Source organism: Perca fluviatilis, chromosome 23 (genome assembly GCF_010015445.1).
Source record: "Perca fluviatilis chromosome 23, GENO_Pfluv_1.0, whole genome shotgun sequence".
Lineage (NCBI taxonomy): Eukaryota > Metazoa > Chordata > Actinopteri > Perciformes > Percidae > Perca > Perca fluviatilis.
Window position 1 is genome coordinate 724,403 of NC_053134.1, and position 67,729 is coordinate 792,131.

The 67,729-nt window shown below is 41.7% G+C and overlaps 6 protein-coding genes across 7 annotated transcripts; all 6 read right to left on the reverse strand.

Moving 5' to 3' along the window:
* Window positions 1-2,501: 2,501 nt before the first annotated feature.
* On the reverse strand, window positions 2,502-10,428 carry socs2 (suppressor of cytokine signaling 2). 2 transcript variants are annotated; one of them, XM_039791663.1, is made up of 3 exons: window positions 9,975-10,428; window positions 6,503-6,683; window positions 2,502-4,542 (listed from the first exon to the last, which is right to left on the reverse strand). In XM_039791663.1, the coding sequence occupies exons 2-3, from the start codon at window positions 6,627-6,629 to the stop codon at window positions 4,052-4,054; spliced, it is 618 nt and encodes a 205-aa protein (XP_039647597.1). In that variant the 5' UTR covers window positions 6,630-6,683; window positions 9,975-10,428; the 3' UTR covers window positions 2,502-4,051. The 2 variants fall into 2 exon arrangements, with proteins under 2 accessions (XP_039647597.1, XP_039647596.1); XM_039791662.1 differs by having other exon boundaries at window positions 6,503-6,686; window positions 9,975-10,427.
* Window positions 10,429-17,734: 7,306 nt separating this feature from the next.
* On the reverse strand, window positions 17,735-27,315 carry LOC120553340 (NLR family CARD domain-containing protein 3-like; the record flags this gene model as incomplete). The annotated part of the gene is made up of 6 exons (XM_039791664.1): window positions 17,735-18,520; window positions 18,644-18,690; window positions 19,128-19,301; window positions 20,161-20,184; window positions 25,602-25,751; window positions 25,847-27,315. Coding segments are annotated over 6 exons (2,391 nt in total), but the record flags the coding sequence as incomplete, so codon positions are not given.
* A 108-nt stretch (window positions 27,316-27,423) lies between these two features.
* LOC120553341 lies at window positions 27,424-32,267 on the reverse strand (the record flags this gene model as incomplete). The annotated part of the gene is made up of 8 exons (XM_039791665.1): window positions 31,933-32,267; window positions 30,810-30,923; window positions 30,675-30,692; window positions 30,461-30,571; window positions 29,688-29,804; window positions 28,100-28,178; window positions 27,732-27,939; window positions 27,424-27,596 (listed from the first exon to the last, which is right to left on the reverse strand). Coding segments are annotated over exons 1-8 (903 nt in total), but the record flags the coding sequence as incomplete, so codon positions are not given.
* Window positions 32,268-38,535: 6,268 nt separating this feature from the next.
* Window positions 38,536-41,442, reverse strand: LOC120553703 (stonustoxin subunit alpha-like). The gene is made up of 5 exons (XM_039792396.1): window positions 41,183-41,442; window positions 41,064-41,095; window positions 40,509-40,671; window positions 39,191-39,237; window positions 38,536-39,067 (listed from the first exon to the last, which is right to left on the reverse strand). The coding sequence occupies exons 1-5, from the start codon at window positions 41,440-41,442 to the stop codon at window positions 38,538-38,540; spliced, it is 1,032 nt and encodes a 343-aa protein (XP_039648330.1). The 3' UTR covers window positions 38,536-38,537.
* Window positions 41,443-42,693: 1,251 nt separating this feature from the next.
* On the reverse strand, window positions 42,694-46,897 carry LOC120553704 (the record flags this gene model as incomplete). The annotated part of the gene is made up of 5 exons (XM_039792397.1): window positions 46,843-46,897; window positions 44,189-44,261; window positions 43,449-43,527; window positions 43,080-43,293; window positions 42,694-42,938 (listed from the first exon to the last, which is right to left on the reverse strand). Coding segments are annotated over exons 1-5 (666 nt in total), but the record flags the coding sequence as incomplete, so codon positions are not given.
* A 4,208-nt stretch (window positions 46,898-51,105) lies between these two features.
* On the reverse strand, window positions 51,106-57,918 carry LOC120553342 (neoverrucotoxin subunit beta-like). Its single transcript, XM_039791666.1, has 4 exons — window positions 57,912-57,918; window positions 57,416-57,589; window positions 55,533-55,579; window positions 51,106-55,412 (listed from the first exon to the last, which is right to left on the reverse strand). Exons 2-4 carry the CDS (start codon window positions 57,469-57,471, stop codon window positions 55,051-55,053), a joined length of 465 nt encoding a protein of 154 aa, XP_039647600.1. The 5' UTR covers window positions 57,472-57,589; window positions 57,912-57,918; the 3' UTR covers window positions 51,106-55,050.
* Between the last annotated feature and the right edge of the window lie 9,811 nt (window positions 57,919-67,729).

Here is a 67,729-nt window from a genome sequence, read left to right on the forward strand (position 1 = left end):
CCCCTTTCCGCTGCGTAGTCCAGATGGCGCCCATTTAGTGTCCATCGTTCCACACTGAACTTTTTGACCGTTTTTAGGGGGACATCCTGGTACTTTCAGTGCGTTATCTCCACGATATACTTCAAACTGAGTGTTTGAAGTGTGACAGTAGGCGCTTTGAGACACAGCCTGAGACAAAACGGAAGTTCAGGCAGCTGAGGAAGTGAGGAAGAGAAGAGAGTAGACTCGATTGGTTGCTGTTGTTGCCAGTTTGGGGATTCTGATTGGCTAACGTGGGCTTGACCTTCTCGTTACACCGCCACCTACAGCTGTGCACGATGAGATTTTTTTGAAAACCGAGAGGTTGAAATGTCCTTTATAAAAATAGCCGCGGCCACGTGTAAACGTAGCACTAATGACCACAACGTGGGTTTAAACTGTTCCTTAAAACAGCTGGAAGAGACGCCAAAATAGGTTGAGGTCTGTTTCCTAGACCCTCCTCCACACCTCTCCGGAGGAAGGTCTGATTAGTCCACACAGCATTCCTGGATGGGAGGAAAACGTGCTGTGTGTTTATTGGTGTTTCTTTAACCCTCATGTCCCCACCGTTAGCCTAGCTTAGCACAGATCCTGGAGGTAACCGGCTATATCTAGCCTAGCTTAGCACAGATCCTGGAGGTAACCTGCTCCATCTAGGCTAGCTTAGCACAGATCCTGGAGGTAACTGGCTCCATCTAGCCTAGCTTAGCACAGATCCTGGAGGTAACCGGCTATATCTAGCCTAGCTTAGCACAGATCCTGGAGGTAACTGGCTCCATCTAGCCTAGCTTAGCACAGATCCTGGAGGTAACCGGCTATATCTAGCCTAGCTTAGCACAGATCCTGGAGGTAACTGGCTCCATCTAGCCTACTGCTCCCAATAAGTAAGAAAATAAGTAAAATTCACTCGTAATGTAGGTCAATGGAGGCCGAACGGTGTTGATAAACACCCTAAAAAGCGATTATGCGTCTTGATAACACGCCAAAATGGCATAAGAATTGGCGTGTCACACACACACCACTTCATGAGATCAGTCTGAACTGGGCTTTAACTGAACTTTGATGTGGCGGCACAGAGCGGGCCTCTGTTTTCCTGCGCTGTGATTGGCCCAGAGTCCCAGAGTCCTCCATCCCAGCAGGGGGGACGAAGTCCAACACAAACTCAAACTGACTCGGCCGTGACACAGAGCGTCCCAATGAAAAACAACACGGCGCCGCGGGGTTTTGTTTGCAGGAAACGACGCCCGGTCGCTTCGCCGAACGGTCGACCTCGAGTGAACTTCTCATGGCCGTCCGTCAGCCAATCACAGGCCTCCGTTTCCTGCGTTGACCCTGGCTCTGTTTACGGTGCTTTCTGTCAGGGCTTTGGGAGAGTAAACATGAATTTAAAAGTCTTTAAACTCTAATGAATCAGATATTTGGGATGCAAACATTATCTGAGTGTCTGTTTACTGACGGGGAGGGAAGCCCCGCCCCTTCCTGTGTCCACCATGGCACTTTATTTACAATAAATGTTTGAACTGAGCCATGAAGTTTGACTTTTGCCGGACAGTTTTGTCCATTTTTGTGTGTGTGTCTGTGTGTGTCTCTGTGTGTCTGTGTGTGTCTGTCTCTGTCTGTGTGTCTCTCTGTGTCTGTGTGTCTGTGTGTGTCTCTGTGTCTGTGTGTCTCTGTGTCTGTCTCTGTGTCTGTGTGTCTCTGTGTCTGTCTGTGTGTGTCTCTCTGTGTGTCTCTGTCTGTGTGTCTCTGTGTGTGTCTCTCTGTGTCTGTGTCTCTGTGTATGTGTCTCTGTGTGTGTGTGTCTGTGTGTGTCTCTCTGTCTCTCTGTCTGTCTCTGTGTCTGTGTGTCTCTGTGTGTCTGTGTGTGTCTCTGTGTGTGTGTGTCTCTGTGTGTGTCGGTCTCTGTGTGTGTGTGTGTCTCTGTGTGTGTGTGTCTGTCTCTGTGTCTGTCTGTGTCTCTGTGTGTGTGTGTCTGTCTCTGTGTCTGTCTGTGTCTCTGTGTGTGTGTCTCTCTCTGTGTCTGTCTGTGTCTGTGTGTGTGTCTCTCTCTGTGTCTCTGTGTGTGTGTCTCTCTGTCTCTGTGTGTGTGTCTCTCTCTGTGTCTCTGTGTGTGTGTCTCTCTGTCTGTGTGTGTGTCTCTCTGTCTCTGTGTGTGTGTCTCTCTGTGTCTCTGTGTGTCTCTCTGTGTCTCTCTATGTCTGTCTCTGTGTGTGTCTCTCTGTGTCTGTCTCTCTGTGTGTGTCTGTGTGTCTCCGTGTCTGTGTGTGTCTCTGTGTCTGTGTGTGTGTCTCTGTGTGTCTGTATGTATTTAATCTCTTGTAAGTCTTGGATTTACCATTAGACTTGTTAGCTGCGGCTGTAGTTTGAGAGCAGTTCTTTGAACACGTGTTCAGACGATACAAACTACTAAATGGATTCCAGCGTCTCTGGCGCTCGTCTGCAGTCTAAAGCCGATTTCTGACCGGAGGGATTTCTGCAGTTCCTAGAACATAAAATTACTAGAACTGTTTTTTTTTTTTTAACTCTTTCAGCTCCTACTTCAGAGCAGGCTCTTTTCCCTTCTCCCCTCTCCACATAGTGGTGGTTAGATGGCTGTGATTAGAATAACAAAAGGTCAGTTCCTATGGCCACTGGGCCGGTGCGAATGGCGTTTGGCGTTTATGTTGACGAGTCACTAAATGGAGCACGCGTGTCGACAGTCTCTGCTGCAGACCGGTTGCATTTCTTACGTTTGCGAATTCATGGCGTCAATAAAAAAGTGATGTTGATATTTGATCAGGCAGTCGTGGAGAGCGTGGTCAGGTACGGTCTCACAGCTCCCTGTGCAGTTAAAAACTAAAGCGTAGGCTTGATTCATACTGCATGGAAGATCACTGGTGTTAAAGAGCTCTTATCCACGCAGAGTATTTATGAACAGGCTTGTTAGCGCCAAGTCTCACGTTCTGCACGCAGAGTATGAGCTGCTGCCCTCCGGTAGGACGGGGGTTAGAGTTCCTCTCTGCAGACTTAACCCTTTCAACAACTCATGTAGCCCAGTCTCTATTAAGCTCCTAAATGGCCACAAGAAAAAGGCAGAACAGGCCTGCATGACGATGGAGAATTGTAGTTCTTGTACTTGTGATCTCTTTTTATTTATTTTGAGCAATGTTTAACTAATGCATTGCACGACACCATGTTGGACCATAGTACGCACTACTGTTTGTACATGCTGTCTGTGTTGTTTGTTTTTACTATGGCTGCAGGGTTTCCTTTAGGATTGTTTTGAGCAGTGGGGGCAGGTCTGTCCGAACAACCTGCACTTAGAACGGACCCACCGCGCCGATGTTTTTGGTGGAGCTGTTGGTTTAATAGTCGACTCGGAAGAAAGCGAACGTTTTGACAGTAATCTAGATCAACACAACAGTATGTGGCGTTTAACTGGACAGGTCCAATAACCACTGACCAAGTAGTGATGCCGCAGTGGATATGACACGTGCCTTTGGTGTGGGAGACCCAGGTTCGATTCCCACTGCCATGCATCAACCAAGGTGTCCCTGAGCAAGACACTTAACCCCTAGTTGACGTATATAGCAATTGGAAGTTGCTTTGGATAAAAGTGTCAGCTAAATGACATGTGATGAAACATGTCCAGACCGTCCTCAACAGCGCCGCGGAGGAAGGTCTTAAACTCACGTTGTGGTTGGTTAAAGTACCGCAGAGCAAAGTGGCCGGGTTGGCTCAGTGGGCAGAGCAGGCGCACATATACATAGAAATGTATGCCTCGACGCAGAGGTCCAGCATTCGAGTCCGACCTGTGATCTCTCTCTGTCTCTCTCTCTAAAATAAATCTTTAAAAAAAATAAAAAAGTACAACAGAGCAGTACTGACGGGTCATACAAGTGTTTTGGACCTTGTACTGCAGCGGCACAAGTTCACGGCAACTTCAGGGACTTCAACCTTCGACTGTCGACCGGACGTCCCGCGGAGGTGTGTCCCTCCGGCTGGTTATTGCTGCCGGTTCCTATCGGAGCAGTGCATGATGGGATTGAATCCGCTACACGTTGTAGGTGTAGTCTGTCAGGTAGTCCTTCAGCCTGTTGGGCAGCGGCAGCTCCTGCACGCGCCGCGTCCTCCGGTTGATGGCGATGCGGCAGAGGTGCTGCAGCGCCGGCGTGGCCGTGTACACCGGCTTGGTGAGCAGCAGCTGCACCGTGCCGTTGGGCTGAGAGTTCGATGCCACAGCCGCCGCTGATGCCGCCACTGCTGCTGCTTTGTCGCTGGCGCGGGACAGCTGCACGTAGTGCTCCACCAGGTGCACCACGCTGCTGAACTGCTTCAGCTTGGGCTTCACCAGGACCACCGAGTCCAGCTTGAACTTGCCGTGTTTGTACTCGATGCGCAGGTTGGTGGGGCCGGCCGACGTCATGGCCGAGATGGTGAACAGGTAGTCCCGCTGGGAGCTGTCCCGCACCAGGAAGGTCCCCTCCGAGGCGTCCTGCAGGATCTCTTTGGCTTCGTTGGCGGTCAGGCTGCCCCAGTACCAGCCTGAGAGCACAAAGACACACAGGCTACTGTCACCGCTGGAACCGTATAAATTATAATTTAATTTATACTCTTTATTGATCCCCAATGGGGAAATTACAATTTACAATCTGTTGTTATTACACACAGGCCTTAAAAAACACACACACACACAGCTGGAATGTAACTAAGTACATTTACTCCAGTACACTACATTAACTCTATCCTACTGTCTACTTTATTCCCTTATAATGCCCATATTTAATGCTGTCTTTTTTAAAACGTTATCCTTGCGCTGCTATAGTTTTTATATTACTAGGTCTTGCACTACCACCATGACACACACTCTCATAGAGCACCTTACCTTTTATTTAGCATCTTTTCTTTTATTGTCCATATTATTCATGAGGATTTCCCCTTGGGATCAATAAAGTCTCAGTCTCTCTCTCTCTCTCTCTCTCTCTCAAACCAGAACCGGGCTGTACTGTAACCCTACAGGACTAATGTTCAGCAGCAGTCAGCGTCCACTAAAAGTTCTGTTGTTGCTGCTGACAGACTCACATTATTATTCTAAGTGTCTGACAACATTATGGGATGGATCCCTACAGAGATAGACCTTTTAAACCTCTTTGAGACCTTAACTGTTTACAGCTCTGAGAGCACTAGCACTAAACCCACCAGACTCCATTTAATGTGTTGAGTCCTGTTCTCTTTCAAAAAAAATAGAACGGCAGGCAGAGACACACACACACACACACACACACACACACACACACACACACACACACACACACACACACACACACACACACACACACACACACACACAACACCACACACACACACACACACACACACACACAGGGACACACAGGGACACACACACACGACACACACACACACACACACACACACACACACACACACACAGGGACACACAGGGACACACACACACAACACACACACGGGGACACACAGGGACACACAGGGACACACACACACACACACACACACACACACACACACAACACACACACACACACACACACACACACAGGGACACACACACACACACACACACACACACACAGGGACACACAGGGACACACAGGGACACACACACACACACACACACACACAGGGACACACACACACACACACACACACACAGGGACACACAACATTAATAACAGTCAAACAGCTTAAAGACTAAACTAAAAGCTGGAGAAGTCGGACTATAATCATTACATCTTTTAGTTTCATGGGTTCGGATTAAGTGCTGCACCCTGAACCTTTTAACGGAGGGAAACGGTGACAGGAAGTGAGCTGTTTCCAGTTCAGTAACAGACCGTTTAACTCTCCTGCAGTCCTCGGGTCAAATCTGACCCGTTTATGAAAACTTTCTATATCACAACTATGACAAAAGAACGCTGAGAAAAGTGACAAATGTTGGAAAAAGCTACAAAAACGCAGAAAGAAAACCTCACCAAAAACATCGCCAAAGGCGACAAAAATTTGTTTAAAAAAAGTGACAAAAAAAAAACACGTCAAAATGGTGACAAAAAAAAGAAAAAGAAATGGACAAAAAATTTGGAAAAAAGTGAGAAAAGAATTGAAAAAAAATCTAACAAAAATGTTGAGAAAAGTGTAGAAAAAGAACAACTAAATGTTGAAATTTCAACCCAGAAAAAAACAAAGTTGCATCATGGTCGACGAGAAGACAACTTGCTTGCTCTTGGGGGGAATTATTGGGTCTTTGTAAATTATAGAGTGTGGTCTAGACCTACTCTATCTGTTAAGTGTCTCGAGATAACTCTGTTATGATGCAATACCATAAATAAAACTGAATTAAACAATTCTATTACACATATATTCTTATATATTATACAATTACTTCTATCTGCCTTCCAGTAAAAAGGGACATTAACTAAATGAAGTTGCGTGGTGACATCAGCAGCGTGCAGGCCTCCAGGTGCGAGCGTACCTGTGTTCTTCAGGTCCTTCATGGCTACGGCGATGGTGCTCTCGTCTGATTCCACAGCGGTGGCGTTGGCGTCGGCTCGGCGGTCGCTCTCGAGGGTTTCTGTGGACTCGGAGGACTGGCAGGTCATTGGACAGACCCGACCGGCAGACCCTCTGGCGTGGGACGGGGCTTGCACCGGTTTCTACTGGAAATATACAGCAGAGCAGGGAAATGACAATCGCCCACAGAGGTTATTACCATATACAGCCCTGGGAAAACTCAGTAAAAATAGTTCCTTATCCATCAGACACAGGTTCGACTCCGACCTGCAGCCCTTTGCTGCATGTCACCCCCCCCTCTCTCCCCTGTAATAATCCCCAAAAATTAAGCATCAGAAACATCAGTAAAGTCTAAAAAAATAAAAGCAACAATAAGTGTCAAAAAAATAAAAAATAAAATCGCGATAAAGAACGAGCGACAAAAGCAACAAAAGTATCAAAAATGTCGGAAGTAAGTCGCAAAAAAGCGACAGTCAAAAAAAGTCAGTATAAAAGTTCCTTATCCATCAGACACTGGTTCGACTCCGACCTGCGGCCCTTTGCTGCATGTCATCCCCCCCCTCTCCCCTCTCCCCTCTCATGTCTGCATCTGTCCTGTGGAAATAAAGGCCTAACAATGCCCAAAAAATAACCTAAAAAAATAAAAATGCATCAGAAACATTTGTAAAGACAAATGAAAGCAACAGTAAGTGTCAAAAAAGTTGCAAAAAATAATCACAAAACGCGTCAAAAAGTCGCCAAATAAGCGATAAAGAACGAGCGACGAAAAAGTGTCAAAAACGTCGGAAGCAAGTCGCAAAAAAGCGACAAAAACAGTCAAAAAAAGTCGGTAAAAAAAACAACAAATAGCACCAAATAATGTTGAGAAAATTTGCCAAAGAAACGACAAAAACAAGCAACAATAAGCATCAAAAGAGTCGCTAAAGAATTCGGTAAAAACAAAAAAAAGGAAAAGCATAAAAGATGTTGATTTTTATAGAACATCAAGTCCCTGGTGGATTCAAAACATGACACTGTAAACGTGTGTGTGTGTGTGTGTGTGTGTGTGTGTGTGTGTGTGTGTGTGAGAGTGTGTGAGTGTGGGAGTGTGTGTGTGTGTGTGTGTGTGTGTGTGTGTGTGTGTGTGTGTGTGTGTGTGTGTGTGAGTGTGTGTGTGGGTGTGTGTGTGTGTGTGTGTGTGTGTGGGTGTGGGTAGGGTGACCAGACGTATTTTCGGGTTTACAAGACAAGACAAGTTGAGTTTCTGAATAAAAATAATAAATAATTTTGGTGCGGTGTTTTGAAATTCATGTTGAGTACCAGGCAGCCACGAGAAGGAGTGATTGGATGTTGCTGTTAAAGAGCAGACATGACAGTCAGTTGAATTCCTGAATAAAAATAATTATTTCGTCCCGAATTTGACCCATTCTCATCTGGTCACCCTAGGTGTGTGTGTGTGTGTGTGTGTGTGTGTGTGTGTGTGTGTGTGTGTGTGTGTGTGTGTGTGTGTGTGTGTGAGAGAGTGTGTGGGTGTCTGTGTGTGTGAGTGTGAGTGAGTGTGGACCATTTTTTGACATTTTTAACAATCAAACCAGAGAATAATCAGCAAAAAATGTCAATAAACTTAAGATATTCATGGTTAAAAACAAGCCAAGCCATTTTACACAACAAACACAGCAGACAAAAATATAATACAGTTTAAATTTTGATTTAATGTGAGGATTCAGGTCTGAAGGGGTTAATAAGATATTCAGTTTAGTACACTTTAAAAAAAGTTAAGTTTTAAGTTATTGACACACAAGAAGACATTCATATTAACTGATAAAAATGTAATATGTAAACTATCTTTTAGCATTCCTATCCCTGTGATATTACACAACATACCTTTATCCATCTTAAAAGGAAGCAGTGGAAGCTTCTTATTGAATGCCGAATTCAAGAGTGGAAGTAATAAACACAATACATAATGGGTTTTATTTTAAGCAGATTTGTACCCGAGCCGAAAAAACAGGCGACCTTAAATTGCTGGAAATCTGAAAAGAGTTTGGCATAATGTAGCAGGGTTTGCCCCCCCCCCCCATTCTGTACTAGGAAAACAAACCGTTACTTTACGTGTTTTTCATCACGGTTACATGTTTAACATCTTGGTTGTAATCTCTATATCTTTTGGTAACTTAATAAATACCGATCGGCTGATTTTGTTTTGTAGGAATTAAGGAGCAACTATAAAGAACATGTTTGCACGCGGCGACCTGGAAAAGATTGAATTTTGAATGTAATTTGGTGTAACGTCAGAGATGTCTCCATTTTATAATCTATCTGAATATAGGAGTTGTTTCTTGCGTGCCGAATTTAAGAGTGGACTGTAAAGAACAGAAGTAAATAGTTTTTTTTAAATATTTCAGACACATTCATACACCAGCTAACCACCGAGGAGACGTAAAATTGCAAGAATTTTGAATGTAATTTGGCGTAGCGTAACAATTATTCCCGTTCATCGCTCGAAAACGGAAAGATTTAAGAAGGTGCTTTATTCTTAATTGTATTACTTTCTCTTATGTTTCTCATCACATCTACTCGTTGTTACATGGGCAAAAAAACATCAATATATCTAATTTATATATTTTACTAAATACAGTTTTTTAATGCAGAGTTTCAGAGTGGTCAGTGAAGAACTAAAAAAAGCAGATTTCAACAAGCGATGTTAACGTTAAATTGCTAAAATTTTACAAAGAATTTGGCATAAGGTGATGGATTTTAGATTCATATCTTTTATTTTCTAGCTGAATTGCTTCTTGTCTGTAGAAATTAAGACTGGACTGTAATTAAAACATGTTTTCCAGCAGATTTAAACAACCGATGTTAACGTTAAATTGCTAACATTTTACACACAATTTTAAAGAGATAGATTTTAGATAATCTATTGATCTTTTGCGCGCGCGCGCACACACACACACACACACACACACACACACACACACACACACACACACACACACACACACACACACACACACTTTCCGAATCGCGTCTTGTCAGCAGAGTAGAAATAAAACTGGACTGTAATGAAAACACATTTTCCAGCAGATTTGAGGTTACATTAAATCGCTGAAAAAAAATCTATTGAGTTTGGCACACTGTCCGTTTTTCGAGCGAAGAACGGGGTTAACTGTGACGCTACGCCAAATTACATTCAGAATTCTTCCAATTTTACGTTTACTCAGTAGTTAGCTGGTATATTAACGTGTCAACAAATTAAAATTACTATTTGCTCCGGTTCTTTATAGTTTACTCTTAAATTCTCCCAAAAAAAACAACTCATTTATATTGGACTAATTTTACAGTTTCAGCACAGGTGCTCTCCACGGACTCTGGCGCTTATCACCCCCGCATAACCTGCAATAAACCTCATGATGTTACTTAATGTTGGCTGATCAAATACATGCATACATTACCTAAGAGCTTTGCTGTCTGAGCTAGCTGCTGCTAACTAGCCAAAGCCGTTGGCTCAGGACCAGCGATGCCAGTTAATTCTCCACGAACAGCCCCACATGCCGGGCAACATTTACGGTCTAAAATCCACAGCAGAGTCCCTCTCATGTATGTGTTTATGGTTCTCTGTGCTTTAAGTTTAATGCACAAATGGCGGGTCTTGCTCCAGCCGTCAGATCTCAGCCGTCAGTCAGTCAGTCAGTCAGAGCTGCAGCGCTCCGGTGAAAACGGTAAACAAACAGAAAAACACCGATTTATTTCCGTTTCCCAGATAGCTAAAAAAGCACCGCGAATGTCCCGAACACGGTGTCCGTCCACGGTCCGCCCGTCACTGCGCTGCGGACAGACCGAGTCCACCGAGCCGCCTGATAACCGATAAATCAGCATGAACACAAAAGAAGCGTTTCCAGGAACTTTCCAGGAATACGGTCACGTGCTGCAGCGAGGAGAGATTTAAGGTGGACTGGCCATGATGCAACACACACACACACACACACACACACACACATATACAGGCGCGCGCGCACAGACGCACGCACACACACACACACACATATACACACACACACACACATACAAACATACATACATACATACATACATACATACATACAGACACACACACACATACATACAGACACACACACGCACACACGCGCACACACACACATGCATACACACACACACACACACACACACACACACACACACACACACACACACACACACACACACACACACACACACACACACACACACAAATGCTTCCCTCTAATAAACCATGGTTATGTAAAGCATGGGATTATCTGATGTGTTGTATTCTATTCTATTATAATATATTTTAACTATATTTTTAATCGATCTATGTGCCAACAGAAGGTCCCTGACTTATGGAAACAGTCAACTATAGCCCCTGCTGCAAAGAATAGCCACCCAAAGACGTTAAATGATTACAGACCCATAGCCCTTACATCATTAGTGATGAAGTCCTTTGAAAAGCTGATCAAAAGAGATCTTACATTTAGGACGGACTGCCTCCTCCACCCACTACAGTTTGCATATAGACTCAACAGAGGGGTCCAGGATGCAACCGTATCAGTACTCAACCTCATCCTTAAAATCCTTGAGGGCAACAAAAACCATGCCAGACTACTGTTTGTGGACTTCTCGCCAGCCTTTAACACCATTCAGCCCCACCTGCTGGTTGAGAAGCTCTTGCATCAGTTCCAACTGGAGGCCGACCTTGTGGCCTGGATATTAGACTTCCTCACTAATAGATCCCAGATCCCCTCGATTGAAGAAATTCTTAGTCGACTAACACTCATTCAACTGTATCGACTAATCGATTAGTTAATTTAATTGACAGATCTGTAAATCTGAGTTTCTCTGCAAAGAGTCATGTTAAAGCACCACTTTAATTCTTGTGTTTACCAGAGATGAGCTCGTACGGTTCTTGAAAATAAGTCATTCAGCATGAAAACAGCATCAGACATGACTAATGGACTAAAGAGATCTAAGTGTACTAAGACCAAAGTGACCGATTAGTCGACTAATCCACTAAGAGGGAGCAGCCCTAGTGACTGATAACCAACACTTTGTGAAGTCTGCTGATGATACGGTTATTGTCAGCTTACTGAACAACGAGAAAACGCCCCACAGTCCGGTCACTGACCACTTTATAACATGGTGTCAGGATGCCTTTTGTGAACTAAATGCCTCAAAGACTAAGGACATGTGTATTGACTTTAGGCATAATGTCACTAACACTGTAAAAGCTAGTATAAATGGTCAGGAAATAGAGGTTGTTAAAGAGTACAGGTATTTAGAATCCATTATGTATGACAAGTTGTGTTTTGAGCCAAATACTAGTTTGCTTTGCAAGAAAGGCCAGCAGCGCCTGTATTGCCTTAAGGCTCTGAATTCTTAACTTTAAAAAAAATTAATGTGTGTGCCAGACTGCCAGTAGGCTCCATTCATTTAAAATTAAACATTGCAGTTGGTGCTAAGTGGAGCGTCTGTCATAGTGTGATTGGTTATGTCGATGTCAGTCCCCTGCTCCATATCATATCCACCAATCACATTCTTAATTTCCCACGAAGCTGATGCCGGTTACATGTCAGTTAACTCCCTAATCTTCTCATCTCCAATCCTATCTGTATCTGTGAGAAGTGGAGCTGTCCTGAGTTGAAAGCCTACTTCACAGCTTTATGATCCAGTTAATAGGTGTGTGTGTTCTTGTCGGCTGCTGTCCATTTCCTAAGGTTCTGAGATGCAAACATTTTTTGACTACTTTTTTTTTTAAAGGGTCCGTGAGCACCCATGGAGGAAAAAATAAATCGGGGTCTATGTCCTGCGTCATATATGAGTCAGTTCAAAGGTTAACAGAGTGGTCAAATAATTACTAGCACAGGTGTAAATATGTCTGAATAACACACATCTCAATGCTGACTTCATGTGTAGTATTTGGTTTTAGCAATTGAATTTCCAAAGTAGATAATAAAAAGAAATGGAAATAATAAAAAAAATTGACTCAAAATATCGAAAATATTTATTCAAAAATATTAGGGCTGTCAATCGATTAAAATAAATTAACTAATTAATTGCACAATTTGCTGTAATTAATCGCGATTAATCGCTTTTTTAAATTGGGACTGAAGCTTGTAATAATGGATATTTAAATGCTAAATCACACCCATGCTCAGTACCTCTACATCAAATATGCATTGTCCTGAAATAATAATAAATAAATAAACCTCTACATACATTAATGGAGAGATGTCAGAGTGAGGGGGGGCTACCCATGGAAAGGCACCCTGAGCAGTTGGGGGTTCAGTGCCTTGCTCAAGAGCACCTTGACAGTGCCCAGGAGGTGAACTGGCACCTCTCCAGCTACCAGTCCACCACCATACTTTGGTCCATATGGGGACTTGAACCAGCGACCCTCTGGCTCCCAACGCAACTCCCTACTGACTGAGCTACTGCCACCCATATAATTATACATTTTAATACATTTGTATTAACCATCCTAATAACGTTAGGAAATCATGAAAATTAAAAAAATTATCGTTATGAAATCGTTCAACGGACACGATTTCTTTCGCACCGCACGTTCGCATGCGGTCTGCGAATCTCCAGAGGAAATGAATGACTTCCGGTTGTTTCGCAGCCGTATCTACTGTGCCAATGTGAAGGCTGCGTTAAGGTAGAGGACATGAACTAACAATTAACTTTGAAAACTGATAGAGGGCGCTATCGAGCCAATTTGCCATGCCCAAGCCTGAGACCCATTTCACATCGCAATTTTCACAAAGTCTGACAGGCACACCAATTTTCGTACGTTCTCAAGTAGCCCAAGAACCTCAAAACTGCACTCAAATGCATAGAATAGAAATAAAGGGGAAAGAAAGAAAGAAGAAAAAAAACATTGGAAGAGCAATAGGGCTTTCGCCCTCGATGATGTCGGTGCTTGGGCTCTAATAATGAACAGTCAAGCTAACCCAAAGTCCCCAGTTTGTCTTCATCTCTGTGCTGGTGAGCAACATCATGGCGCCCTCTGGTGGACATCAGCAGGAACTACAAGCAGAGCGCCACCAAACATATTCACACATTAAAACATCTTTACAGCTTTTATTAGTTTAATTTCTATGTTTTTATCTTACACACTCACCACACTTTTAAATTACCGTATTTTCCGACTATATAAGTCGCTCCGGAGTATAAGTCGCATCAGTCAAAAAATGCGTCATGAAGAGGAAAAAAACATATATAAGTCGCACTGGACTATAAGTCGCATTTATTTAGAAATCTATTTCACAAAATCCAAGACCAAAAACAGCCTTTTTCATCTGTCAACTACACAATAGCACAGAGGCTGAATACGGTAGGTGTCCGGTATGTTAACGTAACAAATTAACAGTTATTGAACTATACAATAGCACCCAGAACACCTAGCTACCAGGGCGTGGAGCATGGAAGTATTAAAAGGCGTGGAGACATAACTGCCCCTCCCGGCAGCACGTTGTTCAAGCACCCATCTGTGACTCGTTCCTCCAGCTCTGGCCATCTTGCTCTCAGCCTGCGATTAGCCGATTAGCTTTCTTTGTTTTCTTCATTGCAGTAAGAGTCACCTTTTCACCAGTCTCCCTCACAAGATTCTCCCTCAATTCAAACTTTCTTTCTGTTGCTCGATTACCGTTTTCGGCTGCATATTTTACTACCTGCAGTTTATCTCTTTTCTTTCTCAGTTGTCTTTAGGAGCAGCATTCTAGTTGTCACAAGCCTAGAGCGCCCTCTCGCGGCTGTAGACAGTAATGTTTTCAGTATGAATTAACATTTACAAAACATGTTAAATTATATATATTTTGATATATAAGTTGCACCTGACTATAAGTCGCAGGACCAGCCAAAGTAGGAAAAAAAGTGCGACTTATAGTCCGGAAAACACGGTACATTTCATGTATCTGTTTGGTAATACTATATCCCTATGCATTTTGAGCTATATGCGTGTATGTCTACGCCGTATTGAGAATGAGGACATACGTCATGGTAGCTTGCTGTCACGTGACGATCTGGGAGGTGTCTGAGCCCACCCACCATTTTGGGATCCTACGCTATCGGTTGCCTGGGGCAACAGTGTAAGAGTGACACTCGAGGACTCGAGGAATTAGCATCACGGCGAACGGGTTGGGTTTAGGAAAGGAAGAACGGGACGGTTGGGTTTAGGAAACGGGACACGCGGGACACGATCCCTGGTCTCCTGGGTGAAAGTCCTGTGTTGTTTTACCCATACACCCCTCCAACCAACCTCCCTATGTGGATTTCCGGGCTTTCATACTACTATTGTAAGTCAATGGAGGCCAAATGGCGTTGATAAACACGCTAAAAAGCGAGTATGCGTCTTGATAACACGCCAATAATGGAATACTAATTGGCGTGTCATACATACACCACTTCATGACATCAGTCTGTAACTAGAAATCTTATTGCTAGACAACATCTACATTTTTCAAGTAGACTAAAAAAGACTAAAACTATTTTTAACATCTGGCTTCAAAAGGATTTGTCTATTTTGGGCAGAGTTCTCCTCTCCAAAGCAGAGGGTGTCAAGCACACCAGGAGATGGAGCCACAAATGCACAACTCAGGTGAGTAAAGTTCAATGGTTTTATTAAAGCACTAATAAAACTTACAGGCAACAGTGTCCAGGAAACGACAAGCAAAGGGAAATCCGAAAAACAGGAAGAAGTCAAAAATTCACAGGAATCAGGAACTCAGGAACACAGGAAACAGGGAAAAACTGCTCGACGGCTGCACACACAGAAAACAGACGATCTTGCACAGCAGTAAAGGAAAGACTGAAATTAAATACACAAGACAGGGGAGACAATGAGACACAGGTGCAACATAGGGGCAGGGACAGGTAATCACACAGGTGGGAAAGCAGAAGACAGGAAGTAAAACAAGATATAACATGGGAGAGCAGAGAAACTACAAAATAAAACAGGAAAAAACTACAACAGAAACCCTACAATAATCACAGAGGGTCTATATCTCGTTTTGTGTATCCATCTTTATCCTTATTTGTAAATGATTCAACAGCCACTGACGTAAATCTAATTTTTCTGGATTTAATTTGGAAAAATAAGTCCCATAAGCTAAAGAAAAATGTACTAGGTCCTAGATTTCATTCACACTGTGAACACCTTTAAAGTCTTAAAAACCCTGAGTCAATTTGGTATTTTAACCCAAAATTGGAGGTCTTTTATTTTAAAATGTAATTTTCTGCCAAATAAATTGAAAATTAATTTATCTAAATTCCATCAGCAAGCCCTTCTAGCTTGGAAGCTTTTGTCCACAAAGACGTTCCTCCGGAACAACTGTAACATACGTATTAGAAACAAATCATTATTTCTTACCTAATGTTTCCAAAGAGATTTAAATCACATTCTTAATCTTTTCCATGAATCTGGTGATATGCTATCTTATGAACAGTTTATGAATGTACAGAGTTTTATTATAACTCTCTATATATCTCTGATCTTAAAAAATAATTTAACTTTTTTTTAAATATTCCTAATTTGACATATTTAATATATAAGAAGTTGTAGATTTTTTTTTTTTTACAATTAATCCATATATTCAAGTTTCGCCAAACTACATTTCCCATCATGCAACTGCACCCTCCCTGTAGTTGTGCTGATCAACCTTTAAACATCCGCAGCATCTCATTAAAGGGGTAGTTCAGCATTTTGGACATAGGACCTCATTTCCAAGTTAGCCAGTGTGTTATTTATCAGTGGAGACAGTTTTCAACATGTTTCATCCAGTCCTTCCAGTTGCAGAGTTCTCTGGTGCTAAGCTAGTGCAAGTCAACAGTATCTGCTAGCCTGCCACTAAAAGCAGTCTTACCCACTCCACAGTACACCCGAGGCAAATAAATTATAACGCCAGACTATCGCGGTAAATGTCTGTTGATAGAATAATGTTAGAAATAAAACTACCCTTTCATCTCAATGATCGCATTACATTTTGAGGGACTAGTTTCTCAGCAGCGGCGGAATTTTACCTTGCTCCGGTTAGTAGTACTGTGCCAAAAAGTAAACAGAGAAGCGCACTACAGTCGGCACACCTATAGTAGCTTAGTATATTGGTATTGAAGCATTGGATTGGAAACTAAAGACTAGGCAACATGGTGATTCAGTGTGCATTTAGAAATAAAAAAAACAGATGGGCACCACAAAGTTTCCACAAATTTCCATTGGGAGATCCAGAAAGGAACCAACTGTGGCTTCTTGCTGCTGGCTTGGACATCAAGGCGGAGACGCTACTCAAGTGGCAAATTTGTAGTGATCATTTTAGACCAGACGACTTTGAAACCCCCCGTAATCTAAAGGACCACAAGTCACTGACAACGAATGCGGTTCCATCCCTCTTTCCAGATGCACCAACAGCTACTGATGAACAGGTAATAACTTTTGGTAGGCTACTCTAGCTAATAAAGCTAGGCCCTTTTATAAGGTTAGCCTAGCTGCTACTGATAGTGAGACTGATAACATTAGTGGAGATAACGTTACAGATCAATGCATTGAGGAGAATTACAAACGTTAGCTAACGGTATAGCTACACTCTTGGTAGATACCGTAGATACCTAGCTGGGCTAACTGCTAGCCTAGGTAATATCACTCCACCGCTGCTATAGCCTATGCTACCAACTACAGGGAACAAAGTATAACTATTGCAATGTGTGCAAGGGTAGTTATATTTCTAACATTATTCTATCAACACAGACATTTACATCAATAGTCTGGCGTTATAATGTATTTTCCTCGGGTGTACTGTGGAGTGGGGAAGTGTTTTTTAGTGGCAGGCTAGCAGATACTGTTGACTTGCGCTAGCCTAGCACCAGCGAACTTTGCAAGTGGAAGGACTGGATGAAACATGTTGAAAACGGTCTCCACTGATAAATAACACACTGGCTAACTTGGAAATGAGGTCCTATGTCCAAAATTCTGAACCAACCCTTTAAGAAAGTGTTTTGGATCATACACTGTAAATATTACTGTTATATTCATATATACAGTCTATTGTTTGGATGTTTTTAAACGTAACACTAAAATAATTAGAGAAAGATCCTGAACAGCCAAGAAGTAGACAGAACTCGATGAATCCCCCCCCTTCCTGGAGTTCACTGACTTTAAAAGTTAAACAGACCACCAAAGACCACAAACACATCACTGAACCTTTATGCAAAACATGACACAAGTCAACGGCATTTCTACAATTTCATGATCACAGCTTCCATCTTTAAAGGACTGGAAGTGGAAGAAGTTTACAATGTTCACCAGGAATCTGTTCAATCATTCGGAATTATTTTATACAAAGTTCATTCATTAGTTTATAAGAATAACCTGAAATATATCTGTAAGTGTGATCCTGTACAGATTCAACTGATCAGCAGTGAGAAACAGGAGGAGACTCTCCGTCCTACACAGAACACAGAGACACTGAGGAGCCAGACCAGAACCAGAACCCAGGATAAAGAGGCTGAGTGAATGTGGTGTTGAAGGTGTAGAGGTGGATCAGTGAGTCAGAAGAGACTGTGTAGAAGGACAGAGAGCCAGCAGGACAGTCCACATACACTGCTACTCTACCAGAGACAGAGGAGGAGGAGATGGATGATTTTCTGTTATTGTGCCAGACAGAGTAACCATCATCAGAGCAGAATAGACTCCAGGACTGATCATTCCATCCAAACAAACAGTCTCTACTGTCTCCACTCCTGCGGATTCTTCTGTAACTCACTGATATATCAACATCTCCTTTCCTCTCGACCTCCCAGTAACAGCGACCAGTCAGACCATCTCTACACAGCAGCTGAGGACACCACTCAAACCTCTCTGGATGATCAGGATATGGCTGATCATCTAACACACGTGTCACCTTCCTGTTGTTGTCAGACAGTTTGAGTTTTCTGTTCACTGTGTTTCTGTTGAGTGTGAGTTCACAGGAATCTAACGGAGAGAACGAGACACAACACAGCTGCAGTTATTAACCTATCAGCACTTTGATGATAACATCAGAGGGTTGAATGAGTGATGTCACAGTTTGATGAATGAAATTAAAAACACACTTACACTTCCTCAGACCTGGTGTCAACCATCTGACTCCAGCAGGCTCCACCCTGAAAGGAGGAGGATGGGGGAGGGGGGGGGGGCATTATATAACTCTCACACACACAGCTTCGTTCTGATCAAGTGTAGGGTTGGAATTTACTCATTTTATATTCATTTTTCAATTAAATTAAAATATTTAATTAAGTTTAATTTCCTTTAAAGTGTCCAATCATAACAGAAGTTATCTCAGGACACTTTCCAGATAGCGGAGGTCTAAGTCAGGATTTTATTTCATAGTACCCACAACAACTGTCCACCCTCTAAAGCTGTTTTCTGCTCGAGAAATCAGCTTTTCTTATAATAGGCTATTTGATGTGTATGAGAGTGTGTTCTAAAACTTTTGACCGGTAGTGTATATCAATTATTAACAAAAGGGAGTTATCATTTTAGTTCCTGGAGATGTTCTCCTTTAAAACTTCCTACACAAATATCTCAGTGTTTGTACCTGAGAGTGTCCAGTCTCGAGAGAGGATCCTTCAATCCTGCTGACAGTAGCTTCACTCCTGAGTCTCGTGGATGATTGTAGCTCAGGTCCAGCTCTCTCAGATGGGAGGGGTTGGAGATCAGAGCTGAGACCAGAGAAGAACAGCCTTCCTCTGAGATCAGACAGCCTGACAGACTGAAAATACACAGAAGACCACACAGGAACCCTCTGTCAACACGTGGAGCCATCTGTTTGTTTTGTTTGTTTGTTGTCTAGGTGCATTTTGGTCCAGATTTATAATAAATCTTTAAAATCATCTGTGGTATTTCATTATTCAACAACAAAAGAAAATTATGAAAACCCCTCATGTAAAGTAATTCTCCGAGTCTAATAAGTACTGCCCAAGTTTATCAAATCAGCAGACACAAAGCTACACGTCAGCTGTTTTATCAACTAAAGTTAATCAGGGTTTAAATGGTCATCAGTTGAATGGGTTAATGAATCCTGACCTTAGAGTCTCCAGTGTGCAGTGTGGACTCTTCAGTCCAACAGAGATCAGCTTCCCTCCTGAATCCTGCAGGTTGTTGTTACTCAGGTCCAGCTCTCTCAGACTAGAACATTGGGAGCAGAGAACTGAGGACAGAGCTTCACAGCTTCTCTCTGACAGGTTACAGCCACTCAGTCTGGAGAGACGACAGGAAACAAGACAGATAACATTTGTGTTTAAATGTTGAGTCTAGATTTTTGGTTAAATCCATTTTCAGTTTGAATCCTGTTTTATTCTCAACAAGTTGTAGATAACTAATCAAGACTGAATCAGGAATCAAAGTCACAAGATATTAAAATATGAAAGGATTCATAGATTTCAGCCACAGTTCATATTTGATGCTTTATGACGCGGGATTATAAACAAAAACAAAATACTTGTAACATTAAACGATTTTCCAAAATTGTAAAATTTTAGTCCTGACATGAGAAGGGTTGTTTAAATTAAATGAAGCTTAAATTTTATAGAAATATCTCAAATTAAAGACAAACAGTAACTTGATCTGACCTGAGAGTCTCCAGTGTGCAGTGTAGACTTTTCAGTCCAACAGAGATCAGTGTCAGCTTCCCTCCTGAATCCTGCAGGTTGTTGTTACTCAGGTCCAGCTCTCTCAGATTAGAGGACTGGGAGCTGAGAACTGAGGACAAAGCTTCACAGCTTCTCTCCGACAGATTACAGCCACTCAGTCTGGAGAGACAACAGGAAGGAAACAAGTTATTTATATTTAACTCCTGTTGAAAGATATCAGAATATTTATTGATGCATAAATCACACTTACAGATCTTTATTAGAGGGACAGTAATGAACAAGACAGATAACATTTGTGTTTAAATGTTAAAGGGGTGATAGAATGATTATATAGGGTATTTCACACTGTTCCTTATGGTCTGCTAATGGGGTATGTAACATTGGTTGGGCTGAAAATGGCCTGGTTGATATTTTATTGGCCCTTATGCATCCCTGTGTTTTGGCCCTATTTGTAACAAGAGCTTTTCTTCCAAATATGGTATGCTCATGAATATTTAGATGAGCTGCGCGCTGCTTGGTTGAGCCTTATCCCCTACACACACGTAGAGACGCGCGCTGATTGGTTGAGCGACTCGCCATACACACACATGAGAGACGCGTGCTGATTGGTTGAGCGAATCCCCAATACACACACATTAGAGACGCGACAGAAGCTCATATTTCAGACACTGCAATGTTTCATTACCAAATTCACTTCTGAGACTTTTTTATGCTAGAAATCAACCATATAAAGCTCAAATATGGGCCGTTTTACGAAAATGTATGGTTAATTGCAAATTTGGTAAGACGTGTCAGACTTTAGGAGCTCCACACAGTCTGACGAGAAAGTGGCAGCCTGTTGGGCTCCATACCCAGGGCAAAGTCACCCTTTGTGGATTACTGCACTACCGGGGCTCCGCAGCCGGCTGCCGGCATAACTATAATATATTTACAGTTTGAATTTCATCACGGCACTTATATAACATCTAGCCCAAGGTCTTACAAAGCTATCGTGTCCAATTTGAATTCAAGGTATTTTTATGAACTCAGGGTCTTGTTACGAGGAGCAGCTAGCTAGCTAACTAGCTATATGTCCCGTTCAATACAATGGGGAATTATCGCAGCTAGCTAGCTCCACTTTCGGCATAACTAGAATATATTTACAGTTTGAATTTCGTCACGGCATGCATATTACAGGTTCCCCAAGGTCTTACAAAGCTTAGCTAACACTTTCTGATTTCAATTGAATGCATTTTTGTGAATGTCAGAGTTTGGAGGAGGCTAGCTAGCTCTCATTGATGGACTCCAGCTCACCGCGGCTCTATCAATGAGACTCGCGGACAAGAGGAGTTTATTTCCCCAATTGTTTGTTTAAATAACTCAACACACATATCAATTATAAGATTAACTGTAACCTGCGGGCTGCGGTAAGAGAATGCGGGCGAAACAAGCTCGCTGACCGCGCTCTCAGTCACTCACCGGTCGGCCGGTAGCAGGAAGAGGGGAGGGAGAACAGCGAGCTGCAGGCCCTGGAGCTCTGTCAGGGCAGCGGCGTGTGGTAGTTCCAGTCACCCAGGAAAGGGTGAGTATTGAGCACCGGGCCGCGGCCCAGCTCAATCGAGCTCACAGCAGGCCGGGGTCTGTGACGGAGGACAGGCAGACGGCGATGTAGCAACCCAGGAAGCACCGGCCTGAACTCCGACAGACAGTCGGACAAAATTTGCAATTAGCCATCCATTTTCGTAAAACGGCCCATATTTGATCTTTACATGGTTGATTTCTTGCATAAAAAAGTTTCAGAAGTGAATTTTGTAATGGAATAGCAGAGATCTGTGCGACCTAGATTCAGAAGACTACCTGATCTCAGGTCAGTTGTGTAGCCAATGTAAATGTTGGGGCGTGACTGTTCTCTTAATACACCCATGGCTGTGACAAAGGTACAGGTTTTGAGATGCTTACGTAAGCAACTAACTTTGTTGAGATTCGCCCGTTTTCAGCGGCAGTTTCAAAATATGAGATTTTCATAGTAAAGGGGTGTCAATGGGATTTTGAGCTTCTATGTATGTCCTATTTACCCACCGAACTGTCGTTATTCAACTATGACAAGGTAAAATCGGTTTTGTATTCTATCACACCTTTAAGTCTGGACGTTTGGTGATAGAGAATACAAAATTCCTTTTAAACACATGGTAAAATTCTTGCTATATTATTCTAAACACATTGGAAATATAACGCATTGTGAGTGAATGAGGAGTAATTATTTAATAAAGCTTAATGTTTAGAGAAATATATAAGAAGACAAATAACGATTGTGTTTATATGTTGAGTCTGGACTTTTGGTGATACAGTATATGAAATTCCTTCTCAGCATGTTTAAATATCTGCTGCTCTACTCTAAACATGTTGGAAACAAGATAATTAATCGTGACCGAATTAAGCAATATTACATGAGAGGGTTTGATTTAACGTCATTATTGACACGACAGTGATGCTACCGAGGTGCTGGTGCCGAGGCTCGTAAGCATGACTGAAGTGATTATGACGTTAAATTAAACCCTCTCGTCTAATAAAGAGATTATACAACAATGGTTTCCAACTAAACAAAAGGTATCAAACTATATTCATATTGTGGGGCAATTCACTCTCAAAATAAAGAAAAGCAACAGAGACAATCTTGGAATTTTCCAAACGTAATAACCACTGCACATAAAAACACCAAACTGCTTGGCTAACCCTTGTGTTGTCCTTCGGGTCACCGGGACCCGTCCAGTTTATTTGACATTTTGTATTGGACTGGCGTTGAGCTTGTGTTGTCCTTTGGGTCCCGGTGACCCGAAGGACAACACAAGGGTTAACTTAATCTGGTTATACCTATATACTGAAAAGAATATTTTTTTCATGGATAGATTTAGCTACTATACGTCTGCAAACTTCATTATTGACGTGTCAGTGGCACAACTGATGTGATCCAAACAGCTGATGTGATCCAAACTATACTACCAGTCAAAAGTTTTTGAACACCCAAATTTGTTTTGTTTTTTTATTGAAATTTTAGCAGTTCAAGTCCAATGAATAGCTTGAACTGGTACAAAGGTAAGTGGTGAACTGCCTGAGGTTAAAAAAAAGTAAGGTTATCCAAAACTGAAAAATAATGTACATTTCAGAATTTTACAAAAAGGCCTTTTTCAGGGAACAAGAAATGGGTTAACAATGTAAAGCTGTTGCAGCAATGGAGGTTGATTAAGTTTTGAAAGTAGGTGCTACCAATTCCCACAGGTGTTCCAACTTGTCTGGATTACTTACAAACCCCTCTGTTTGTATAAAAGTATTGTTGGAACACACTGTGGTACCATACCCTCCTGAGCATTATTTGAACAGTATTGTTCTGCAGAAAGTAGTGTGTTGCCATAAAAATGGTGGGAAAAAGGCAATTAACAATGGAAGAGAGACAGACCATCGTAACACTTAAGAATGTTGGTCTTTCCTACAGAGAAATTGCGAAGAAAGTCAAGGTGTCAGTGAGTACAGTATTCTTCACCATCAAAAGGCACTTAGAAACTGGGGGAAACTCTGACAGGAAGAGGTCTGGCAGACCCAAAGCCACAACAGAATCAGAAGACAAGTTTCTGAGAGTCAACAGCTTGCGTGATAGGCGGCTCACAGGACAACAGCTTAATAGTGGTCGTAATAAGCAAGTCTCAGTTTCAACTGTAAAGAGAAGACTTTGAGCTGCAGGTTTGATAGGTTGAGTTGCAGCAAGAAAGCCATTGCAAAGACATCAGAATAAGAAAAAGAGGCTTGCCTGGGCCAAGAAACACTGCCAATGGACTACTGAAGACTGGAAGAAGGTGTTATGGACTGATGAATCAAAATTTGAAATCTTTGGTTCATCACGCAGGATTTTTGTACACCATCGAGTAGGCGAAAGGATGGTTCCTTAGTGTGTGACATCTACTGTCAAACATGGAGGAGGAAGCGTGATGGTCTGGGGCTGTTTTGCTGGATCCAGAGTCGGTGATTTGTACAGAGTGAAAGGCACCCTGAATTTTACCACCATACAGTAACCTCTCCGCATGCTCTTGCTGTTGGTCAGGTTTGTCGCTCTACAGCAAGATAATGACCCAAAACAAAGTCAAGCTACTGCCAGAAGTACCTTAGAAAAAAGAACAAGATGGTAAGCTTAAAAACATGGAGTGGCCAGCACAGTCACCAGACTTAAACCCCATTGAGCTGGTTTGGGATGAACTGGACAGAAAAGTGAAAGCAAAGCAACCTACAAGTGCCACACATTTATGGGAACTTCTGCAACAGAGTTGGGAAGAACTTTCTGAAGAATATTTGATTTCCATTGTAGAAAGAATGCCACGAGTGTGTTCAGCTGTTATATCTGCCAAAGGGGGCTACTTTGATGAGTCAAAAATTTAGAATACATTTTGGTTTATAAATTGATTCCATGATTTCTTTTTTAACTTAAATTGTTGATTTGTTCTATTCTTTCATTTCAGAGTACAATAAGACATTGAACTACATGAATTTCAATAAAAACCTGGAAGAATTGGGGTGTTCTAAAACTTTTGACCGGTAGTGTATTCCAGTAACAGTTAACTCCACAGTGTTGTAAAAATGTTGTTTCATCCAATGATTCACTTCTCATCCTTTTCCAACCATTCATTAAATCTAAGTCTGTGATATGAATCAAAATTAACAACAAAACAATCCATTGTATCAATGTTGTAGGCTAACGTTACTGTTGTTTCAGCCCTGGAAGTTACAATGTTGCCATGGAAATGGCGGAGTAATATTTTATGTACTGCACCAGGTATGCTCAAATGGCTCTGGGTGTGCTGTTATGCTGATTTGAATACGTTCTAAATGTCTAGTTCACCAATCACAAATCAGATTGTCTGGTCAGATCTACTTGTTGTATAATCAGGAATAACCCTTGTGTTGTCCTTCGGGTCCCAGTGACCCGAAGGACAACACAAGGATTATGTACTTCCGTTTACTTTGTTGAGAATTGCTCTCTAAACAAGGGTTAATACAGCACCTTAGTTCTTGTTTGTACAGCATTTTGGTCAGCTTAAACTGTGTTTAAATGTGTTCTAGAAATAAACTTTACTTACTTACTTTACACAAACAGGGTTTAGAGAGCAATTCTCAACAAAGTAAAGGGAAGTACATAATCCTTGTGTGGTCCTTCGGGTCACTGGGACCCGAAGGACCACACAAGGGATAAACATAAAGTCACATGATTTTAAAATATATATTATTTCTGGATCTCAGCAACAGTTCATATTTCATTCTTTATGAAGTGATTCTAAATCAGAATAGAATACTTTGGAAACATTCACTTCTTTGAATGTTTCTAATGTATTTTTCAATACTGTGTTTTCAAAGATTCTTGTTCTTGATCTGACCTGAGAGTCTCCAGTGTGCAGTGTGGACTCTTCAGTCCAACAGAGATCAGCTTCCCTCCTGAATCCTGCAGGTTGTTGTTACTCAGGTCCAGCTCTCTCAGACTAGAGGACTGGGAGCTGAGAACTGAGGACAGAGCTTCACAGCTTGTCTCTGACAGCTTACAGCCACTCAGCCTGGAAAGACAACAGGAAGCAAACCTAAAAGGTATTTATCATTCTCTCCTGTTAAAAGATATAAGAGTATATATTGATGAATAAATCACACTTACAGAGCTTTTTTGGAGGCTTTGACCACTGGCAGCAGCCTCAGAAGAGCCTCCTCTGAAGCAGAGTATTTCTTCAGGTCAAACACGTCCAGATCTTCCTCTGATGACAGTAAGATGAAGACCAGAGCTGACCACTGAGCAGGAGACAGATTATATGTGGAGAGACTTCCTGATCTCAGGGCCTGTTGGATCTGCTCCACTAGAGAACTATCATTCAGTTCAATCAGACAGTGGAACAGATTGATGCTTCTCTCTGCAGACAGATTCTCACTGATCTTCTTCTTGACATACTCAACTGTTTTCTGATTGGTCTCTGAGTTACTTCCTGTCTGTGTCATAAGACCTCGTAGGAGATTCTGATTGGTCTGCAGTGAAAGACCAAGGAGGAAGCGGAGGAACAAGTCCAGGTGTCCATTTGGACTCTGTAAGGCCTTTTCCACAGCACTCTGGTAGAACTGTGTTGATTTTGTTTGTTCTTCTGACAGCAGGTTGATTCCAGATGTTGTGAATATCAGATGGACATGAAGAGCAGCCAGAAACTCCTGAACACTCAGATGGACGAAGCAGAACACCTTGTCCTGGTACAGTCCTTTCTCCTCTTTAAAGATCTGTGTGAACACTCCTGAGTACACTGAGGCTGCTGTGATGTCAATGCCACACTCTGTCAGGTCTGATTCATAGAAGATCAGGTTGCCTTTCTCCAGCTGCTCAAAAGCCAGTTTTCCCAGAGACTTGATCATCTTCCTGCTCTTTTTATTCCAGTGTGGATCTGTTTCAGCTCCTCCATCATACTTGATTTTCTTCACTTTGGACTGAACCACCAGGAAGTGGATGTACATCTCAGTCAGGGTCTTGGGCAGCTCTCCTTCCTCTCTGGTCTTCAACACGTCCTCCAGAACTGTAGCAGTGATCCAGCAGAAGACTGGGATGTGACACATGATGTGGAGGCTTTGTGATTTCTTGATGTGGGAGATGATTCTGCTGGCCTGCCCCTCATCTCTGAATCTCTTCCTGAAGTACTCCTCCTTCTGTGGGTCGGTGAACCCTCTGACCTCTGTCACCATGTCAACACACCCAGGAGGGATCTGATTGGCTGCTGCAGGTCGTGTGGTTATCCAGAGGCGAGCAGAGGGAAGCAGATTCCCCCTGATGAGGTTAGTCAACAGTACACCCACTGAGGTGGACTTTGTAACATCTGTCAGGATTTTAGTGTTGTGGAAGTCCAGAGAAAGTCGACACTCATCCAGACCATCAAAGATGAACACAACCGATAACTCTTCAAACCTGCAGATTCCTGCTTCTTTGGTTTCACTAAAGAAGTAATGAACGAGTTCCACCAAGCTGTACTTTTTCCCTTTCAGCACATTCAGCTCTCTGAAGGTGAATGGAAATGTGAACTGGATGTCCTGGTTGGCTTTGTCGTCAGCCCAGTCCAGAGTGAACTTCTGTGTTAAGACTGTTTTCCCGATGCCAGCCACTCCCGTTGTCATCACTGTTCTGATTGGTTCATCTCTTCCAGGTGGAGTTTTAAAGATGTCTTCTCGTCTGATTGTTGTTTCTGGTCTGTCTGGTTTCATGGATGCTGTTTCAATCTGTCTGACCGCTGCAGTCCCTCCCTTTGTGATGTAGATCTCTGTGAACATCTGATTCAGAAGGGTTGGGTTTCCTGCTTTAGCAATCCCCTCAAACACACACTGGAACGTCTTGTTTAGGTGAGATTTGAGGTCACTCTTACAAACTCCTGCTGGACTTCCTGAATGGACACAGAAAAAAGAACATCAGTAAGTGATTTATAAAGAAAACAGGAACATACTTTGACCCTTCTCTGGAGACATTAGTAAACGTCCCATTAGTCCAGCAAGTTAAATCTTTAGAGAAATCCTCTTACTACTCTGCAGACGGTCAGCCAGCTCGTCCTGCTTCATTGTCCTCAGGAAGTGCAGTGTGATCTTCAGAAATGCCTCTCTGCTCCTCCTCAGCTCTGAATCCTCATCCTTCCTTTGACTCTCTGAGCATTCTGGGTAATCTGGACTCAGAACCTTCTGGATCTTCTTCAGCTCGTTCTTCACAAACATGACAATGTTATCCTCCAGCAGCTGGAACAGAAGATTATATGAATGACACAATCAAACTGAAATCATGGAAGCAAACATCAGATCCATGTTGGACAGACTGACAAGCCACTGGTCTGAAAAGTGCAGCATGGAGATAACTGAACAGAATAGATGTAAAAGTAGTTGTTGTACATGTACAGACCATAAATATGGAGTCTAGGTGTGTTTGATGCTGCTGGGCAGACTGACCACTGGGAACCTCTGAGCTCTCCTGGTCCACTCTGTGGAGGAATGAGGAAGAATTAGCTCACATCATGTCTGTCCACACAGAGAAAAACACAAGGTAAAGGTCCTGTGACTAAAAGCAGTGGTTCCCAACCTTTTTTCCTTGGCGCCCCCCTACTCATGTCTAAGAAAAGCTGAGCCCCCCCACCCCCCGAAACCTAAGTTGAGGTAACTCTACTTTCTTTTTTGATACAGAGCAGTTATCAGGACTTTTATGTTTCTCCGCCATGTTTCATTCATAAAACAGTGATGTCATGGGGGCAGGAAAGACAAGGATGATAGTAGCTAGCAGCTAGCAGTTAACAGCTAGCAGCTGACCTGATGACAGCAAGGGCCCCAGGTTTAGAGCTCCCAGAGGTTTGGCCTACTAAGTAGCCTGCCTCCAATTTTAAGCGAGAACAAAAATATATAGTTTTTATACCGACTTTTGTATACATTATCATAATTTGTTTAACATGTGCAAATATTTTTTTTTTACCTCAACCTCAAACCAGATAAAGACTTGCGCACCCCCTGTGATCTTTGCCGTACCCCTAAGGGGTGCCCGGACCCCAGGTTGGGAACCACTGACTTAAAGTATTGATTACCACATTGAATCAGATGGTTTCCCCTGACATTAAAGTGTTGGTGGTACTGCTGATCCCACTGTGAATCAACAGAAAGAACTAAGAAGCAAAGGTTTAGAACATGGTTGGCCTAAAGGACTCCTGAAGCAGCAGACTGGTACCATGAGGCCAGGAGGTCTGCAGATTCTGTAGTCATAGAAACAAACATTTGTAGGTAGAAATAGTTTGGGGAGTCAACAGTGAAAAACCTTCTGTTGGCCTCAAAATGATTTTGGCAAACCATCAGCCGACTCAGGAGGGGGAAGCAAAGCTTAGATGGACTGTTTGTAGTCAGGGAGAACTGCTGACCTGGACTGAGGATACTGTTGGATGATGGTTCCCTTTTTTTGCTTCCCCTTATTGACTTCTGATCTGACATCCAACTGGCAAACCCACATCCAATATTTGGGAAGAATTTTGCATTTTGACCAATTTGGGTCAGGAGACTTGGGGGAAAAAAAATCTGGTCATGAACCCACTCACTGAAACTTGGCCTTAAATGTCCAGACTCAAATGGCAGAAGGGGGGATGTGCAAATGAAGTTACCCTGGAAGGGGCACTCTGAGGCACATACATCCCAACTATCCCCCAGGTATTACCAGTTGGAGAAGAACATTTGGGAAGAATTTTACCATTCATGATTTTTAGCCTAACCTGTGGCTATGAGAGATTTAAAATGCTTTTTAATGGGGCTAAAACACCAGATGATATTGGACCAAACTAGGTCCAATATTAAATTGAGATCTATAGTTGAAGACTGGTCTTACTGGACAGCTTTCAGACGTGAGAAGATAAATATAAGTGAAGAAGGAAGATGCTGAAAATAAATTTCAAAACTTCTCTGGATACATAAAAGTTGAAACATGAATCAGCAATATTATAATATTATTAACAGCTTACCTCTTTTCAGCAGAGGGTTGTTGACCTTTAAAATCAATGAGGCCTTGATGTGAGTGATCACTCTTGAAGGACACACAGCTGGGTTCAGGTTCAGGGGACTCTGGTCTCTGCTGGGTCCTGATAGAAAAACACATGTATTGAGGGTCACATGTTTAGGTAAAGTCTCCCTGCATTAAATATATTAATATGAATATGTATGTAGGCTTAATTATTAACAATTAAATGCCAATAAAGCTTTACTTTCTGTCCCAAACTCAATAAATATATTTTTTGAAATCAGAAAAAACAAATAATCAAAACATAATATTTCAAAATGTTGTCTAAACAGAAAGATATTGTGAGTGAGACAGGAAATTATTTAGCAAAAAAAATTCTCATTTCAGTCAATAACAACAATAAATCCTTTCCACAAAAAAATTTTATTTGAAGGAGTGTGCATGAGACGTTTTCCCCTGACATTAAAGTGTTGGTGGTACTGCTGATCCCACTATGAATAAACAGGGGTGGCCTAGTGGTAGAGCCATCAACATATAGAGGCTCAGTTCTTGATGCGGAGGTCGTGGTTTTGATTCTGACCTGCAATACTTTCCTACATGTCATCCCCCCCTTCTCTCCCCTGTCACTAATAAAGGCCTAAATACCAAATGAGAAGAGGTGAATTTACAGTTCACAGCAACTTAATATGATCTAGCGTCTGATGGAAATGATGCCTATGTGAAATACTTCTAAAATACTATATCTATGAATCTCATTATATGGTACTGATAACTTACTTTCTGTCAGATGGATGTCTTTGTTTAAAATCTATAAAATCATCCTTTGACTGGTTACTCTTGAAGGACAAACAGCTGGGTTCAGGTTCAGGAGACTCTGGTCTCTGGATCCTGAAAAAAACGGAGATAAATGTGCATATCGAAAAAATCTTTTAACACAGACAACTGTTTTTATTTCAAATATTAGTAATGTTTGTCAGTTTTTAATTCTTACCTTCCATCAGCAGATAGTCTAAAGAAAAAGAGGAAGCAACATGAATACTACTAAGAACTGATACCTATTCCTAATATAATAATACAACAGGCTATATACATAATTATTAACAACTGAATGCTAATAATGACTTACTTTTTGTCAGAAACACGTTTAAAATCAATGAAATCCCCCTTTGACTGGTTGCTCTTAAAGGACACACAGCTGGGCTCAGGTTCAGGTTCAGCAGGGTCTGGTCTCTGATGGGTCCTGATAGAAAAACACATTTATTGAGGGTCATGTTCAGTAGTCTCTTATAGCCTGACCTTCCTCCAAAGCACTGCGGAGGAAGGTCTGGCTAGTCCACACAGCATTCCTGGATGTGAGAACAACGTGCTCTGGTTAATTGGGATTTCTTTAAACCAATCACAATCATCGTGGGGCGGGGCTAAGCTCCAGACGGAGCCACGGTGCCTCTGCTAAATAGTCTCAGGAAGGAACTGGTTTTGGTGGAACGTGTATGTTTAAAAGTAGTTTTAGTCGTGCAACAGAAAACTCAGATTGGACAGACAGTCTAGCTAGCTGTCTGGATTTACCCTGCAGAGATCTGAGGAGCAGTTAACCATAGTCCTCACAAATCCAATGGAGGTTAGAACGCCAACACAGACAGAGGAAGGGGATGGACATCCAGCCGAAGATGAGGGACATCAGGGGGCAACGGAGCAATCCCGGAAATGAAAGTTGTGGATATAGACTAAATGTTTTGTAACAAATGTTATAAAGTAAAATAAACCATTCATACCACCTCAGTTTGCCTGCTTTCTCAGTGCTGTGGAGATCTGGCAATGAGACTAACAAATAAAAGGAGACATAAAAGCAGGAAGGTTGGTAGTAATACATTTTGGTGTAATTGGGGATTTGGGGTCGTTTTTATGAAACAAATAATAAAGGTTATTGTATACCGGTGGCTGCCTTTCCCAGGTAACAGCGGGGCACAGAGCAGCAGACAGACGGGGATATAAGAGAAAGATCAGACCACCTCAGTATGTGCTCTGAGTGATCAGATCTCAATGATTCACACTTCTACTTAAAGCTGTCCACTTGTGATCTGATCACTCAGATCAGATTTTGATACCAGGTGAAAACAGGGCCATATATATCCCAGAGTTCACCTGGACGGCTACAGTGGGCTGGAAACACAGAGACCCTCTACAAGAAGACCCCACACCCAATGAGACAAAAGGACTTCTAGTTTGTTGGAGGTTTCAGAACAACTCACCTCAGTCTTTGGCTCTTTATTTCAATATGTTCCTCCCCTTCCTTCTTGCTCTTCCGTTGCCTCTTCCTTCTCCTCTCCTCCATTTTAACTGGCCGGTCCCTTACAGGTCGCCTTCTTTTTTAAAGTAGTGATGTCTTCATGGACACACAGCTGGGTTCAGGTTCAGGTTCAGGAGGGTCTGGTCTCTGATGGGTCCTGTTAGAAAGAGAGGAAGACCACTTTTTAATCTCCAGAAACAGAAGCTGCTGGAGAAACTAGAAGCTATCAAGCAGAAGATAAAGTCTGAAGCTCTTCACTGAATGATTTCTGCTCTCTGCTCAGTCATTCATTATCTCTCTGGGAGAACAGGAACACTGGAAAGACTCCAGGACTAATGTCATCTTTCTGTCCTCTAATGGAGACAACACTCCATTATGACAATCAATCTCACCTTTCTGTCCTCTGTAGACTGTAAAATAATAGACCTGGAGACACTACTCCTCCTCCTCCACCCATCACTACAACAGTAACAGAGGCATTTAGGTCAATACATTTTATTCTGAAAGGTCCCAGAGGAAACAGTAGAGTCCTGTTGTGTCTGACTTTACGTTGGTGGAGACGACGGTGTGTTTTCTGACAGCAGGAGAAAAGCTTGGACCCCCCCATCTTCAAACTCAGCCTTCATTTAGATCTCAACTACACAGCTGTAAAGCTTTCTGACGGCAGCCTCACGGTTGGGACAGACAGACGTAGAAACACCTGGCAAAGTATTTAAAACCTCCTCTGTAGTAGTTCATGCTACAACATGGAGATTTATCTTCAACACAAGAGTCGTCCACACTTTCTCAGGAAATAAGAAGTGAAGTAGAAACATTATATTTAACATTACAGAGCCAGAAACTAACCTTGAAGAGACCAAAGACTAACGTGTTGTTAAAGTATCAAACAGCAACTTACAGTTTCTTCAAACAGTCCAAAATGTCGACGTAGAACAACTCAGGTGAGTTTTTTTTTTCTGATGAGTCACAGCTCCACCTGTCAGGAAGCAGACTTTCACAATAAGAGCTTTGTGTCCTCCCTCTGTGTGACTGTGGTTGTTGTGGTCAGTGACTGCTCCATTACTGACTGAAAGATTTAAAGACTGTAGACACAGACTAGTTCAAAGAAGGTGAAGTCTGTACAACAGCTTAATGCTCCGGAAAAATCCTTCAATAGTGGAAAAAAGGTCCACAACATCTCGGCCCACAAGTTGGCCTTCCTCAGGTGTATTTGATTGCAGTGACCCATGACCATTATCCGTTTTCATCATGTCACATGGTCAGAGGTCGTGTGATATGGGAAAAATAAACAACATGGAAATACTATTGAGATTGGGAAATTAACAGTTAAGATGACAAAAAATTGGCCTCACTGCACACTACAGACACCTTAAGTGTCTAAGATTAACTTTTTTTGTGTCTAAAATAGTAACAATTTGGTGCAAAAGACAATGTGGAACAGTTGAGGCAGGCAATTCTTCACTATGTGTGGTCTGTGGGCCCATTTCTTATGTCTCTATTGGCAGATTACAAGAATCTTACAACTCATAGTCATGTTGGACTGTTGAATGGTTCACGCTTATTAAAAGAAAAACACTTATTGCTGCCAGTTTGTACCTTTTCTCATAGAATTAAAATCTCTACTTAGATCTTTGGAAAAATAAAAAGTATTACAATTGTTAAAACTGTAGAGTTTATTTTCCCTGAAACCTCTTACTAATTGTAAATTCATGTTTTCATGTACCTCTTTTTATTTATTTTTCTATGTAATGATTCTTTTATTAACAACGACATGATGATGTATAATGTTACTGATCATTGGTAATGTTGTCAGGGGTTAGGGTTAGAGAGATTATAATGTTGTCATAATGTTGTGTTATTTTAGAGAGAAATACCAAAATAAAGAACAATCCAACTTACCCAAAGTCCCCAGTCTGTCTTCATCTCTGAGATGGTGAGTGACATCATGACGCCCTCTGGGGGACATCAGCAGGAACTACAAGCAGAGCAACACAAAACATTCACAAATTTAAACATGTTTACAGCTTTTATTAGTTTCATTTCTATGTTTTTATCTTACACACACTCACCCCACTTTTTAAATTACTTTTTATGTATTTGGTAATACTATATCCCTTTATTTTAATAATGTATTATATATTTTAAAATGTTTTCCTTTGTAAAAAAAAAGTCAAATTTTCAATGATTGTCGCTTTTTTCAAATTTAACATTTTTGTTGCTTTCTTTCAGATTTTTTGTCACATTTTTTATATATTTAAGTTGTTGTTCCTTTTGTTTTTGTCGCATTTTCAATGATTTTGTCACTTTTTCCGAAATTATTTCTTTATATTTCGAGGTTTTTGTTGCTTTTATTAATCTCGACCCAAAGTTCTGCATCATGAATGTGCCGTGGTCATTTACGGTAACGTTACTAATTGAACAAAGCACAACAGTAGATTAAACACAACAGACCGACAGACTACATTACTAAAACACATGTAGGCCTAAGGCTCCGGTGACATTTACTCACCTGAAAGAAATCATTAAAACACAATGAGTTTGTCGGCTGTTCTTCAGTGGAAAGTTCCCTGAACATTGATTCAGACGTTGGGCCAAAACCAACAGTTTATATTTACCTTACCAACGGATCATCTCGCGCCTTTATACTCACATAAGAAACACATTAAATGTGTCAGGTTTAGGGAAATGGCGGACCCAGAAATGCAGAGACAGCAGGGCAGTGGTGAACTTGAGGATTTAATAAAATAAAAAGTGAAACAACCAAAAGAGTCCTGAAGACAGCAGGAAGGCAAAAATAGTCAGCCTGGTCTCGCAGAATTCCGAGAAATGATCACAAACTGTTAACAGCGCATTACGTGGTGGTGGCACGGAATGTGTGAAAATTCCGTGCCACCACGGAAAACAATGCCAAAGTAAAGTCAATAAGAAGTTGACGTAGCATTAAGAGCAACAACGGTAGCGAGTAGTAGGAAAGCCCGAAAATCCGCGCAAGGAGGCTGGTTGGGATGGTGGATGGGTCAAACACAGGACTTTCACCCAGGAGACCGGGGATCATGTCCCGCGTGTCAGGATTCCTAAACCCAAGCGTCCTGTTGTTCTTTTCCTAAACCCAGCCTGTCCGCTGTATACGGCCGTCCCGTTCTTCTTTTCCTAAACGCAACCCATTGTTGCCCCGCCCACCCACAACCTGTTAATTTCACGGAATTCTTCCGTGGGCCCATCACAGAGTTTTCGGCGATTCCAAGTAACTGCCACAGATTTTGAGTTGAGCGGCCATGTTCATTTCATGGAATTCTGTGAGACCAGGTTGAAATAGTTCCAAAATGTAGGGGAATCAAAAACAGGAATACAAAAACACTGAAGCACCAAGACAAAGGAGGTAGACTACACACACTCACAAACAATACAATACAATGATCTGACAACAAAGACAAAGATACTAAATACACAAGGTAATGAAGGTAAAACAAGGGACAGGTGGCACGAGGGCTCAGGAAAAGGTGGAAGACATCAGGGCGGGGCAGACCATCAGGAAGGCGGGAAAACACATGGCAGGAAGTAAAAGAAGACATGACAAAGGAGAAAACAGACTACAAAATAAAACAGGAAACTGAAGCATAAATATACACAAGGATGAACACAGGGTAAAACACAACAGAGAACACAAGAGACAGTAAACAAGGAAATGGGGAATAATTTAACACAATAAAATAGGAAAAGCTATAACAGAAAATCACAAAATGAAGGTTTCTGTCATTCTTAATAATAATAATAATGTATACTTTATTAACCCCGCAAGGGGAAATTACAATATTTTCACTCTGTTGTTATTACACACATTACACAGTACCTATACATGCACTAATGGAGAGATGTCAGAGTGAGTTACCCATGGAAAGGCGCCCCAAACAGATGGGGGTTCGGTGCCTTGCTCCAGACATGGGGGACTCGAGTCACATGACTTGACTCGAGTCGCAAATTTTAGGACTTGAGACTTGCTTGATTAACATTCATAAAAGACTCGACTTGACTTTAACTTGATATTCATGACTTGAGACTTGACTTAGACTTGAGTCAAATGACTTGAAATGACTTGATTTTCTGTTTAATAAATATATTTTTTCCCCCTCTGATATTGAGGAGGAGTTAACTGCTGTTGCAACCGTTGATATGATGACGCGGGGCGCGGCGGCAGACCGTCAGTAAACAACACTGGCTATGGCTGGTAACTTAACGTCATGGATCCCTCTCATGGGCGCCGATGCCGTGGGTGCTCCGGAGCTCGAGCACCCACGGAAAATATTGACCACCCAAGTGTGCCAGACTGCCTGTTCATTTTTACAATTAATTATTATAATATTATTATTATTATTATAATAATTAATCCATTTCTAAAATTAAACACTGCAGTTGTGGAGCGTCTGTCATAGTGTGATTGGCTATGTCGGTAGCATTGATTCTTAATTTCCCACTAAGCTGATCACGGTTACGTGCCAGTTAAACTTCTCATCTCCAATCCTATCTGTATTTGTGAGAAGTGGCGCTGTCCTGAGTTGATAGCCTATAGGCTAGGCCTACTTTACGACTTTTTTATGGCGTGTGTGTTCGTGTTGGCCGCTGTCCATTTCCTAAGGTTCTGAAATGCAAACACTTTTTTTAAAGGATGTGCGCGTGTGAGCACCCACGGAGGAAAACACAAGTCGGTGCCTATGTCCCTCTGCACAGAAAATAATAATAAAGTTAAGCTATAAGGATTACACATCTGACCAGGCAAAGAAAAAAACGAACGGCAGTTTGCAAGGCCTGCAGTAAAAACATTTCCGACGTCGAATTTCATCAGACACTTCAAATCGGGAGAGATTCGGGTTCCAGTCCCCATATTCAGCTGAACCACTATTTGGACATTTGTGATGGACAGAACTCCCTTCAGTTTTTGGCCATAAATAAGCACACCCTCCCCTCTTTGTTCAAGGTGGCAGTAAGAGCGAATAAAACTAGGCACACATACACACACAACACAAACTGCTCTCTCTCTCTCTCTCTCTCTCTCTCTCTCTCTCTAAACACACACACACATGCAGATGTAAGTATGTGAATAAAGCTAGGGACACATACAACACACAGCACTCTGACACACATGTACATGCACATTCACTCACCAATATTAATAACTTTTCACTCACTCTTTCTCAAACACGCACACACATTCACTCACAAATACACTGACAAATATCAACATATACTTTCCATTCCATGTGATAAGCAAATGTGGTGGGATTCAGCTACTCTTAAAGAATATGTTTTCTTCTTTAAGAGAAGGAAAGGTTAAAGGATGTGTTTCTGTCCCATAAAAGTGAGGCATTTTGAAGAATATTATTTGACTTAGGAACCATTATACTTGAATTTTTGAAGGAATTTCATGATTTGATGTCATGTTATTGTTGAGGCATATTGAACAATGTTGATTTATTGTTGGCCTAATATCTGTGTTAATTTAAACTCTTCAGATGTATGTGGACACAATGTCTTTTGAATATGGAGTAAAAAATGCAAATAAAACTCCAGCAGTTCATAATCACTGTCTTTAGCTTGTTTAAAAATGGAAACTTTGGTATGACTTGACTTGTGACTTGCTTGACCAAAGCTATGACTTGACTTGACTTGCTTGATTGTCACAAAAAATGTCTTGGACTTGCAGGTTAAGACTCGCCTATGTGTGACTTACTCCCATCTCTGCCTTGCTCAAGAGCACCTTGGCAGTGCCCAGGAGGTTCATATGGGGACTTGAACCAGCAACCCTCCAGTTACCAAACCAACTCCCTAATCACTGAGCTACTGCCATCAATACAAATATACTGTATTTATATAAATAATACATTCTTTGTTAAAAAAAAAATCAGTTTTATTGGGTGAACTATTGATTTAAAAACGTCATACCTTCACGGCTAATTTAAGAATTCTAGCAAGGATTAGCATTAGCAACACAGTTAATGCTGAGTCATCGTTAGCTTTCTAGCTTGTTTGACTCTGGTCCACTACTTAACTACGCTGCTATCCTTTATATAGTGACACTACAAACAGGTGTACTAAACACAATCATAGCCCCAAACATATTTATGATTTGACATATTTAATATATAAGAAGTTGTAGATTTTCTTTTATTAATCCAGATATTCAAATTTTGCCAAACTACATTTCCCATAATGCAACTGCACCCTAACTGTAGTGGCGCTGATCAACCTTTAAACATCCGCAGCATCTCATTAAGAAAGTGTTTAGATCATGTACTGTAAATATTATCATTATATGAAAAGAGACAGAACTCAAAACAAAACATGACACAAGTCAACGGCATTTCTACAATTTCATGATCACAGCTTCCATCTTTAAAGGACTGGAAGTGGAAGAAGTTTACAATGTTCACCAGGAATCTGTTCAATCATTCTGAATTATTTTATACAAAGTTCATTCATTAGTTTATAACAATAAACTGAAATATTTCTGTAAGTGTGATCCTGTACAGACTCAACTGATCAGCAGTGAGAAACAGGAGGAGACTCTCCGTCCTACACACAACACAGAGACACTGAGGTACCAAGAGAGCAGAACCTAAACCCAGGATAAAGAGGCTGAGTGAATGTGGTGTTGAAGGTGTAGAGGTGGATCAGTGAGTCAGAGGAGACTGTGTAGAAGGACAGAGAGCCAGCAGGACAGTCCACATACACTGCTACTCTACCAGAGACAGAGGAGGAGGAGATGGATGTTTCTCTGTTATTGTGACGGACATAGTGACCACCATCAGAGCAGAACAGAATCCAGGACTGATCATTACGTCCAAACACACAGTCATCACCGTCTCCTCTCCTGCTGATTCCTCTGTAACTCACTGATATATAAACCCTTCCTCTCCTCTCGACCTCCCAGTAACAGCGACCAGTCAGACCATCTCTACACAGCAGCTGAGGAAAGGAGTCAAACCTCTCTGGATGATCAGGATATGACTGATCCTCCTCCACATGTGTCACCTTCCTGTTGTCGTCGGACAGTTTGAGTTTTCTGTTCACTGTGTTTGTGTCGAGTGTGAGTTCACAAGAATCTGACGGAGAGAAGGAGACACAACACAGCTGCAGTTATTAACCAATCAGCACTTTGATGATGACATCAGAGGGTTGCATGAGTTATGTCACAATTTAATGAATGAAATTAAAAACACACTTACACTTCCTCAGACCTGGTGTCAACCATCTGACTCCAGCAGGCTCCACCCTGAAAGGAGGATGGGGGGGCATTACATCACTCTCTCACACACAGCTTCGTTCTGATCAAATGTAGGCTTGGAATTAAATAATTTTATATTCTAATTTGGGCTGTCAATCAATATTTAATTCAGTTTAATTTTCTTTAAAGTGTCCAATCATAACATAAGTTATCTCAGGACGCTTTCTAGATAGAGGAGGTCTAAGTCAGGATTTTATTTCATTGTACGCACAACAACCATCCGCCCTCTAAAGCAGCTTAATAAATAAAGGTTAGATCAAAAATGAAGAGAGACAGAGAGAGAGAGAGAGAGAGAGAGAGAGAGAGAGAGAGAGAGCTGATGGTATTTACAGAAATGAGGCTTCCTCTCAGTGATCCTTCACTGAATAAATACAGGTTAAAAAAGATTTAAAAAAAAAATTGGAATATTCATGTTCATGTAAACACATGTGATACATACAACATGGTATATCTGTGGGTTCAGAGATAACAGCGTCCATAGCAACCAGCAGTTTATCTATGGCAGTGGTGGGCCGTGTATTATTTATTACCCCAAGAGCAAGCATTTGGTGCAACCTCTCTTTTAGGGGTGGTACTGTTCATGAAAAAACACCTGAACTGTTCGGTTTGCTTGTCTCGGTTCGAAGCGTGTGTGTGGCGCACGGTTCGTCAGTACACTGTTAATGTGCACTAACCACTTACTGCCGTAGTGCCCACTTTTGACACTTTGTTAAAACACTTACTGGAAATGATGAGCGGGATGAGCGTGACCAATACAACACATGGCAGCTGATTGGACGAACGCATCATGTGGGTCTGGCTGCTCCCTATATTTCAAAACAGACTCTAATGGCGTCTCATACATTCTCAATACAATCTCATATTTTACGAAAATAGTTCAACGAAATGTGTTTCTGAAAAAATTTTAAGTGAGAAATATGCCATACAGTTGCTGAGTCTGTCTGTTTTTTTTGATCGACAAAGGCCAGTTTAAAAGATTTTCGTCAGATTTTGAGAGGCTTCGAGCCGGTCGCTCCTCAAGTGGAGTGCATGGATGTCACACACACCTTTTCACCCTAAGGACTAGGAAAGAGCGTTTTGAGGGACACTTTTTAATTTAGAGTCGGTACTCTCCCAGCACAAGAGGCAGTGCCTTTAACATACAAAGATATCTGTCCAAACTACATAAATTAACAAAAGGGAGTTATCATTTTAGATTGTGGAGATGTTCTCCTTTAAAACTTCCTACACAAATATTCCTTTTTGTTCAGTGTTTGTACCTGAGAGTGTCCAGTTTCCAGAGAGGATCCTTCAGTCCCGCTGATAGTAGCTTCACTCTTGAGTCTCCTGGATGATTGTAGCTTAGGTCCAGCTCTCTCAGATGGGAGGGGTTAGAGCTCAGAGCTGAGACCAGAGAAGAACAGCCTTCATCTGAGATCAGACAGCCTGACAGACTGCAAACACAGAACAACACACAGGAACCCTCTGTCAACATAAAATCATCTGTGGTATTTATTTATTCAACAACAAAAGCAAATTATGAAAAACCCTCCTGTAAAGTAACTCTGAGTCTAATAAGTACTGCCCAAGTTTATAATATCAACAGACACAAAGCTACCCTTTAGCTGTTTTATCAACTAAAGTTAATCAGAGTTTAAATGGTCTTCAGTTGAATGGGTTAATGAATCCTGACCTGAGAGTCTCCAGAGTGCAGTGTGGACTCTTCAGTCCATCAGAGATCAGACTCCCTCCTGAATCCTGCAGGTTGTTGTTACTCAGGTCCAGCTCTCTCAGACTAGAAGACTGGGAGCTGAGAACTGAGGACAGAGCTTCACAGCTTCTCTCTGACAGATTGCAGCCACTCAGTCTGGTGAGAAGACAGGAAGGAAAATGCATTTATTATTCTCTCCTGTTGAAAGATATCAGTTTTTATTGATGAATAAATTCCACTTACAGAGCTTTGTTGGAGGCCTTGACCACTGGCAACAGCCTCAGAAGAGCCTCCTCTGAAGCAGAGTATTTCTTTAGGTCAAACACTTCCAGAGCTTTCCCTGATGACAGTAAGATGAAGACCAGAGCTGACCACTGAGCAGGGGACACACAATCTGTGGAGAGACTTCCTGATCTCAGGGCCTGTTGGATCTGCTCCACTAGAGAACAATCATTCAGTTCATTCAGACAGTGGAACAGATTGATGCTTCTCTCTACAGACATATTCTCACTGATCTTCTTCTTGATGTACACAACTGTTTCCTGATTGGTCTGTGAGCTACTTCCTGTCTGTGTCATCAGACCTCGCAGGAGATTCTGATTGGTCTCCAGTGAAAGACCAAGGAGGAAGCGGAGGAACAAGTCCAGGTGTCCATTTGGACTCCGTAAGGCCTTGTCCACTGCACTCTGGTAGAACTGTGTTGATGTTGTTTGTTCTTCTGACAGCAGGTTGACTTCAGAGTTGATGAATGTCAGATGGACATGAAGAGCAGCCAGAAACTCCTGAACACTCAGATGGATGAAGTAGAACACCTTGTCCTGGTACAGTCCTATCTTCTCTTTAAAGTTGTGTGTGAACACTCCTGAGCACAATGAGGCTGCGGTGATATTAATGCCACACTCTCTCAGGTCTGATTCATAGAAGATCAGGTTGCCTTTCTGCAGCTGCTCAAAAGCCAGTTTTCCCAGAGACTCCATCATCTTCCTGCTCTCTAGACTCCAGTGTGGATCTGTCTCAGCTCCTCCATCATACTTGATGTTCTTTACTTTGGACTGAACCACCAGGAAGTTGATGTACATCTCAGTCAGGGTCTTGGGCAGCTCTCCTCCCTCTCTGGTCTTCAACACGTCCTCCAGAACTGTAGCAGTGATCCAGCAGAAGATTGGGATGTGGCACATGATGTACAGGCTTCGTGATGTCTTGATGTGGGAGATGACTCTGCTGGCCTGCTCCTCATCTCTGAATCTCTTCCTGAAGTACTCCTCCTTCTGTGGGTCAGTGAACCCTCTGACCTCTGTCACCATGTCAACACACCCAGGAGGGATCTGATTGGCTGCTGCAGGTCGTGTGGTTATCCAGAGGCGAGCAGAGGGAAGCAGATTCCCCCTGATGAGGTTTGTCAGCAGCACATCCACTGAGGTGGACTCTCTAACATCAGTCAGGATCTCATTGTTGAGGAAGTCCAGAGGAAGTCGACACTCATCCAGACCGTCAAAGATGAACACAACCGGGAACTCTTCAAAACTGCAGATTCCTGCACTAAAGAAGTAATCAACAAGTTCCACCAAGCTGTACTTTTTCTCTTTCAGCACATTCAGCTCTCTGAAGGTGAATGGAAATGTGAACTGGATGTCCTGGTTGGCTTTGTCTTCAGCCCAGTCCAGAGTGAACTTCTGTGTTAAGACAGTTTTCCCGATGCCAGCCACTCCCTTTGTCATCACTGTTCTGATTGGTTCATCTCTTCCAGGTGGGGTTTTAAAGATGTCTTCTCGTTTGATTGTTGTTTCTGGTCTGTCTGGTTTTATGGATGCTGTTTCAATCTGTCTGACCTCATGTTCATCATTGACCTCTGCAGTCCCTCCCTTTGTGATGTATATCTCTATGAACATCTTATTCAGACGGGTTTGGTTTCCTGCTTTAGCAATCCCCTCAAACACACACTGGAACTTCTTGTTTAGGTTCGATTTGAGTTTACGCTTACAAAGTCCTGCTGGACATCCTGAATGAATACAGAACAATAAAGATCATTAAGTTATTTTGTAAAGAACACAGGAACATATTTTGGTCCATTTCTGGAGACATTAGTCAACATCCCATAAGTCCAGCAAGTTAAATCCGGACTAAAGAGAAATCCTCTTACTGCTCTGCAGACGGTCAGCCAGCTCCTCCTGGTTCATTCTCCTCAGGAAGTGCAGTGTGATCTTCAGAAATGCCTCTCTGCTCCTCCTCTGCTCTTCATCCTCATCCTCCCTCTGACTCTCTGAGGATTCTGGGTAATCTCGACTCAGAACCTTCTGGATCTTCTTCAGCTCATTCTTCACAAACATGACAATGTTCTCCTCCAGCAGCTGGAACTGAAGATTATATGAATGACACAATCAAACTGAAATCATGGAAACAAACATCAGATCATGTTGGACAGACTGATATCCCACTGGTCTGAAAAGTGCAGCATGGATATGATTGTGAACAGAATAGATGTAAAAGTAGTTGTTGTACATGTACAGACCATAAATATGGAGTCCAGGTGTTTTTGATGCTGTTGGGCAGACTGTCCACTGGGAACCTCCGAGCTCTCCTGGTCCACTCTGTGGAGGAATCCGGAAGAATTAGCTCACATCATGTCTGTCCACACAGAGAAAAACACAAGGTAAAGGTCCTGAGACTTAAAGTGTTGATAACAACATTAAGTCAGACGGTTTCCCCTGTCATTAAAGTGTTGGTGGTACTGCTGACCCCACTATGAATCAACAGAAAGAACTAAGACGTAAACAAGGGCTACAACATGGTTGGCTTAAAGGAATCCTGAAGCAGCAGGCTGGTCTGAGTGAGGAAGACTGCTCTCTTTGCCTGGTCAGCTCTCAGATGACATCACGTTCTGCTTTGTGTTTACAAATGGTGAATATATGGGTGCCTGGGTGGCCTAGTGGTAGAGCCATCCACATATAGAGGCTCAGTTCTCAACGCAGAGGTTGTGTGTTTTATTCTGACCTGCAACACTTACCTGCATGCCACTAGTAATGTTTGTCAGTTTTAAATTCTTACCTTCCATCAGCAGATAGTCTAAAGAAAAAGAGGAAGCAGCATTGAATACTACTGATAAGAACTGATACTTATACCAAATATAATAATACAAAAGGCTATATACATAATTATTAACAACTGAATGCTAATAACATCTTACTTTTTGTCAGAAACACGTTTAAAATCAATTAAATCCTGCTTTGACCAGTTGCTCTTAAAGGACACACAGCTGGGCTCAGGATCAGGATTAGCTTCAGGTTCAGGATCAGTTTCAGCAGGGTCTGGTCTCTGATGGGTACTGATAGAAAACACATTTATTGAGGGTCATGTTCAGTAGTCTCTTATAGCCTGACCTTCCTCCAAAGCGCTGCGGCGGAAGGTCTGACCATTTTCATATTTTTCTTTGTAATTATGTATGGTTTGCAAAAATGGGAACTGCTGCGTCCAAGTGGATGGAAACTTAGCTACTCTGACAACAGAGATCAGTGGAGCAGAAAATTACCAAAATAAAGAACAACCCAACTAACCCAAAGTCACACACACAAAGTCACACAAAGACAAAGTCACACAAAGTTACACACGCATAACGTCACACAAAGTCACACAGAGACACAGTCAAAAACACACAACATCACACACACACACAGTCACACACACATAAAGTCACACACACACAAAGACACACACAGTCACACACACAAACAGTCACACACAACATCACACACACACACAGTCACACACATAAAGTCACACACACACAAAGACACACACAGTCACACACACAAACAGTCACACACACACAAAGTCACACACACATAAAGTCACACACACACACAATGTCACACACAGAGACACAGTCACACACACAAAGTCACACACAGAGACACAGTCACACACACACAAAGTCACACACAGACACAGTCACACACACACAAAGTCACACACAGACACAGTCACACACACAAAGTCACACACAGACACAGTCACACACACAAAGTCACACACAGAGACACAGTCACACACACACAAAGTCACACACAGACACAGTCACACACACAAAGTCACACACAGACACAGTCACACACACAAAGTCACACACAGAGACACAGTCACACACACACAAAGTCACACACAGAGACACAGTCACACACACACAAAGTCACACACACAAAGTCATACAGAGACATAGTCACACACAGTCACACAGAGACACAGTCACACACAAAAAAAAGACACACACACACACACACACACTATTGAGAGAGAATTGATTTAGCAAAAATGGATAACCATGAACTGATTGAACTGATTAAAATGAAACAACCCAAACTGATAGAGAATTGATCAATAACTGATTAAAATAACTGTTATGGACAATGTATGGTATGTACATGTGCGTCACTTAAACAGTGTCTAGCCAAGGTAGGGTGCACACAGTGGGTTTTCCCCAGGGGGGTGTTCTCCTGCACACAATAGGACAGGCTGTGTGGCAGAGCTTTTGCTCTTCTACCCTTTGTGAAAGGTTGGTCTCTCATGGAGGTCTTTGGACGTCTGCCAGCTCCGAGAGCTCTTCTTCCCCAAAAAGCTGCCTTTCAGTGCAACGCCGCTGTTGGTTACACACCAATCTTAGTGGTCGTTTGCAGAAATCCCCTTGGTGTGGCACGGATCCTAGTAGGCACACAGCTGGTCTTTCCGAAGGAAAACAAAGCTGACTGGACAGTACTGTCAGTTTTCATCTTTTTTTTAATTTTCCACAAATGACTGAAGAGGTGCCACGAATGTTGTGTTCTCTAGTAGTTTTATTTAGAGGATGGAGGAGGAGTACAGAAAGAATCCTGTAGAATCAGAAACACTCTGACAACAGATCAGTGGAGCAGAAAAGTACCAAAATAAAGACCAATCCAAATAACCCAAAGACACAAACACACACACAAACACACACACACACACACACACACACACACACACACACACACACACACACACACACACAAAGCATTTTCATGAGAATTACTTCTTACATGAGGTGTGCTTGTTAGTGGAGTGTCTCATCACACCAAATGTTTGCCCACTGTAGTTTGGTGGGTATGACCGGTGTCCCAGACACACCAAAGCAGTAAGCAGCGACTTGCAGTCTCTTTATCGGTATACCAGCCACCAGTTGATGCACTGGGCACCATAAAATTGAATTAATCCTCCTATATTTTAATGGTGAGGAGGATGAAAAATATGTATTGAAGATGAAACGTGGCTGGGTCTTTCAGCATGACAATAATCCCAAACACACCGCCTGGGCAATGAAGGAGTGGCTTCGTAAGAAGCATTTCAAGGTCCTGGAGTGGCTTAGCCAGTCTCCAGATCTCAACCCCATAGAAAATCTTTGGAGGGAGTTGAAAGTCCGTGTTGCCTAGCGACAGCCCCAAAACATCACTGCTCTAGAGGAGATCTGCATGGAGGAATGGGCCAAAATACCAGCAACAGTGTGTGAAAACCTTGGGAAGACTTACAGAAAACGTTTGACCTCTGTCATTGCCAACAAAGGGTATATAACAAAGTATTGAGATGAACTTTTGTTATTGACCAAATACTTATTTTCCACCATAATTTGCATTTTCTTATTTTGTCTCTCATAGTTGAAGTGTACCTATGATGAAAATTACAGGCCTCTCTCATCTTTTTAAGTGGGAGAACTTGCACAATTGGTGGCTGACTAAATTTGCCCCACTGTACTTTGTTGCATCAAATATGACCATTATATTGGTAAACCAAGGCTAATACATTTTGTTCTACATAGCCTGCCACTAAGGGCATTTTATTAGCCTATGCCTACGAATTGTCAACAGTCTATCTCCTCAGAGGGGAGAGCTACATTCTCTCACGTTGACAGAAAAGGTCCTGTGGGCTGCGTAACTTCAATCCAGCGATGCCTCCCATGTGTAACTTCTTCACGCCCAGCACAACAATCCCTAAACCTACACAAGTCTAAATGTATGATCGATACACTAGAAAACGCTAATTCTACCACCGAAACTAGGCCTGTCTATTTTCTAAAAGTTGCGGGTCCTGGAACAATCAGCCTAGCCTACATATCTTCGGTGTGCGCTTTAAGCACAGACGCACATCTCCATATGACATATTTCCAATGAAACACTGTACATCCCTGAAATAGTAGCCTAGTATGTAGTTAACGTTTCAAGTGTAACCTTTTTTTTTTTCTTTTTTTTTTTTTAAATCACTGCCAAGATTAAGTGCACCAATTCACATCAGCAAACTTTATCTTTCGATCATCACCAAGCGCACTGGTAAGGTTAACCTATATAGCCTAGCCTAATATCTACATAAATTAATGTCCGGTCGGTGTGTGCAGTAATTTACCTCAGACTGACAAGTTGACAGTTCACGTGCCAGATAGCTGTCACTCGAACTGTCGGGCAATCACTCACCAATTAGAAACACAGCAGTCAGCATAGTTTTCTGTCAGTAATGCAGCTATGCAGCTACAAACAACGTTAATATACGTCATTTATAGTCGTTTCATGTTTCTTACCAATATTAGCGTCTCGCCGTAGCGTAGTAGGTAGTAGGTTAGTGAGACATTTCGAACTGCCGGCCGAAACACCGGCGGCGATGCTGGAGTGTGGCGTTGCTGGAGGTGACGTGTAAGTGTAAGCCAATTAAGGGTAGGGTTTGGTAACAATTCCGATTCCTAAACCGATTCTTGAAAAACTGAAAAATGACATAAAAGAAAGGCTTTTTATGGAGGGTTTTTTTTTTAAATAAAAAATTATTTAAATTTAACAATATATTAACGTTTTAAAGTACTTAAATATATAATAAGTAAACCTAAGTCACCTACACAACTACAATCATTTAACAAATAACAGTTACACTATTAACAGTAACTAAATAAATGTTGAGTTGGCCAACCAGCTTCAAACTTTAGCAGTTCTTTTGCAGAAAATGACCATATTTGCCTTCTCTGGCAAGATACTACACCTCTCCTGACTTATGGCAAAACTCTCTCAGATGGTGTCTAAGAGGTCTGTACACACACAGGTAGGAGTTTGAAAGGGCTGACAATTTGGGGAGGCTGTCCTGCCTCCCCCACCACCAGGCTACAGGCTCTTGTCCTGAACGACAGACTAGCAGAGCAAGTGTAATATGTTTACTAGCGATCACGTGCAGTCAGTGAATGGTTAATATGCTTTCACGTCCGTTTTGGTGAGCCAGAGGGAAAATATGGCATTTTAAAAGTAGCCTACATTTATGGTAGCTAGCTAACGGTAGACTACAGTGTAAAGTGTGAACTTTTACATCCGTTTTGGAGCGTGTATAAAAAGCCGTCTATCAGCAGGGATTGTAGAGTGCATGCACGAGAATAGCGCGGACACGTGCTTCACACTGTGAGCGGGTACGTGCGCCACTCGGCAGAAAAGGGAGAAAAAAAAAAAGAAAAAAAAATGAGTCTGCCTGTGGTGGTTTGTAGGGGGTGTGGGGAGGAGGTGGTGGCTCAGGTGAGCAGGTAGGGAGGGACTGATTGTTACAGCTGCAGCGGGTTGTCTAATCATGCTCTCCCTTTAAAGCAGTAGTGATCCGGAGCAAGCTCTTGATGGCCGACTGTGAGAGAGGAGACGTGGACACTGTGTGGTGAGCTGTTTTGCCCTCGCGACCGAGAGCCTCGGGCCAAGAGGGAGCGAGGGAGTTCCAGACGGATTGTGGGACAATTAATTGCTGATGCGATCCTTAAATAAAGAGCTGTGGCAAATATTCCTACCTGTGTGTTTGTGGTTATCCGTGAACAGAGGTCTACAGCAGTGGAACTGCTACACTGCTGCTGTCCAGAGCGACAGAGGGAAAATATTTCAGTCGGAACCGAAATGAGGAAGCGGAATTTGCATTCTAATCTGGTCCGAATACTACCGTTTGCGTAGGAACCCGGGTTTCGGTACCCAACCCTAATCAGGGGTAGGTATAGGACAGGTCTTGGCGTGGCCATAGTGGGATTCGTAATTTCGCTGCCCCTCACTGAGGTCCTCCTCAACAGGACTACTGCATGTCCCTAGTATGAACCTCAGCACCCTGGGAGAGAGGGTTTTCAGCTACATTAACCCCAAGCTGTGGAATTCACTGACAGACTACTGTGACTCAATTACTGACTTTAAAATTAGAATTAAAACATATCTCTTCAAGATGGCTTATGGAATGACTGACTGACTTTTATTTTCAATGAGATGACTATAATTTTAAAGTCAATTTTTGTTTGTGAAGTGACCTTGGGTGTCATGAAAGGTGCTTTAAATAAAATGTATTATTATTATTATTATTATTATTATTATTACTACTATGTCTTCAGACCAGGACCCTTATACAGCCTAAACAGTTTGGAACAAATTGGACATTAAGGCTGAATCCCATTCCTCCCCTTAACCCTAACCCTTTCCCCCTAGCCCTTGTCCCTTGAACCACGTGGCAAGGGCTAGGGGTGAAAACATACCACTATGAAATGGGACACCACTTGGTTACAGTTATGTCACCACACAGTATGATCACAAACTTCCAAGATACTGTCTGCAAGTGTGTGTATGTCTATTGCATGGGTTTTGACAAGTGTCATATGCATGTATATATTTTATAGTTCTTTTATGTTCACTTTGGTGGTGTATATGTTCTTATCTGTGTGCTACTTAGGTTTGTCTGCAATACATATTTTTAAACCCACTGCATGGTGTGTTGTATATCTGTTTCAGTTATCACTGTTTTGAATGTCATTGATGTTCAGAAACACTTTCTTTGTTAATAAAAATCTGTCTTTATTGCCCAATAAAGTAAACACAACAGGCAAAAACATTATATAATGTATAATATATGTTACAGAACCATTATCAACTATTAAAACCATAACTTACATGTCACACACACACACACATAAAAAGGCACTCACGCAAGACCACAAAAAAACCTACAGTTATTAAGAAATTCCAGCCCACAGTCTGATGCCTGTTAGCCAGTAACCTTTCCCTCCTGTATCATAACCAACAACAATGTACAGGTACATGAACAGGTATGCATTACAAATGATTACAATAATACAGTACCACCAATACAATAATGAATGGCTACAACATGAATGCATGACTCGCTCCCATAGTTGCTTTGCAGCATATTTTGATTTTAGAAACTTCTGCTCGTTTTCAGCCTGAAAGTGGATCAGCTGCTGGGTTTCCTCCTGCGTTCCTGTGTGTGATACAGGACGGTATATGTAAAGCACGTACAGTAGCGATGTCTCAAAGCAAGTAGTGTTATGCACTGATATCAAAAGAAATTTGCTGCTAATGGAGTTTAGTTAACACTGTAGACATGCATGGATTCCTTTCAAGACAGAAAAATGCAGGACTGTTGTGCAAATACGCAATGTAGCGTTAACGTTACAGTTACCGTTAGCATTAGCATAGCAAGCTAGAGATTTTTAAAAATGTTTCAATTACAAATATAGTTGCCAATATGTATGTACAGGACTGTGTAGAGCACAAAACAAGACTGTCGTAATTTTTAAATCAATTCTTTAAGCCGAAAATACGACCTGGCAGCCATGTTCCTTGTTGCGCAACATCTCTGGATACCCCTGCTGGCCAAGTGAGCTCGCGTCCTTACTTGGTCGGAAGGGACCTCTGGCCCTTCCACTAGGCCCTATCCCTCGATCAAGACGAGTATTGGGACAGCACTCACGTGAACGCACACAACAAGGGTTAAGGGGAAGGGTTAGGGATAAGGGGAGGAATGGGATTCAGCCTTAGTCTATATTTTAGAGAGAAATACCAACATAAAGAACAATCCAACTTACCCAAAGTCCCCAGTTAGTTTTCATCTCTGAGCTGGTGAGTGACGCCATGGCGCCCTCTGGTGGTCATCAGCAGGAACTACAAGCAGAGCAACACAAAACATTCACAAATTTAAACATGTTTACAGCTTTTATTAGCTTCATTTCTATGTTTTTATCTTACACACACTCACCCCACTTTTTAAATTACTTTTTATGTATTTGGTAATACTATATCCCTTTATTTTAATCGTGTATATATATATATATATATATATATATACACATATACATATACATATACACACACACACACACACACATATACACACACACACACACACACCTATTATTTACAAAACGTAATGCTTTTATATTTTTGTATAAAGACAGTAAATATGAAAGATATGAATTTTTTATTAATGATTTTCTGGACTTTGATGTGATGTATTGATCCTCTAATGGATCCATGTGAAGAATGAGGATGTAATGGAGGTGTGAGAGTGTAATGTGTTCCTCTGAGATGAAGTGAAGGACTAAATGGTTGAATCCATACAGGGAATTTTGTTAGGCAAGGCTTTGTAAATAAATAAAATGCAGTGTTGCTCCTTTCTTAGAGTCGAAGAAGTCCAGCCTACATTTTGATACAGGAGACAGTTATAAGAACTGAATCCATCATCAGATATAAATCTAAGGGCAGAGTGATAAACTGCATCAACGTTGAATCATTGAATCCAAGCTGCAGCAGTGCTGCTGTGTGCTGCTGTCATGGTGTTTGATCAACAGAGAGAGCAGACAGACTCCAGGGGGACACATTTAAAAGATGCTTCTCCTGAAAGAAGAATTAAAGAACCAGCAGTCAGTTGGCTGCTTGCTTCTGGAACATTCTCATGTTTGAAAATCTCTAAATAACACCAAGAATTCACTCTCATACAACACACATTAACTCACTATGTCTTCTATCATATATGTTCACACATCACGATCCCAATAATAATAATAATAATATGTTCACTAGGCAAGATATATAGGGGGCTTTTTACAAGTTTGTTACATTTCCAGGAATATTTGCTGCTTTTTCTCGATGTTTTTGTTGATTTCAGAGTTTTAGACACCTTTTTAGAATATTTGATATTTTAAAATTTTTGTTCCTTTTCTAAAAGAAATACTCACATTTTCAATGATTTTGTCGCTTTTTTGACTTTCTTTTAAACTTTTTTGTTGCTTTCTTTCAGAGATTTTGTCACCTTTTTTGATTTGTTTTCTAGGTTTTTGTTGCTTTTATTAATACACGATCTTGATCCATAGTTCCACATCATGAATGCGCAGCGGTCATTTACGGAAACGTTACTAATTGAACAAAGCACAACAGTAGATTAAACACAACAGACAGACTACATTACTAAAACAAATGTAAAGCAGCTCCGGTGACATTTACTCACCTGAAAGAAATGATTAAAACACGATGAGTTCGTCCGCTGTTCTTTAGTGGAAAGTTCCCTGAACATTGATTTAGACAGTAAACAAGGAAACAGGGAATATTTTAACAAAATAAAACAGGAGAAGCTATAACACAAAATCACAATTGTGACAAAATGGGGCTCTTTCATTCTTACAAATATATACTGAAGTAAATAGATTCTGTGTTAAAAAACAAAAACATCAAGTGTTTATTGTGTGAACTGTTGATTGAAAAACGTCATACCTTCAGAGCGCCCCATGTTTACTAAAATTAGCATTCTAGCGACGATTAGCGTTAGCATCACAGTTAATGCTGAGTCACCGTTAGCTTTCTAGCTTGTTTGACTCTGGCCCAGTTCTTAACTACGCTGCTATCCTTTAAACAGTGACACTTCAAACAGGTGTACTAAACACAATCATAGCACCAACAAACAAACATATTTATGATTTATATTAATGTTTTAGTGTTACAGTCCTCTGAAAATCGGCTTACCTTTTAGAAAACTAAACAGAATATGATCTCCGGTGGCTGCGGAGAGTCAAAAAGGCTCCGTGCTACAGCAAGCCAAATGGAAAGAGAGCACTTAAAATAAGACTAGTGAGCCATCTGCTGGCCTATATGAAGCACAGCTATGAACTAAAGGTTTATTTAACTTTACTATCATATTTTATTTTGATTTATTTTTTATGTACTTTATCCTATAAAATATTTTATATTCATTACTAGCATTTTATAAATTATTTTTTATTTATATGTGCTAATGTTTTTTACCAGAATCCTTTGTTTATAGCATTATGTCAATAACATATATTTTGATTTTAAATATGTGTATAAAAAAAGAACTGCACAAATAAATTTATAACTGAAGAAAAAAAATATGTAAACTAAAGATTGAAAAGAATTATCCATCCATCCATCTTCCTCCACTTATCCGGTGACGGGTCGCGGGGGGAGCAGCTCCAGCAGGAAAATTATATTTTTTTTATATTCCTAAATTTGACATATTTAATATACAAGAAGTTGTAGATTGTTTTTTTAATTAATCCAGATATTCAAGTTTCAAACTACATTTCCCATAATGCAACTGCACCCTCCCTGTAGTTGTGCTGATCAACTTTTAAACATCCACAGCATCTCATTAAGACTGTAAATATTACTATTATATTCATATATACAGTCTATGGTTTGGATGTTATTAAACGTAACATTAAACAAGTAATAAAATGGGGTCAGCTAGAGTGGAAGAACTACATGAGATATCACCTGCGACTTAAGAATACAGATTCACAAAAAGGGTTTTGTGTGTTTGAACAGGAAATGAATAGTTACACTCTAGTCAAATCAGAAACATAGCTGAAATGTGTTGCCACATCACAGCCTCGACAATGTTATGCCCACAGCGGTACAGTCCGGGTCCGGCCAAGAGTCAATTCAACTGTGACTCAACTAATGAGTCTTGAAACAATCTTACCAGAACAGTACATCGCAAAGCAGGGGGGTAAGCATGCGCTAGCATGTTGGGAGCTAACAGTGGACCATTGCCAAAAGCTATCAATCCACATTAGGCCCTTGTGAGGGCGTGAAGCTAGCAAAAACTGGCTATTCGGGCAGCTCTAATGTAATCTGCTATGCAAAATCAGTCCTCCGTGGGTCCCGAACTGCGTCGGCGCTGAGAAGAGACGAAATCCCGAGCAGCGTAGTCTTCAAAGTTGTGGAACGGGGAGCCCTTGTATGACAGCTTGCCCCGAAGCAGTCGAGCCTCGCGTACAACCAACTCCCCGGTCTGGAATCTGTGGAACCGCAACATGACAGCTCGAGGCTTATCATCGGAGCCCTCTTTCGGGGCTAAGGTTTGGTGAGCTCGTTCCAGTTCTGGGGCTGAATCCAGTATTTGTTCACCAAGAACCTCAGCTAGGAGTTGAGAAAAAAAGAAACATCGGTTGAGCACCTTCAATGTTCTCAGGGAGGCTGACTATTCTTACGTTAATTTGTCGAGGTTGGTTTTCAAGACCGATGAGTTTAGCTTGTCACTTAGTGTTCACCTCAGACACCACAGCTTACCTTAGCCTCCACAGTTTTCATGTCCTGGCTTGTGGTGTTGGCAAATGTCTCCAATGACGAAAGGGACTGTTGGTGATCCAATATAGTAGTCTGGATCTTATCTAGTCTTGCCTCGAGTTTGGAAAACGGCGTGTTGAATTTGGCTTGGAAGAAAGATTTGAACTCAGCCAAAAGTGAGGCCTTGTGTTCCGCTAGCATGGCTGTTATGTTGGTCGGCAAGGAATCCCCTTCTTTGGGACGTCTTTTATCGACCTGTTGGACATCCCCTCAAAGTGGCGGGTTGCTGCCGAATATAGTTGAATATAAGCGGTTAGTTGCAGCGCTTTGGCTGGACTGTAAAGAAGGTAGAAGATGAGAAGGATGGGAGGGAGGGGCGATTGCTCCACCACACCAGAAGTACTCCATCAAGGACAGGAAGTGGAAGAAGTTTACTATGTTCATGAGTAATCTGTTCAATCATTCTGAATTATTTCATACAAAGTTCATTAATTAGTTCATAAGAATAACCTGAAATATTTTTAAGTGTGATCCTGTACAGACTCAACTGATCAGCAGAGAGAAACAGGAGGAGACTCTCCGTCCTACACACAACACAGAGACACGGAGGAGGCAGGAGAACTGAACCTGAACCCAGGATAAAGAGGTTCAGTGAATGTGGTGTTGAAGGTGTGGAGGTGGATCAGTGAGTCAGAGGAGACTGTGTAGAAGGACAGAGAGCCAGCAGGACAGTCCACATACACTGCTACTCTACCAGAGACAGGAGGAAGGGATGGATGTTCCTTTCTTATTATGACAGACATAATAAGAATCATCAGAGCAGAACAGACTCCAGGACTGATCATTACGTCCAAACACACAGTCATCACTGTATCCTCTCCTGCTGATTCCTCTGTAACTCACTGATATATAAACCCTTCCTCTCCCTTCAACCTCCCAGTAACAGCGACCAGTCAGACCATTTCTACACAGCAGCTGTTCCCAGGAGTCAAACCTCTCTGGATGATCAGGATATGGCTGATCCTCCATCACATATGTCACCTTCCTGCTGCTGTCAGACAGTTTGAGTTTTTTGTTCACTGTGTTTGTGTCGAGTGTGAGTTCATAGGAATCTGACGGAGAGAATGAGAAACACAGCTGCAGTTATTGACCTATCAGCACTTTGATGATGACATCAGAAGGTTGAATGAGTGAGGTTACAGTTTGATGAATGAAATTAAAAACACACTTACACTTCCTCAGACCTGGTGTCAACCATCTGACTCCAGCAGGCTCCACCCTGAAAGAAGGATGGAGGGGCATTACATCACTCTCTCACACACAGCTTCGTTCTGATCTAATGTAGGGTTGGAATTTACTCATTTTATATTCATATTTGGGCTATCAATTAAAATGTTTAATTCAATTTAATTTCCTTTAAAGTGTCCAATCATAACAGAAGTTATCTCAGGACACTTTCCAGATAGGATAGTCAGGATTTTATTTCATAGTATGCACAACAACCATATATTGTATAGTACATATTGTGTATACCCTTGTAATCCGTTTGTCTGTCTGTAACTGATGTTGTGTATTGTCCTTAACAGATCTCTCAAGAATGAGACCCTGTGTCTCAGTGAGATTAACTGTATAAATTAGAGATGCACAAATTACAACTTTCTAGGCCGATTCCGATTTTTCATTGAGTTTGACCTGCCGATACCGATTTTAGCCGATTCCGATTTCATATTTTCTAACCACTTTACAGCACACAAATATTTATTTTCTATCTTTTCTTTAATAGAACATTTTACATTTTCATAGAAAATTTTTTGAACAGGTAATCTATAAAATAGAATATAAATTACTCCTGGTGTGGGAAATTCACACACATCTAAAGTGTAATGTTAGAACCATGTCTGTCTGTCTGTGTCATGTGAATAACCTGATTTCTCTGTGTGCCATGTGGCCTAAACATCATATCCTGACTATGATCAACAACGAGATAATCTTCATAACTGGAATATTTATGTCCATGTAAACACATACAAACAACATGCTAGATCCGTGGGTTCAGAGATAGCAGCGTCCGTAGCAACCAGCAGTTTATCTACGGCAGGGGCGGGCCGTGTATTTTACAGCTGGGCCTTTAGTACTATCCTACAGCAATTAAGTCACCTTTGAATAACCTCACCATGACACTAGGACATTATCGTGTGGAATAACATGATTTAACACAAGGCTCAACACCTAATACACTACTGCAGAGACATGAACACACGCTGACTGAAGCCATCACTTTCACACAGTATGACAGGATGCTGCATCACATATAGTCAAAATGAATGCGAATACCAAAGAAACCAAAACAAACCCACAACAACCGGTCATATTTACTCATACTGTGACCACAAAGCAATCAAAAACACAAATAACACAATTTCAGCCAAGTATTTAATACTGTGCATAAATCATCAAATGTCAAAATCTGGAAATTATACAGCCGTTACGCTCTGAATTAAATCCAGCAGTGCTATTTGTGCTTGTACTAAGTGATACTTGTTCCATAAACACCTTGTAATTCCCGAGCGTCTGAGAGGTTTTTGGCTTTTTCCAAGCCAGTCGTCATGATTCGGCATGATTTGGCATAACGAAAGAACAACTGCCAGGTTCATTAACACACTGATCAGCATTCATGAGGTGCTTTGCATTGACTATTTATGGTTAAAAATGAACGTTTACAGGGTGGGATACAAGGCTGATTCATGTACGCACACTTGTGGGTAATCTGTGATTTATAAAGGGTGCATTGCTTGTAGAAGTTCGTAAGCATGGTTTTAAAAACCTGAATAGTTTTTGGCGTACATCATTTCTGGCTTTTGGACATACGTACACTTTTAGTAAGGATCCTATGCACAGTTTTATAAATAAGACCCCTGGACCTTTCTGTCAAGTTGAAACTGATTTGATCTTATTTGATGAAAGAGGGAAAAAAAGGATGTTTCTTAAAAACATGAACAGTGCCTTTAACATACAGATATCTGTCCAAAATGACATCAATTATAAAGAAAATGGAGTTATAATTTTAGTTCATGGAGATGTTCTCCTTTAAAACTTCCTACACAAATGTTTGTACCTGAGAGTGTCCAGTCTCCAGAGAGGATCCTTCAGTCCCGCTAACAGTAGCTTCATTCCTGAGTCTCCTGGATGATTGTAGCTCAGGTCCAGCTCTCTCAGATGGGAGGGGTAGGATCTCAGAGCTGAGACCAGAGAATAACAGCCTTCCTCTGAGATCAGACAGCCTGACAGACTGCAAACACAGAAAACAACACACAGGAACCCTCTGTGAAAATGTGGAGCCATGTGTTTGTTTGTGGTCCAGGTATATTTTGCTCCAGATTTAGAATAAATCTTTAAAATCATCTGTTCTATTTAAGTATTTATTGACAAAAGTAAACAATGAAAATCCCTCATGGAAAGTGACTGACTCTATAAATAAATAGTTATGTAATTAATAACTTCAGCCCAAGTTTATCATATCAGCAGACACAAAGCTACATGTCAGCTGTTTATCAACTAAAGTTAATCAGATTTTAAATAGCCATCAGTTGAATGGGTTAATGAATCCTGACCTGAGAGTCTCCAGTGTGCAGTGTGGACTCTTAAGTCCAAAAGAGATCAGCTTCCCTCCTGAATCCTGCAGGTTGTTGTTACTCAGGTCCAGCTCTCTCAGACTAGAGGATTGGGAGCTGAGAACTGAGGACAGAGCTTCACAGCTTCTCTCTGACAGGTTACAGACACTAAGTCTGGAGAGTCAACAGGAAACAAGACAGATAACATTTGTGTTTAAATGTTGAGTCTGTACTGTTGGTATATTTAGTATATTAAATCATGTTTCAGTTTAAATCATTTGTTTTATTCTAAACAAGTTGTAGATAACTATTCAAGAGTCATGAATCAAAATCACATATTGAAATACAAAGGATCTCTAGAACTCAGCAACAGTTCATATTTCATGCTTTATGACGTGTGATTATAAATAAAATAAAATACTTTGGAAACATTCAAAGATTTTTTGTAATTGTAAAATTTTAGTCCTGACATGAGAAGGGCTGTTTAAATTAAATGAAACTTAAAGTTTATAGAAATATCTCAAATTAAAGACAAATAGTAACTTGATCTGACCGAAGAATCTCCAGTGTGCAGTGTGGACTCTTCAGTCCAACAGAGATCAGCTTCCCTAATGAATCCTGCATGTTGTTGTTACTCAGGTCCAGCTCTCTCAGACTAGAGGATTGGGAGCTGAGAACTGAGGACAGAGCTTCACAGCTTCTCTCTGACAGGTTACAGACACTAAGTCTGGAGAGTCAACAGGAAACAAGACAGATAACATTTGTGTTTAAATGTTGAGTCTGTACTGTTGGTATATTTAGTATATTAAATCATGTTTCAGTTTAAATCATTTGTTTTATTCTAAACAAGTTGTAGATAACTATTCAAGAGTCATGAATCAAAATCACATATTGAAATACAAAGGATCTCTAGAACTCAGCAACAGTTCATATTTCATGCTTTATGACGTGTGATTATAAATAAAATAAAATACTTTGGAAACATTCAAAGATTTTTTGTAATTGTAAAATTTTAGTCCTGACATGAGAAGGGCTGTTTAAATTAAATGAAACTTAAAGTTTATAGAAATATCTCAAATTAAAGACAAATAGTAACTTGATCTGACCGAAGAATCTCCAGTGTGCAGTGTGGACTCTTCAGTCCAACAGAGATCAGCTTCCCTAATGAATCCTGCAGGTTGTTATTACTCAGGTCCAGCTCTCTCAGACTAGAGGACTGGGAGCTGAGAACTGAGGACAGAGCTTCACAGCTTCTCTCTGACAGGTCACAGCCACTCAGTCTGGAGAGACAACAGGAAGGAAACAAGATATTTATATTGCTCTCCCGTTGAAAGATATCAGATGATGATTTAATGATGAACAAATCCCACTTACAGAGCTTTTTTGGAGGCTTTGACCACTGGTAGCAGCATTAGAAGAGCCTCATCTGAAGCAGAGTATTTCTTCAGGTCAAACATGTCCAGATCTTCTTCTGATGACAGACCAGAGCTGACCACTGAGCAGGAGACAGTTTATATCTGGAGAGAATTCCTGATCTCAGGTACTGTTGGATCTCCTCCACTAGAGAACCATCATTCAGTTCATTCAGACAGTGGAACAGATTGATGCTTCTCTCTGCAGACAGATTGTCGGTGATCTTCTCCTTGATGTACTCCACTGTTTCCAGATTGGTCTCTGAGCTACTTTCTGTCTGTGTCATCAGACCTCGCAGGAGATTCTGATTGGTCTGCAGTGAAAGGCCCAGGAGGAAGTGGAGGAACAAATCCAGGTGTCCATTTGGACTCTGTAAGGCCTCATTCACAGCACTCTGGTAGAACTGTGTTGATGTTGTTTGTTCTTCTGACAGCAGGTTGATTCCAGATGTTGTGAATATCAGATGGACATGAAGAGCAGCCAGAAACTCCTGAACACTCAGATGGACGAAGCAGAACACCTTGTCCTGGTACAGTCCTCTCTCTTCTTTAAAGATCTGTGTGAACACTCATGAGTACACTGAGGCTGCTGTGATGTCAATGCCACACTCTGTCAGGTCTGATTCATAGAAGATCAGGTTGCCTTTCTGCAGCTGCTCAAAAGCCAGTTTTCCCAGAGACTCTATCATTTTCCTGTTCTCTGGACTCCAGTGTGGATCTGTCTCAGCTCCTCCATCATACTTAATGTTCTTCACTTTGGACTGAACCACCAGGAAGTGGATGTACATCTCAGTCAGGGTCTTGGGCAGCTCTCCTCCCTGTCTGGTCTTCAACACGTCCTCCAGAACTGTAGCAGTGATCCAGCAGAAGACTGGGATGTGACACATGATGTGGAGGCTTTGTGATGTCTTGATGTGGGAGATGATTCTGCTGGCCTGCTCCTCATCTCTGAATCTCTTCCTGAAGTACTCCTCCTTCTGTGGGTCAGTGAACCCTCTGACCTCTGTCACCATGTCAACACACCCAGGAGGGATCTGATTGGCTGCTGCAGGTCGTGTGGTTATCCATAGGCGAGCAGAGGGAAGCAGATTCCCCCTGATGAGGTTTATCAGCAGCACATCCACTGAGGTGGACTTTGTAACATCAGTCAGGATTTTTGTGTTGAGGAAGTCCAGAGGAAGTCGACACTCATCCAGACCGTCAAAGATGAACACAACCGGGAACTCTTCAAACCTGCAGATTCCTGCTTCTTTGGTTTCACTAAAGAAGTAATCAACACGTTCCACCAAGCTGTACTTTCTCTCTTTCAGCACATTCAGCTCTCTGAAGGTGAATGGAAATGTGAACTGGATGCCCTGGTTGGCTTTGTCTTCAGCCCAGTCCAGAGTGAACTTCTGTGTTAAGACTGTTTTACCGATGCCAGCCACTCCCTTAGTCATCACTGTTCTGATTGGTTCAACTCTTCCATGTGGGATTTTAAAGATGTCTTCTCGACTGATTGTTGTTTCTGGTCTGTCTGGTTTCCTGGATGCTGTTTCAATCTGTCTGACCTCATGTTCATCGGTGACCTCTGCAGTCCCTCCCTTTGTGATGTAGATCTCTGTGAACATCTTATTCAGAAGGGTTGGGTTTCCTGCTTTACCAATCCCCTCAAACACACACTGGAACTTCGTGTTCAGGTTAGATTTGAGTTTACGCCTACAAACTCTAGCAGGACTTCCTGAATGAATACAGACCAAAGAAGATCAGTAAGTGATTTATAAAGAAAACAGGAACATACTTTGACCCTTCTCTGGAGACATTAGTAAACGTCCCATTAGTCCAGCAAGTTAAATCTTACTGTTCTGCAGACGGTCAGCTAGCTGGTCCTGCTTCATTCTCCTCAGGAAGTGGAGTGTGATCTTCAGAAATGCCTCTTTACTCCTCTGCTCTTCATCCTCATCCTCCCTCTGACTCTCTGAGCATTCTGGGTGATCTGGACTCAGAACCTTCTGGATCTTCTTCAGCTCATTCTTCACAAAAGTGACGATGTTCTCCTCCAGCAGCTGGAACAGAAGATTATAAGAATGACACAATCAAACTGAAATCATGGAAGCAAACATCAGATCCATGTTGGACAGACTGACAACCCACTGGTCTGAAACATGCAGCATAGATGATTGTGAACAGAATATATGTAAAAGTAGTTGCTGTACATGTACAGACCATAAATATGGAGTCCAGGTGTTTTTGATGCTGTTGGGCAGACTGACCACTGGAAACCTCTGAGCTGTCCTTGTCCACTCTGTGGAGGAATCAGGAAGAATTAACTCACATCTTGTCTGTCCACACAGATACAAACACAAGGTAAAGGTCCTGTGACTTAAAGTGTTGATTACAACATTGAATCAGATGGTTTCCCCTGACATTAAAGTGTTGGTGGTACTGCTGACCTCACTGTCAATCAATAGAAAGAACTAAGAACTAAACAAGGGCGTGGTTGGCCTAAAGGACTCCTGAAGCAGCAGACTGGTATCATGATGCCAGGAGGTCTGCAGCTTCTGTGGTCATGGAAACAAACAGCTGTAGGTAGAAGAAGATTGGGGTGGCAATGGTGAAAAACCTTCTGTTGGCCTGAAAATGATTTTGGCAAACCATCAGCCAACTCAGGAGAGGGAAGCAGATCCGGGGAGAACTGCTGACCTGGACTGAGGATACTATTGGATGGTGGTTCCCTTTTTTTTTGCTTCCCCTTAATGACTTCTGATCTGACATCCAGCTGGCAAACCCAGATCCTACATTTGGGAAGAATTTCGTGTTTTGATCAATTTGGGTCAGGATACTTGGGAGGGGGGGGGGGGAATCTGGTAATGAACTCATTCACTGAAACTTGGCCTTAAGTGTCCAGATTCAAATAGCAGAAGTCTTCTCATGGCATATAGTGTCCTGATCCAGGTGACACAAACACTTACCAAGGGTCGCTGGTTCTCCAGGGGGATGTGCAAATTAAGTTACCCTGGAAGGGGCACTCTGAGGCACATACATCCCAACCATCCCCCTGGTATTCCCAGTTGGAGAAAAACATTTGGGAAGAATTTTGCCATTCATTATTTTTAGCCTACCCCAGGGCTGGACTGGGACAAAAAATTGGCCCTGGCATTTTTGGCCAAGGCGGCCCACACCCACCGTGATTGGTCAGCCACATTCCCGGCAGACAGTCCTCTTAAAATATGCGGGCATGCTATGATATGAGTTGCCTAGTGTTCAGCATTCATGTGATTGTTTTGGATCCTTCAAGAGGGGTGTCAAGACTTATCTGTTGGTCTTACACTTAAATAATTCATTCATTCTTAGAGTTATGATTTGTATATTTATGGTATTTTTATTAGTTGTTATTATTGATATTGTATTGTCATTATTGATATTATTACTATTTTGCTTAATATTGGCTTAGCAACTTTAAAAACAGTTTACTGTTAATTTTTAACTATTTTTAACTATTGTAAGATTCATATTTTGTCACTTTGGACATAAGTGTCTGCTAATTACTATAACCATAACTATAACCCTTCCCAAAAGCTACAATAAAGCTGAAAGTAGTACAGTATATGCCCTGGAAAAGAGCACAAATGCAAGAGAAGCTAATTAAGCTATTCAAGGAACACTGATGCTTGTATCAACACTGATTTTATAGATCACACAGACTTTTCAGCTAGCCAACAGGCTAACCGCTAGCATTTTCAATGTAAGCTTAAACAGTTAAGTTACCTGAAAGCCACTAACTTTATTGTTACCACCAAACTGTTATCGTTATGACGTGGCACGCGTGCACACACACACACACACACACACACACACACACACACACACACACACACACACACACACACACACACACACACACACACACAGCCTCCCTCCCTTCATGAGAGTCTCTGTTATGATCATGTTGTTTCTGCTTCTCTGTATAGCCAGCCACCTCTCCTCCTCCTCCTCCTCCTCCTCCTCCTTCCTCTACTTCAGGTAATGCTGATGTTGAAGCAGCTACTACAGACCCAAACATGTCTGAAATTTTTGAGGAATCCGCCTGTAGATTCTTAATCTTTTTCTCCTGTAATTTCTCTGCACCTCCCTTGCACTTTGGTGGTCGTTTGTCCATTTTAACGTGAATGATAAACTTCCAGCATAATATTACAGCTTCGTGTCTCAGGGCCGGGAGGCGTGGCCATAGTGGGATTCGTAAATTTGCGGCCCGGAATAGGGAAGGGGGTTCCTGGATTTGATTGGGTCAGACCAGTGCCAATAAAGAAAATTAACCAATGGGCCGCATTGAGTTCTTTAAGGGCCGGCCCGGCCAAAAAATTAAAAAAAGGCCTATTTATATCGGCGGTTCGGCCCAAAAGTCCGTTGGCCCACCGGGAAAATGCCTGGTATGCCAGATGGCCAGTCCAGCCCTAGCCTACCCTATGGCTATGAGAGATTTAAAATGCTTTTTAATGGGGCTAAAAACACCAGATAATATTGGAGGGTCCAATATTAAATTGAGATCTACAGTTGAAGACTGGTCTTAAAGGACAGCTTTCAGATGTGAGAATATAAATATATGTATGTGAAGAAGAAAGACTGAACATACATTTCCAAACTTGTCTGGATACATAAAAGTTTAAATATTTTTCTATAATAGTTTAATGTTAACAGCTTACCTCTTTTCAGCAGAGGGTTGCTCTTCTTTAAAGTCAATTAGGCCTTGATGTGACCAGTCACTCTTGAAGGACACACAGCTGGGTTCAGGTTCAGCAGAGTCTGGTCTTTGATGGATCCTGTTACACAGAGAGTAAGACCAACAGGGATGGAAATTCACTTTTTAACATTCAGACACAAAAACTGCTGGAGATACAAGCAGCAACTAAAACAAGATTAACACAAAGAAGTTCAATAAACTATACAAAAAACTGTTAAAAAGTTAAAACACCAGAGAATATATTGGACCACACCAGATCCAATATTTACCTAAAGTCAAGAGTTGAAGACTGGTTTAACTGGACAACTTTCAGATGTGAGAATATAAATATATGTTAAGAAGAAAGATGCTGAAAATAAACTCCAAAAACTTCTCTGGATTCATAAAAGTTAAAACACGAATCAGTAATATTATAATATTAGCAGCTTACCTGTTTTTAGCAGAGGGTTGCTCTCCTTTAAAGTCAATGAGACCTTGATATGACCCATCGCTCTTAAAGGACACACAGCTGGGTTCAGGTTCAGGTTCAGGATCAGGTTCAGGTTCAGGTTCAGGAGACTCTGGTTTCTGCTGGGTCCTGATAGAAAAACACATTTATTGAGGGTCACATGTTCAGGTAAAGTCTTCCTGCATAAAATATAATATTAAGATGAATATGTATGTAGGCTTAATTATATAAATGCCAATAAAGCTTTACTTTCTGTCCAAAACTCAATAAAAATATCTTCTGAAATCAGAATAAAAAAATCTAAATATATTTCAAAAATGTTGTCTAAACAGAAAGAGGTTTTGAGTGAGAAAAGAAATTACTTTGCAAAAAATATAATATATACAGTAACTACAATAATTCCTTTCCACAAAAAAAAAAAAACACTTTATTTGAAGGAGTGTGCATGAGACTGACATGACATAAAACAACCCAGACGGGACGTAGTTCCATCCAATGAGACTCGTTCCAGTTTGCTGGATGTTCACAACTCACCTCAATCTTCCTCTTAACATTTCAATTTCTCTTTCCATTGCAATTCGCTCCTTCTGCCATTCAAGTCTCTCCATCAATCCTCTCTCCTCAATAATGACTAGATGGGATTATCATAGAGTGGGCGTGTCTGTGAAGAGAAGGCTCGGCCCAGAGAAACATTTCCATTCAGATACCTGGAGGTCAGAGGTCAACAGACCCCTTTGAAAATGGACATGCCAGTTTCCTCCTCGCCAAAATGTTGCCTAACTTTATCCACCCCACCCCCCACCTTCCTGAGCTGATTTGAACTCCTTTATAGTTTCATCTGGAACATTACATCATGTTTTACTGCTGATTAATACTTGGTGTAAATTATGAATGTGCAGAGTAACATGCTGTCAGATAAATGGAGGACAATAACAAGTACAAGCTTTCCTTCTGAGATTAAAGCAAGTATTCAGACATGTTACTGCAGTAAAAGTACTAATAGCAAAGTGTCAAGTTAAAGCAGTTGGCTGAGCAGATAACTAACGTGGAGAGAAAACAGCCAGACTCTCTGCTCCCTGATCTCAATACAATATGAAAATGAAAAAGTAAAAGACTTACGTACTTAACTGCTCTGATTGGAGGGTTTCTCATGCTGCAGCTCGACCTGGAAGACCTCTGGGACACCGAGACATCTTATCGTGTGTGTCGACTGAAACCTTTGTCTCTGACAGCAAAACAACAAACCTGTTTCAGCTTCATCAGGAAAAAGAGGAGGAGGAGGAGAGAGAAATAAACCGGTAGAACCAGAAACACTGACCACTGTCAACAAAGATCAGTGGAGCAGACAAATACCAAAATAAAGAACAATCCAACCAACCCAAAGTCACAAACTCTCACACACACACACACACACACACACACAGAAAAACACAGAAACAACAGACACTGTCAGGACACACACACACACACACACGCAAACTCACAAACAGACACACACACACTGCTGGGCGGCTGTGGCTCAATAGAGCGGTCGCCTGCCAATCGAAAGGTTGGTGGTTCGATGCCTGGCCCTACATGTCAAAGTGTCCTTGACACTGAACCCCGAGATGCTGCACCATCAGAGTGTAAATGTGTGTGAGTGTGTATCTGATGAGCAAGTGGCACCTTGTATGGAAGCCTCGGCCAGTGTATGAATGTGAGTGAATGGTGAATGGTTCCTGTACTATGTAAAAGCGCTTTGAGTAGTCGTTAAGACTAGAAAAGCGCTATATAAATACAGTCCATTTACATTACTGCTTGTCTCTGACAGTAAAACAACAAACCTATTTCAGCTTCATCAGACACTGACAACAGAGATCAGTGGAGCAGACAAATACCAAAATAAAGAACAATCCAACTAACCCAAAGTCACAGACACACACACACACACACACACACACACACACACACACACACACACACACACGCACACGCACATACACAAACACTCATACACACACAGACACAGACACACAAACACACACAGGCACACACACAGAGAGACACAGACACACAAACACACACAGGCACACACACAGAGAGACACAGACACACACACACACACACACACAGAAACAGACACACACACACACACACACACACACACACACACACACACACAGAAACACAGACACAGACACACACACACACACACACACCAACACGTTCTCACTCCCAAGTCATCGTCCCATTAAACTGCTACCTGCACGTTGAAAAGTTTGAATAACAACTGATTGACCTAACTAGATCGCTGTGGTGAGAATTGTATGCTATCGATCTCTTCTACTTACCGAGTTGAAATGCGTGAAGAGGCGTCGAGAGGCGCGCAGAGCAGAGAAGAAGAGCAGCGCAGGTACGTCATCATTGCTTCTTGTTACGCTCAGTCATTGGTTGCGCCTTGAAAAGTCAGTGGCAACAAGGTCAAAGTTGAAATATGAGCTTTGAGTGCCGCGCTCGGCGGAAATTCCAATAGACAGTATATCATGGACCAATAGACCCCGTTGCTCTGGACGGAGACCAGTGAAGGATATTAGAAGCACTTTTCCGGTGATCGCCAGCTTTACTGAGCAGCCTCCAACTGAGAGAGACAACGTAGATGTGACGTGAGCAACCTGTCTGAAAGTGTGAAGTCTTCTGGTAGCTGTGCCGAGAGAAATCTCAATCATTACCAATCTTACAGAGACGGAGAGCGTAGGTATATGTAAGGAGATAACATAGACACAGGCTAATTACTGATCACTAACATGCTAGTTAACATTAGTCATTAAACCTAAACAGATAATGGAAGTCCAAACTGCCTGTGAGCTTCTCCTGTACTATACGGTAATTCCTCTACTGTGTGACAGTAAGTCTCGTGGTTATGACCCAATCGTTAGCCTGTTGTTATAAAAGCGTCTGCTACGGAGCCATAACGTGAGCTACAAGGTAATGGAGCCTTTTATACATTGTCGTGTTTCTTTAGAAATAAACAACGGACCAATAGAGTCTTTAAACTCTTCAGATGTAAAGTTATTCTCTGTCAAAGTGACGTCAGAATGAATGCTAGTCAATGGGATGCTAACGGGAGGTGATCTCTTTGTAGCATCAAAATGGCGCCATAGGAGGTTCGAGTTCTGAAGCGGTGCGCCACACCAAGGATAGCGCTCTGTCTAGTTGTGCGGCACCGCTATCCCCATAGGAAAACAATGAAAAGGCCAGC

What these genes read in the sequence shown, in the direction of transcription:
- LOC120553703 (XM_039792396.1), bottom strand. Translation starts at nt 41,442, where the DNA reads ATGTCTGTAGAGAGAAGCATCAATCTGTTCCACTGTCTGAATGAACTG. An exon ending in TGGAAACTGGACACTCTCAG is followed by an intron (nt 39,238 to 40,508) that starts GTACAAACACTG and finishes TCCTCCTTTCAG; the next exon opens with GGTGGAGCCTGCTGGAGTCA. An exon ending in GACACCAGGTCTGAGGAAGT is followed by an intron (nt 39,068 to 39,190) that starts GTAAGTGTGTTT and finishes TCTCTCCGTCAG; the next exon opens with ATTCTTGTGAACTCACACTC.
- LOC120553342 (XM_039791666.1), bottom strand. Translation starts at nt 57,471, where the DNA reads ATGAAGCTACTGTTAGCGGGACTGAAGGATCCTCTCTGGAGACTGGAC. An exon ending in TGGAGACTGGACACTCTCAG is followed by an intron (nt 55,580 to 57,415) that starts GTACAAACATTT and finishes TCCTTCTTTCAG; the next exon opens with GGTGGAGCCTGCTGGAGTCA. An exon ending in GACACCAGGTCTGAGGAAGT is followed by an intron (nt 55,413 to 55,532) that starts GTAAGTGTGTTT and finishes TCTCTCCGTCAG; the next exon opens with ATTCCTATGAACTCACACTC.
- socs2 (XM_039791663.1), bottom strand. Translation starts at nt 6,629, where the DNA reads ATGACCTGCCAGTCCTCCGAGTCCACAGAAACCCTCGAGAGCGACCGC. An exon ending in GAAGGACCTGAAGAACACAG is followed by an intron (nt 4,543 to 6,502) that starts GTACGCTCGCAC and finishes TTGTGCTCTCAG; the next exon opens with GCTGGTACTGGGGCAGCCTG.